This window comes from Hermetia illucens, chromosome 6, assembly GCF_905115235.1.
Source record: "Hermetia illucens chromosome 6, iHerIll2.2.curated.20191125, whole genome shotgun sequence".
In the NCBI taxonomy this organism is placed as follows: domain Eukaryota; kingdom Metazoa; phylum Arthropoda; class Insecta; order Diptera; family Stratiomyidae; genus Hermetia; species Hermetia illucens.
In genome coordinates, this window is record NC_051854.1 from 5,459,857 (window position 1) to 5,531,926 (window position 72,070).

General features: G+C 41.9%; 1 protein-coding gene across 2 annotated transcripts; it reads left to right on the forward strand.

Annotated features, from left to right (window-relative positions):
• Positions 1-15,540: 15,540 nt before the first annotated feature.
• Positions 15,541-53,169, forward strand: LOC119660625. Of its 2 annotated transcripts, none has more exons than XM_038069330.1 (7): positions 15,541-15,985; positions 24,614-24,833; positions 45,896-45,938; positions 46,043-46,278; positions 46,363-46,499; positions 51,656-52,379; positions 52,443-53,169. In XM_038069330.1, exons 2-7 carry the CDS (start codon positions 24,801-24,803, stop codon positions 52,542-52,544), a joined length of 1,275 nt encoding a protein of 424 aa, XP_037925258.1. In that variant the 5' UTR covers positions 15,541-15,985; positions 24,614-24,800; the 3' UTR covers positions 52,545-53,169. The 2 variants fall into 2 exon arrangements, with proteins under 2 accessions (XP_037925258.1, XP_037925257.1); XM_038069329.1 differs by having other exon boundaries at positions 24,621-24,833.
• Positions 53,170-72,070: the final 18,901 nt, after the last annotated feature.

Here is a 72,070-nt window from a genome sequence, read left to right on the forward strand (position 1 = left end):
GTGGCATCAAAACGGTGCCTCAGAGTGCTAATTGGGCTCCTCGGTGCGACCATTGATACCTACCTACCTACTGACGACTGCTGGCCAAAGTGGGTGGACAACTAATCGCTACCATACCTTTCCAAGATTTTGAAACCGAGGACCGAAATGGGACTGTAATCCTCTTTCCCTAGGCTACGAAAATGATTCTATTCGAGGTTTTTGTTGAAAATAAGAGATTCGGGGAAGGGATATGGTCTGTCCAGTTTTAAGCAAAAAGTGGTTTAGAAGACAAGGAGAGGTAAGAAGGAGAATGGTAGGCGTTGCGGGGCATGCGGCCTGAGTGTTCTTGATGTTTCGTTTGGGGTAAAGGACATTGACATCATGGGAAGAACAACCCGGCATGTACAGTCTATCTTCATCCAAATCGAGCAGGCGGCATGAGATCTCGGGCTGCACGTTAATGAAGGCAAGACGAAATATATGGCGACAACGTCAGCGCCAAAAACGAAAGAACGAACTACATCGAATCGCACTGGTCAAACGAAAACTATGAAGATAGGAGACTACAACTTTGAGACCGTTGAAAATTTCTCCTATCTAAGGTCGAAAATCACAACCGATAACAGCTATGACGATGAAATCCGTGCCCGGTTGTTAGTTGCCAACAGAGTCTATTTCAACTTACAAAAACTGTTTCGCTCGAAACGTCTCACCATAGGGTCAAAGCTCTTACTATACAAGACTATGATCTTGCCAATCCTTATGTATTCCTCGGAGACTTGGGTTCGTAGCAAAAAAAAAACTGTGAACTCTTGGCCGCGTTCAAGAGAAGGACGATTCCGTAGTCTACATAACGACGAAACCTATGAGGGATACCGCGCCTGTTTGATTGTGGATAAAATCCAGCTCAACAGGTTGCGGTGCGCGGGTCTTCTAATCCATATGGTTGAGGATGATCCAGCCCGGAAAGTCTATAAGGGCAACATGTATGGTAGAAGAAGAAGACGAGGCAGACCCTACTTGAGATGGAGCTATGGCGTAGGTCAGGACGCCAGACAGCTTTTAGGGATATCGAATTGGTGGACGTTGACGCAAAACCGGGAATAAGGAACTCCAACACTAAAGCAGGCCTAGACCGGATACCGGTTGTTGCGCCGTTGATGATGATGATGAAGACAGGTAGACTTCGCGTTGTATATTCTCGTCATCTCGTCTGCCAACACGTCAATCGGCATCATTCCCGAGATGGTGAATGCTGCATCATCTGAGATGGTCCTGAAGACAGAACATACCCGGTTTTGCTGTAGAAGCCGCTCAGTTTATGTCTGATAGATGCCTAAACTGGGATTGCTGGCTGTAAGTAACCTACAAGTTTACCGCGACCCTTCTACATTCAGCATCATCCACTCGCCGTGGATGCTTTATCACAAGCATACTGAAAATGTTGTTTACCATATCACTTAGTTCCATGTCCATCATTACTCTCAAGTATTTGATGAACGGCTTGGAAGTGATGGTATGATTTTCAATTCTAATGCGGGTTTAAGTTCTCTTAAGGTGCTTTCGGTTCTTTCCTCCATTAGTGTTCTCCACTAGTGTCCCCACTCGTGTCTTCCACTAGTGTCTGTCAAGAGCTTTCTAACTAAGCAATAATTGCTCCACATTGGTATGACTCATGATTTTTAAGACGCCTTGCGATCACAATTAGTGCTATGTCGTTGGCGTAACTAACCATTGTGGTTCCATGTGGAATAGGAAGATTGAGTACGTCGATGTATATGATGTTTCGTACAATGGGCCCTATATGAGCCTTGTGAGTTACTCGCGGAGACAACGGACTCTTGGCGTCCATTAACGGTATCATACCAAAGCTATCTTTGGTTAAATATTCATAGCTATTGGTCATAGGACTAAGATAGGATTTATAGTATAGTATAGTGGTACTTGGGATCGGTGGCTACTACCAATCGGAAAAGCTTGCTTGCCTTTCAACAACTAGAAGCAATTTATTGTAGATTACCGGCTCTAACATTTTCTCCACAGTGTCTATAGGGCATATGGGTCCATAGAAGGATGGCTCAATTGCTGGTTTACTAACCTTGCCCAGCAGTATGAGGTTGAAATGCACGCTTCCAACAACTCAGCAAACACGTCTGGTCTATATTTTACTGTGAGCTTAAGGGCCTTATTCGAGACGTGCTCAAGGTGTGGGACAGCGTATTGATTACCTGACGACTGGCAAAGAGGCATTATCTTTGTCATTCATAAAAAGGGAGATATCACGCAGTGCAGCAATTATAGAAGTATCACCTTGCTGAGTATCATCTATAAGATATTCTCCGCTATCTTGCTAGGCCGGATAGCCCCATATGCTCAGAACATCATTGGCCGATACCAGAGAGGCTCCACTCTAGACAAATCAGTAACAGATCAGATTTTCTCTCTGCGGCAAGCGATGGAAAAATTGCCGGAATATGCCCACCAGTTACACCATATTTTCAGTGACTTTAAAGCCGCCTATGACGTGATTACAAGAAGCCGATGTTTCAGTGCAATGGACAAGAAAAATGCAGAAAGGATTGCAAAGTCAGAAGCTCAAGTAGTAGCTGCAGCAAAAGAAGCGAGGATCTACCTTAGAAAAGCCAGGGGAAGAGTTCAGGAGGAAGCCATCCAAGAGGATGAAGTACTGTACGGACCGGGAATTGAATCAAATTTGTAAGAATCGTTTTATCCAAGTTTTCGTAAAGAATTCTATCTTTTTTCTTTTCAAACCGTTTTTTGAAGCGGCGGACGAAAAAATAAAGATAATTTAATTCGGTTTGCGGGATATAACAGTTAATATATGCCATTATCGTGTGAACCTCTAACATTACTAAACTGTCCTGAGTACTAAGAATTTTGGCCGACCGGAGGGCTGCAATCGTGTCTGCCAATGGGTCCCGTTTTTTACACGCCAAACCGCTTTGTGACGTAGAGGGGGCTAGGGATGGGCTAGGAAGGTCTTTTTTTAAAGTGAAGCCAAAGATGTGGCCAATAATTCTATTTTATTTTCCATTTCAATAAACAATAAATACTTAGTTTGCCAATTTTAGCCTTGATTTACTTCCGAAAATATACCCCATTTAGCGTGGACTTGCGCTGTACAACTCGGGCGCCGTACCTCATACTTGCGGCAGAAATGTTAGATCCACTGCTGAACCTGTACTCTGTAGAAATCAGTGCCAGTCATGGGCGGGCTTCGATTATGGTTTCCAAACCAATCCATGTCCGAAAAGGACCGTAGGATTATATGTCCATATGGAAGGTACTCACGTTGAATCCCTAGGATCTTCATTTCATTTAGTCCTTTCACGACAAGAAATTTTAATCCCTAGTTCACAGAGGAGTCACTCTCTCACTGAGGCAGATTAATAGTGAATACCATTATGGAGCCTTCCAAATATTCCCTGACACGTCTGGGTGATACACGGCCTTTTTCGACCCTTCTCCTTTCTCAAATGGGCTTGGAACTGATTTTGATGAGGTACTGAAACTTGCACTTAGAATCAAACAATTAGCGAAACTATGAAAACATCCTGCCGGTTTTGCGATGAAAATGTACCACCTGATGAAGAACCACCCCGGAAAACGGGTTCGACCAGATATTTTTAATGGATTTCAGCCAGTCGACTAGGGCGACACTTTTCACATGAATGAACTTTGGTAGGACATATTATAGGCCAATAAGCTGCGGTATGGGGTATCATAACCCGATCCTGCTGACTGCTGTAGATATATAGGGGCTGGTGAGCACTAAGGGTGGGACTTTTCCGTTATCATAAGCTGGGAAAAGTAAAGTATTGTCAATTACCGTTTTGAGGAAGTGGTTCTACGGTGACCTAGTTCCGGTAATTTTATAATACTCACCCGTAATCTGTAGATAGTGCGGAACGACACACAGAAAATTCTTATACGAGCTCATGGGTACATTCGAATAAAGTATCTTCTATCTTCTCGTCAAATATCTTTATTTTACCGATTTGATTTGTAATTCAATTTTTCGGAAAGAATTTAGTGCATCGAAAATTATAACATTACTAACTGCGAAATTACAACAGAATCAGGCTCAGGCATACGTGAAGAGTTTTTTCCCTGAATAAACAGATCCCAAACGAAATTTCACTTTATTGCAGCCATCCGCCTTGTTTTATGTATTGCGGTAAGTTGCAATTATTCATATTATTAGCGATCTGTTATGCTCTCTTATCTTTAACCTATATTCGAGCCAGATGATGTCCGGTGCAGATATTTTAGTGTAAACTTGTGTCGATCTAGTTAAAACACATTATGCTCTTAGCGGCGAGGAATTGTGCGCTAATTTCTAACCGACTCCGGCTATTACAGCGTTTCAGGCGGATGGTTCACGGTTTAGAATAATTTGTTGCATGGCAAATAGTGCAAATATCTTATTTACATAAGACAGGTTGCGCCTAAGAGAATAGGTAATCAGGAAATTAATGATTCAATCCATTGAATGGGTAATTTGATTGAAATACAATTGTTCGCTCGTATTAGCCCTCCGGGGAGCATAATTTGTATTTGTGAATTGGGTAACTAATGTTGCTGATGTTCCAGATTTTTTCAAACAGGTCGGATAGATACTTAGAGAGGCAGAGTGGCTATGAGAAGATGAATGAATATTCTTAAAGCGATTATAGGTCTTTGCTGTCTATGTGTACGTCGTAGGTCAATACGTTTTTATAGAGTCGTTCGCATGCACTTAATCTGGATTTTTGTTATTGTTATTATCGATTTCAATATGAGTTTCACGAAAAATTTTCACATACGCTGAATTCGCCGAAAAAACAGTTATTTTATCTTAATCATACAGATCAATGATTTCTTTTTACCATTATTGAAGGTATCGATTTTCGTACAGTATGCGTTGTATATGTTTGTATAGTATCTGATAGAGTTCGACCCCAAGCATTGATATGATTTGTGTAGATATCGAGGTTTTCTGGGTTTATTTAGGGAAGGTCCTTTTGTGATATAGAAAAAGATACAAAAATGTAGAGATTTAGAGGAGGTGGTCTTTTCCACTTACACTCCCAACTAAGATTTCCCCAAGGATGAACCCAGCTTACCTTCACGAGAATGTTGCGACAGAAGTTGTGTTACGACATAAGAAGCTTGGACTCGTCTGCAAAAGATTTATGAATTTCAGGATCTATCGCGGAAGGGAACAATATATGCGATCATCTACACAATCTCCCGGACGGTAGAAGTTTATCATGCCCAAACACGTTCTGAGGTTTTTAACCGTCTTTGGCAGTCGAAAATTTGCGATCGCTTGCATCTTGTCTGGGTTCTATGTCTTCAGGGGTGATTGAAGGACCTAGAAATTTCACCTGCTGCTCAAGAAATTTACACTTTTCAACGTTAAGAATAAGACCATTTTCAAGGAAGCGTTTAAATGTGCATTCAAGGTGTACCAAATGCTCGGATTCGGTGGAAGATGCGACCAGAACGTCATCCAAGTAGCCAAACAGAAGTCCAAGTTTCGAAATACAGAGAGGATGATTCTCTGCAAGGTTTGCGCGCCATTTCACAGGCCAAAAGTCATCCGTTTGAAATCGAAGAGTTCGAAAGGTGTGCAGATTGCTTTCTTTGAAATATCTTCAGGGGCTACAGGGATTTGGTGGTAAGCCTTGGTGAGATCTAAGGTCGAGAAAACATGACAGTTTGAAAAGTGATGCGAAAGTCTTGGATGAGTCGAATGGGGTATCGAGCCAGAGTCGTCTGAGTATTCAGGCGTCTATAATCTTCACAAAGTCGCCATTCGCCATTGGACTTGGGGACCAGATTAAGTGGAGATGGGAGGTAGATGACTCCACCTTCGAGCAGATTAGGGAACTAGTAGTTTTGATGCGGTGCTGAACATCATGCTTAAACGGTTGAGACATTTATTAGTTGCTGCTGTTGTCCAGTTTGTAGTCTCGATTTTAATATTTCCATGTTTTCAACAAATCCAGACCAAGGAAGGAAGACAGAGCTTTCTTTAAAGCTAGTGACGAAAGCGATAGGCAAGTAGGATCGAAGATTCGTTGCTTCAATTGTAGGAAACTCGGCGATAAAACGCAGAGGTGGGAAAAAGCAAACCCAATCAGCCCACTCCCCCAAGATGGTCGATGAGTAGGTCGCCTCAAGAGCTCTTGGTGCAGAACAGTAGAAAGAGAGTCCTGGAGGGGGGATGGAGCTGAAGTGTACTTGGTAGACACGCTATACCCCACCAAGGGGTAAATGGCAATTATATATACGTCTTTGGTAGACATTGATATGATAAAGAGGATGGCCCGGTATACTCCCCGGTGCGTTGTAAGCGAGAAGCAGCCTTCACTATCACATTCCAGCCTCATATTGCGGATTTCAGGAACTCAGGCAAGCACTCTTTTGTTTGAGGATTGGGTGGTCCTGAGTTCTCTTTCCACTCGATGATGGACTCTATTAATTTTGAGGAGTAACTTACCTCTTATTATTCTGTTAAGGGAAAGTCGCATCGCGTCCTTAAAGAACTATTGTGCGTCCGAAAATTATATCGTCCAATAATTATATGAATTATCATATCCAGGTTGACTTTTTGAATTGCTTCGTTTTCAGTTACGCTATTTAGCAGGGTACAGATGAGGCAGTACCAAAGAGTTGCTCTAACGATTAGACCGTCAGCAATTTATGAAAAAGTGGATACTTACCCAAAAAAGAGTGGCCCGTGAATTAGAGGGAAGAGGGAAAGTTAGTACGGGCGGACACCTAGTGGATCGGGGACTCAGGACCCCTCCATCCTCAAATAGCGACGGTGTCCACGCGATATAGTTCATTCGTCGAGTATCTGAATTAATATATTTGAAGCCAGCAGCACCTGTATCCGCTTTGGATCGCTCTACTCCGCAGGGCAGAGATGGCAAGATTATAGATACCAAATTACAAATTGACCGTCTAGAAGACGGGCTGTTGATTGAGAAAAGTCACATTGGGGTAACTGCTGAGAGAAGGCGATTTGTAGTTTGCTCGCGAGCACAGAGATCGCATTTAGAAATTTTTTAGCCAGAAAACGGTTAGCAGCTCGTGCTGCAGAACGTTGGTGGCGTAAGTGTTGTCAGAGGAGCAAAAGGCGAAGCGAACAGCGATATGCTAGGATCTTCTTCATCATATGAATGAGGACCCCGACCTTTTGGACAATATAGTGACCGGTGACGAGACGTGCGTAGACGTACGATCGGGAGAGCAAGCGGCAGAGCTCAGAATGGCAAACTTCTTCTTCTTCCCCACGACCCCTTAGCAATCCAAATGGAAGGCTATGCTCATTTGTTTTTTTGATCGGCATAGAGTCATCCACAAAAAGCTTGTGCCATCCAGGCAAAGAGTTAATGCAGTTTTATACGTGGAAGTCCTCACAAGACTGAGAATTTATTCTTTGTGTCCGACCACCCATCGCCAACAATTAGCGCCGAGTCACACAGCGTTCCTCGTAGTGGAGAATCTGGGCTAGCACATGGAGGCAACGTTGCCTCAGCCTCCCTACAGTCCCGAATGGGCCTCAGGAGACTTTTTCTATTCTTGAGAATAAAATCGACGCTTAAGGAACGGTTACGGTTCGGTAGGGACGGTTCAATTGGCCGTGACGAAATAGTCAAACGGAATAATGCGCCGCTAAATAAACTATACGCGAACTTCGTGATGAACCACTATACTTTCTCAAGGCGAACACGGGGAAAAACGTCGTCGTTTTGAACAAAGATAAATATGACCAGGCTATTATCTGGAAACTGGAGAGTGGAAACTTTTTCGAATTGCGGAACAACCTGCTTCCCGAATCTATCGTCGATCGAGCTTTGAAGGAAGCTAGTGCGATATTCCCGAATATTGGGCGACTCTGAATGGCTAATCCTGCGTTTCCAAGAAGCAGATGCCAACCAAAAATCCACAAGGAGGGGGACGAGATGCGAGAAATCATTGCGGACTCGAACTCACAACATCGTCAAGTGGTTGATTAATGAGCACGAGACACTTGGGATGACATATAGTAAGTATTCAGTGGCTAACTCCGATGACCTAATACAGAAGCTGCAACGCATTGAGAGGATGGGTGAGGACGAGGTGATGGTGTCGTTCGATGTGAAGGCTTTGCTTTCCAACGTGCCAGTGAAAGAGTCAATTTTCGAACTCGAGAGATGGCTGAACTAGTTTGGATCTAGTCCAGAATGGAGAAGAAAAGTTCGAATCTATGCATCTATGCCCTCTCGTCGTTACTCACTGAAAGGTTCATGTCATCAATCGAAGAAGAAATTGATTCGAGGGGAATAATGCCAACAGTATGGTTTAGGTATATAGATGACGTATTTGCGGTTGTTAGAAGAGACGATATCGACATGGTCATCTCCTTTATAAACAAGATTCATCATAAAATCGAGTTTACACTAGAGGTAAAAAGGATGGGGCTCTACCTTTCTTAGATCTGAATATCGTTAATTGTAGTGGGAGGCTTAAGTTCGAGATATACTATAAGCCTACAGCAACCCAGAGAACGATATCAGCAACTTCGCATCATACATTTTCCCAAAAAATGGCAGCCTATAATTGCATGATTCACCGACTGATCATATACCCTCTTTCGGAATACGGCTTCAATAAGGAACGACAGCATATTATTGAAAAATGGGTATAATCCTCAGACTATTGAGAAGCTGATTTTAAGAAACATCAAGCAACACAATAGGGATACCTATACAACACTATTCTCGCAGCATAAGGAAACAACCACGAGACGGATAAGTATCCTGTGCTCTCACCTTTTTAACAACATCAGGAATTGGATCGGAAAGTTTCAACTGGAAGGCGTAAGTTCCAGTCGATCGTTCACCTTGCGGAATTTACTAGGCAGCGTCAAGAATCATTTGACAGTGGAGGAAAAAAAAAAACCGAACGACAACCTTGAACCCTTGGGAAAGTTTAGACATTTTGAAAGAAGACGCGACACGTTTATTAAACACAGATTCAGGTAACTGCCCCTCAAAATTAATAAGACTCACCGCGGAAATTAACAGATAATTTAGTTGATAGTTAAAAAAATGTTTAAAAGTAATTTAAGTAATTAGTGAATAAGTATAAAAGAGCAGTCTATACTGAGTGCATGGCTCAGCATTCACACTGGTGGATGCAAGATCTACCTAAGCGTCTATCGATCTAAGGAGTACGGCACTCGGGTTGTAAACGCAACTCTACGTTTGAGGCCTGAAGATCTCTTGCTCGCTTGGACGTAACCAAGGGGGCCAATAATAACCCGGCTGAAAGAACATAAACCAGGAATTCTCCTGAGACATATGAATTCAGAGGGCTATCCCGGTTCCCATGGTACCAGTATGACCCTGATGAGGTTTTGTGGCTGAAAATAATTCAGATGATTCGCCGTCCAGACCCAGGTCTGGTCGCCCAAATTAAACCTTAAAACATTCATCTACTGCATTACGACCAGGAAGGAAATATGAATATAACGTTTCCCGATGGCACCACGTGGCCCACGTTTCCTTGGCCACTTGGCTTTGGTTCGGTCGACAAAGTTGCTGCCTCGTCTTCCTCCCCTTAGAACACCTGAATAGGAGAGTGTGTGAACCTTCTCCTTGGTCAGAACGATTTCGGTTTTCTCCACAGTTAAGGAGGATCTAGGCAGCCATCCATCTGCTAACTTGCCGCCATTCCCAGTGTCCCTTAGAACACCTGAATAGAAGAGTGTGTGAACCTTCTCCTTGGTCAGAACGATTTCGGTTTTCTCCACAGTTAAGGAGGATCTAGGCAGCCATCCATCTGCTAACTTGCCGCCATTCCCAGTGTACACTGCGCTTAGTCGGCCGTGCGCGCGGTAACCATTCCTGCAACGTTATCAGCGTATTCGACCAGATGCGATACATCAGGCAGACTATCGTATAAGGCGTTTCAAGGGTTAGATCCCTGAGCCATTTACGCCTAGTAATTAACCTGCCCGCTAGTATCTGACTCGTACCCTTATGAATTCCCCTTCATCTAGTAATATTGAGGCCAGACTGGATGGCACTTCATAGCTTACTTTCAGGTGATGTACCGGTTACTTTGCATGATCTGGTCTAGGAATATGACTGAAGAAAGAGAGAGACTAGGACTAGGAATATGGATGAAGAAATGTAGTCAGGTAATGATTACCTACTCCGCAATAAAATTCAGCTATACAATTAATGAAAGCATTCTATGTTCCCTTGGTCTTTTTTGTTGAAATCTTTTATTTGAAAAAGGTCTTCTATAAGTTCGCCTAGAGATTATTTCGTTTTTGAAATTAGAATTGGATAAAACCTAATATTGATATCACGTACTGTGTTAATTTCTTTTTTGACGTGCAAAGGTGAAAATACTCATATTCGATCACTTTCTACTATGCGAAACGAATAGATCAATAGATCTATCTATCTAATACCACACAAAAGTCTCAATACTGCGAATCGTAACAAGGGACTATGAATAAAATTCATGAAATTAAGTTCGATTAGCCACACAAAAAACGAGAACGCCAGTGAAAAGTTTGTGAAGATCCCAATCTTGCATTTGATTCCATAAGATCGGGTCCATAGTAGCCAGATATCGGCACTATACCCATTGTGCGTACGCTATGATCTTCTGAAATACGATTAAAATCATATATATTCGGATAACCGTTAAATATTTTCTTATTATATTTTCTGTTCACAATTCCAGTGTTATTCAGACACGAAAGACCAACTCATACCCGAAAATTTTTCCTGAGTGAAAATCAAATTCGAAAGATTCTTGGTGATCCCCATCCAGACTACACTTAATATCGCGTAAAGTTTAATTGAATGAAAATTCATAAAACTGGGAAAGAGGAGAAAACGCAACAGCGAAACATTTAAATTTGTGAATAATGGAAAAATATCTAGAGAAAAAATCTGCAACTCATTAAATATCGGTCGAATAGTTCCGATATAGAACTGTTCCTGGTTCCACTTTAGTAGTTTTCTTTCTGGGAAGAAATGTGAAAAAAGTACGTTATTAAAACGATCTTTTTTTCAGCCTGATTGTAATGGACGTAAGACTCATTGCGCCTTAAACTGTTAGTGTATCTTCACTTCGATTTAATTAGCGCACATTTTTTAATATCGGTATTAATACCATCAACAACAGCAACAGCTTAGGAAAAGCGGAGCTTGATTTGGTACTTGGGATGTGCAGTTATAAGCGGAGATGAGGAATCAGGGAAAGCCGCGCTGATGCTATCGTGAAGGTCAAGTTAACGTAACCACAACACTTATTTCGTCTATCATCTTACTTTTCACCGTGAACATATATGTATGTACATATGTACGAGGGGCTTCCATACATAGGTCTCGATATGATGATGAGTTTCATGCTCGACAGGTGAGATGATTCGAACAAGCGCCCAACCAAGTGTTTCCTCTGATGTGAGGATGAACATTGATCGCATTCTACTGGGGTAAATGGAAGCGGTTGGATTGGCTGGTGTTACCGATGTTGGGGATCGGGTTAAGAAAGGATCTTGCGTAGATGCAAGCACTTTGATTTATATAGTATCTTCAGATTTGAACTGATGCCAAGAAGGTGAAGATGTGTCTACCCAGCAAATGTGAAGCCTGCGTGTTCTTAGGTAGAGCCACGTTTACCCACAAGATGCACGCCGACCCCCGTAACCTCACTATTAAAATCGGGACATCCGCATTTCATCCGTCCAATCCGCTAAATACCTTGGAATAACTCTCAATACCCACCTATCACCCGTACCTCAAGTAAATTCCATCATTTCGAAAACCTTGGCTGGGCTGAGAACCCTATGTCCTATCCTCAAGCAGGACTCCGCCATCTTTCCCAACGTCAAACTCTTCTGATACAAGCGGCTTATCCGTCCTTTAATCACATATGGATTCGTCGCATTGTGCGGCGTCTCCTCAGCCCAAAAGGAACGTCTACGGGTACGTGAAAGGAGGTTTTTCCGCCTGTCCTTTTCCCAGTCCAATCCTCACTATGACGAGATAGACCGTATAGACCGGCTCCTCCTTACCTCACTAATCAAATTCCTCACTAAATGCCAATCCGACGACAATGACCTCATCCTGTTTTACTCCCGCATACACAGCGACAACGTGAATTCCTCCTACTGCTACCACTCCCTCCCGTTTACTTGACGCCGAACGAGACGATGCCGGACTTTCGGCGCACGTTTGATGCTCTGGAGGACGCCGTTTAGAGCACGGAGGGACGAATCTTGGTAGGCGGTAATTTTAATGCCAGGGCCCTTGAATGCAGCATGCCTCTGTCAGACTCCAGAGGAATCGGATTCTGAAAATGGCGGCGAGAACCGGGCTCGTAGTTTTAAACACCGGATCATCGCCATAGTTTCGGCGCCCAGGCTGTGAAGGAAGCATTCCAAACATCACTCGGTGGACAGGTGGCGAGTCCTAGAAGACTTCTTGGCAAGTTATCACCAGCGCATCGCGTTCGCAGTGGTTGATACCACTTGCCGGCGAGCACCAACGCGACGCTCCTCCTGCCTGTGGAATGTCGCGAGGGTGAACATCGGGAAGTTCGTCGAAACTCTTGGAGAAGGTAGGGCCGCGCTGGAGGGCGCTCCGGGGTTGGTAGTGTCACAGCTGACACCGTTGTACATTCAGTGATGAATCTGATAACGACGGCGTGTGAGGCTTCCATGCCCCGGAGGGGACCCAGCCGCGACAAGTCTTCTATGTACTGGCGGGCGGCAGAGATTGCCGACCTATGGAGGGAGTGTCATAAGCTCCGCCGTTTGGCACAACGTTTGCACGCCAACGAGGACGCGTGCGCCATAAAGGCACAGTATATATCAGCAAAAAGGAGACTCCGCAGCGCTATAAATAAAACCAAAGCTCTCGGCTGGAAGAAACTTGTCAACGAGGTGAATGAGGATCCGGACCCGGATAATCGGGGCTCTGAGAGAGCTCGAAGAAACGGTTCTCACTATGAAAAACAAGAAAGCGTCAGGTACTGATGGCATCCCGGCGGAAGTTTACAAATTGTTGTTCCACCAACGGCCAGAATTGTTGCTTGAGGCGTTCAAAGCTTGCTTGAAGGAGGGCATTTACCTTGTTGCTGCAAAGTGGCCAGACTCGCGCTAATAAGCAAGGATAAAGGAGATCCTGAGCTCTCGTCTGCAGACCGACCGCTGTGTATGATTGACACGGTCGGGAAAGGGCTCATCAGGGGTAGACTCGCTGAAACGATCCGCACGGCCGGGGACTTATCCCCAAGGCAGTTCGGATTGAGAACAGGGGGATCCACAGTGGATGCTAATTATGGAGGTGGTAGATGCGGTTTATCGAGCCGAGGCACACAGCCGCCGATCTCGACGGATAGTGCTCCTGATAACGCTTGATGTCAGAAATGCCTTCCATTCCGTAAGAAGAACAGATATGCTAGGCACATTAGAAAACTCATTTCACGTGGCAAGCTATCTCTTGCGGATATTGAGGGATTATCTGAAAGACCGCTCCCTGCTCTATGAGACACTAGAGGGCCAAAGGAGGATGGAAATCACATCGGGAGAAGCACAGGGATCCATTCTAGGGTCGGACCTCTGGAACGCTTCCTATAATGGTCTGTTGAGACTCGATATGCCCGAAGAGTCGCGCCTGGTCGGTTATGCAGACGACGTTGCGGCACTTGCTGTCGACTGTTGAACAGGCGCAAAGCAGACTTGGCATATTGATGCGACGGGTAAGCGGATGAGTGACTGTTCACGGTTTCAGCCTTGCGCTGGAAAAAACCGAAGTAGTCATCTTGATCAGAAAGAGAATCCCGACCTTGCGTCCCATATCGATCTACTATAGAGTCAAAACCACCAGTTAAATACCTTGGTTTAATACTTGACTCGAAGATGAGCTTCTTCAAGCAAATCAAAGCAGCAGCGGACGGGACTGCAGCTGGAGTATGGGCTGATGCCCTTGACAAGGAGGTGTATTGCAAGCGCCTTGCTTAAGCGCAGAGACGGGGAGCTTTGCGGGAGTGATCCCCGTTACCTCCTTGCTAAGGAGCGCAAAGCTATCTATCGCCTTAAGGGCGAAAACTTAAAAGAGATGGTTGCCCCTTACCGAATGGTAACTTTTTTGGCAAAATGAGCGAAGGGGCAGATGGACTGTGCGGCTCATCGACAATTGAGACCCGGGGCATCAACTAGTATGAATGGTGCACTTAGCATTAACCAGTGGCGCATGGCGAGTCACAGTGGGGCTCTGGTTGTGGTCACCAAATCAATCCGTGAGGAGCATGGGATTATGCCTACATGGCAGGTGCTCTTGTTAAACCCCCAAGACCTTTATTATGAACATGGTAGGATACTCGTGCATTGCACGAAGTCTTGAAAATTGACTCACATTTAGGTTTATTTGACGAATGGCTCATCGTAGAGCTTTGTAACATGGAAAAGTTCAGGCGAAGTGTAGGTTTCACGAGAGGTCCAAGGAAGGCCTAAAGGGTGATATCAAAATAAAAAAAAAAAACAAATTCGTAACTGATCCAATTTTGATAAAGGTTCTCTTTTCTGGGCCCCTGAACGAACGCCACATCGGGGAATCCGCCTTTTTGACGGACCCGTTCAAGCTATAGCAACAGATTGATAGGTTAAGCATATCAAGGGCTTCACATAGGTTTTACGGAAGAAATCCCATCGCCGGATCTTTCGTAGCTTAAGTGACTGCTTCACAGGGTCCGCCAAAGATACAATTTTTTTCCTCGACAAAAAGTTTAGATTTATTTTATATGTTTTTTTTTTGGGTCGAAAACGATGAAACAAAAATTTCTGGCTGATAGCTCGAAGAATTATTTTCCGTTAACGATATTAAATACGACTTAAACTCCAGATGTATCTTTAAGTTGATGTCTGGAATAGTCTCACTGAGTTTGACCTCAATTATTCCCAAGATAACATATTGATCTAATATTTTGCCAAGTCTCTGTCACCATTAATCTATGCTTACATGACGACTAAATCGGCAGCTCTCCATCAACATATCCCATTTTTAGCTTTACCCTCAATGGTATGTACAATACCGTGCCATCCGCGGCGGCATATCAAATTCATACACCTGTGGCGTTTGTGAAACTAAATGCTAGGTGCTGGTCATAGCGTAAATCTAATCTAATTTCGAGTCATTTTCAGCTTCAGCTAACTTCCCATTTGCCACAAATACCCGTATCTTCTATTACCGGTATACGTCCCGTAGATATTTCGCATGAATACTACTGGTACTCTACACTCGTCTACAACAGAATGCATTCTCCTAGTTCCGTAGATTCTTCTGGTAAACCTATGTAAAATGATTGATATACATACGAACAAATTCAAACTGGCGATGTTGTTGATGCTCCTGACGATGTTAATGATGATCATGGTGATGATGTTGATGATGATTGGCATTGGTGCTATAAAGATCTTACTTACGGGTATGTTACGCGCACACTACTCGTACTCTGTATCTTCCACCATTCTTCAACGTTTTTCCACTGACATTATGAGCGGGTTCGTCTTTCCCATCTTCTGGTGCTAGATCAGAAATTGTTCTGCACAATCCGGAAGGAAAACACCTGGGCAAGATCGATTGCTTCACATTCAGTTGCCGATTGTTGATCTGAACACTTGTTCAACTATTCACGGATCGTGTTTTAACTTTGTTGATAATCGTGCTGTTGAATACGATTGTGATCCATTGAAAAAGAGACGTTTTCAAAGTTTAAATTAGTGAGAATTGATGTTGGCCTAGGAATAAGACAAGAATATTGGACGAAAGATAATAAGTGGAAGTGATAGTGGATATCAACTACGGCGACGTGTATTTAGTGACCGATTAGTTTTTAATTCTTTAAAAACGTTTGATTAATTCAAATTTTCTGGAGAATAACAGAAAATATCAGTTCACCCTCATTTTGTTGGAATAACGTAAGACATATTAATGGATTTAGAGCCAAATTTAGTTAGTTAGGAAACTACACAATTTCATAGAAATCAAGACACTTCTTTGCTCTCAGAAAATCTAAAATAACCCCCTCGAATTGAATTTACCGAATATAAGAGGTGACATAGTCGAAGAGCCCCTTTTACTTGAAACCTCTAAATCCATACAATTTCTTAGCATCTTTCACCCTCACAACATGACAAAAGTAGACCTTGATAGCTTATACTACGTTTCTAATTCGAAGCTGAGCTAGGATTTACTAAATTTTCATTATGAATGCGAGAAATGTACCACTTTTCTACCATTTTTCGCAACAAAGTGATATAAAAAAGTATTTTAAAATCAGGTTACTGTCTTAAATCTTTCGTTTTTAGAAGATGTAAAATGTTAGTTTTAGTTGAATTTAGATTCATTTTGATTAATATTGAACCTAAAGTCGATTGATTTTTCTAACAGATCAACACTGGAGTCCAGATAAAGTCAAATCGGGTTGAATCCAAAAGATTTAAGGAAGTAATTTGAGTTAGTGTCTTCTAAATTTATGTGTTGAAACATTCGTCAAAAGTTAAAGAATATAAAGTTAGCGGTAAGGGTTAAAGTAATGTAATATCATTTCTAAGATCTTATTACCAAACGAATTGAGGTCCTGATAATTATTTAACAGCTATTTGATTCCTTGGGAGACTTAAAGCGTTCAACTTTTAATAATTTTTACTTCCTTCTACTATCCTCTGAGCCACCTCTCTGATTCTCGCCCGTTGGTTATCTTCTTTGTTTAGCTAGTTCCAGTTCGGAATATTAGAACTTTATTCATTCAAACTAGATTTCTTTCTAAAATCCTTTCGGTATTTCATATTATACGGTAATGGCTACTGTAAAGCAAAGTTTCAACCTTGAATAACTTGGCCAGTCCAGAAACGAGGGATGTAAAACGTTTTTAGCTTTCCATTCGCATTTTCAACTTTTACTATGTCAAACCAGAGGACCATATAGGCAACATTCGATTAGACCCTTCAAATAGATAGCGATTCTATGAAAATACATCTTAGAGAGTTTTTCCAGCAAATTATATCCTTTATATAAGGAAGAGTTTGACATATCTGGTTCTTTTTGGTAGATTTTGAATATTCATCAGTAGTCCTTTTCCATGATGCCTCCATTTATTCCGAATTTGCTGATTCGACTTAATCTGTTATATTTCATAAATTCTGCACTATTGATCCTCTAAAGCATAAACTTCATGCCCTTCAGGATGGCATCCTTCTTCTACCTTTTCATGAACGGGTTGAAATACCAAATTCATTATTGTCCTCCCTGAGGAGTGGTACCCTCATAAATATGCCTAAAATTACATTAGATGTTTCCAGAGCACGATTCTGCTCCGGACTATCTCTGAAAAGCATACGAAGAAAATAAGCACCATCACTAACTGAATGCGGTCTCACGGCTTTCTCAGTCTTCAACAAACAAATTCTGATTGAACCAGCTCAAGTTTGAATCAAGTGGGGTCATCCTTGATATAATTTGCAACCATATCATGTTTGTGAATTAATAAAAAAAAATAGTACTTAGCTACGACTTACAGTCAGGTTACTCCCAGGGGTCGCAGTAACACAACAACCGAAGGGTTGCCTTTGACTTTGGACCCTTTGTCGATTTTTTAAGTCTATGAAGTCATTTGACTCTGGTATTCTAATCTAGCTTCTCCTGAACGAGCAGTGGAGAAGAGAGAGAGGGAACCCTTGAGCGCAATTAACTGGTTCTGGGAGAACGAGGGATTATAGATATTATACACGCCAATCGCCAATAAGTCTTTGGGAGAGCTACTACTCACTATCTGTCTAGATTTAACATTTTTTTGCTATAATAGCCAAGATACAATGTTTTGAGAGCAAACTATTTTCTGGGGAGCTCACTAACTTCTCGTTAACTTAAATTTTCTGGAGTTTTGATAAGTTAAGGGGAGATATTTAATTCCTGGAAGATCGTATAGCCACATAATAATAATGGAAACTAACTCAGGAACACTATTTGTGATTTTCGTTTCTGTTTACATTCACTTCAGTCCTTGCCATGTTAGTTAACATTAATTTTGTCCAGTTTAAGCTGGTAATCATGCATGACTTCATCATCATTATCGTTTCACTACAGCCCGACTTCGGGCCCCAGCCGCCTGGATCCTCCAATTACCTCGGTCATGTGACCAAGTCCTCCAATCTTGGAAGCCCAGTAGTTGCTCGGCGTCCGTATATATTGTCCTCTCCCACCGTGCTCTCGGTCTTCCTTATAGTCTCGCTCCGTCGACACGTCGTCCGTTCGTAACATATTTAGGCATGCGATCGTAGCTCATTCCTTGGACATGCCCTGCCCACTGAAGGCGTTGTAGTTCTTCCGTCTGTCCGCAGGACTTTCCTTTCGAATGTGTTTACCAAATTTTAGGAGCCTTGGGTTAGGTTCCAGGCTTCGCATTCATTGCATAGCACAGGTCGTATGATGGTTTTGTATATGCGGAGCTTCATGTTTCTGTGCACATGTTCTAGCTGTATCCGTCGCTTGTTTCTTCCTCGTCTGTCCTATTGGTGTCCTCTGACAGACCGCTACCCAGCTATATAAAGCTGACTACAAATTCGATGTGTAGGTCACCTATGTTGATGCTTGAATGAGCCGGCATCCTACTTCTTGATTGCATCATTATTTTCGTTTTGTCGTCATTGATGTGCAGTCCAAGTGTTTTGGCAGCAGTGTCAAGAGTATGCAGTTTTCGAGACATGATGTTGGTGTCTTCTGCGTACGCTAACAATTGTGTCGAGTTAATGAGTAGCGTTCCGCTGGTGTTGGTATCCATTGCTCGTGTATTCGAGTGCTAGGTTGAAGAGCGTCGGCGCCAATCGGTCGCCCTGTTTCAAACCAGTAAGCGCTTCGAAAGGATCAAGAATATGGTGTTGAAATAATAAAAACTTGTTGTTTCTTTTTCGTTGGTGTGGGTATTTATTCTTGCAAATACCGATATTTCGGGAACCACTTGTTCCCTTCATCAGTGCAAACAGTTCACTCTGATTAATATGGTGTTATTCTATTCTCCAGAATTTTCTTGACTATTTTGTAGGATGGACAGACTAATGAAATGTCTCTGTAGTTTTCACAACGTTTTTTTGTGGATGGCAAAGATGATGTTCCTGCGCCAGTCGTCTGGGACCTCGTAGTCCTCCCAGATTCACAGCAGGTGTGTTGAATTTATCAGATCCGTTCCACTGGATTTTTATAGTGGGGGAGGGATCACCAATACCGCCATTGATCTAGGCTACTTGTATGAGGACGCCAGGTATCGGATTCAGAATCTCTTGAAAATAGAACGCTCACCGTGTGTTGATGCTGTCAGCAACGCTGATGATGTTTCCATCTTTCTCCTAGTAGAGGTTAGTCCTGGGTTGATAACCGTTCTTAATTATATTCACTAGTCTATATGCTTGGCCCGTGTTTCTATTAGATAGGTTTCCATTAATGTTCTTCCAGGACAGCTATATATGCCTGCACCGTAGCATCGCTCCGGAGTTTTTCAGCAGCGAATATTTCGGTAGGGCTGATTACCGATTGGTGCATTGAGGAGACTCCGCACCGATATGTTTCCTTCCCCTATTGATGGTCTGAATCGCAGCTGGTTCCTCGATAGGTTCATGCATCCAATGCACGCCCATCTTTTACCAATGAGGACGTGGTCAATTTGGTTGGCGGCATATGCATCACCAGATGCTGATTTCCAGGTTTGTTTATGGATGCGCCAGTGCGTAAAGGATGTGAAGCTTATGACAAGATTTCTACTGCTTGCGAAGCCAATTAATCGTTGACCGTTATGGTTGCATTCCTCATGGAGGATTGATCTTTCAGTGGTTCTCCGATACCAGCTTTTGTTTCTGATTTTCGCATTAAAGTGCCCCAACAGTATTTTGACATCGTTTGTTGGGAGTGAGTCAAACAGTGTCTCCAGAAGTGCATAAAACTCGTCTTTCACTGCATCTCAGTGAATTCAAGGAGACTTTTGCCGGGGTGAACACGTTAATGAGCCAGAAGTTGAAAAAACGAGATCTGATGCACGAATTGCACACAACCTTTCGTTGATAGGTTTGAAGTCGACTCCAAGAAGACTTAGAAAACGAGGGGCTTACCATACTCTTTTCAATCAGCCTGACTCATGACCGTCCGCAACATATGTATTTAACTCATCTCCGATTTTTCAATTTCTGTCAGATGTTCTGTCTTTATCCCGTCTGTATTCCATTGCAATTAGGAACACGAAAAAAATGTCCATCCAACCTGAGTGCGAACTATATTAAAGTGAAATCCCTCGTATGTTCAGCCCTAAACTAAACCGAAGTGACCTTTTGACCCAGGATCCCCTGCATCCTCAAACAAAAAAATCTTTTAGGCCTAGTTTAAATCTGAACATTCGACGGATTTCACTTCAATATAATTCGGAGCGATTACCTCCTGTCGCCATATGCTTTCGTGTTTTCAACTGTAGATTGCCAGACTATTACCAAGCTTAACGTTTGTTGTACCATTTGCCAAAATTACTACCCTCCGCCCTCGCTATCGATTTATGTAGCAAGGCAGCCATAGGTAATATAATGAAATAGAAAATTTCTCAAAAGAAGTATCTTCACCGGGTTTGACTTTTTAACTTCGCTTTTAGCTAAGTTGATTGAAATCTGGACATTCAGTGCAAGATACAAATCCCTTTGCATCGCGGTCTTCTGTTGAGTTAGCTAACCGCAATACCTCATTAGGGTACCATATTTGTTAAGCCTAAATTTGCTTTGATATGATATCTATTTGAGAGAAATCATATCTGTTGAGCCTAAAATATTTAATCACTACAAGAAATATAAAATGCATTGTAAAAAATTCGTCAAAAATTCTTATTCTGCGTTCAACGGTTTTAGTGTTTAATTTGAGCACTATAACCTTCATATAAGATACAAGTCAGAAGTTGTTCCCACAATCTAAAAGATCAAAGTAATTATTTTGTACTTATGTGTAAAATGACCAGTTAAAGATGGTATTAATAGCTTTTGAATGTTATATTGAAATCAACTTTGCATAGAGAGACTCTTGCCTGTCTCGGAATGGGGCTTGTGGCTGGACTCTTCAATGAATTTTTAATGACCCCCCAAAAATTCTGTGGAAAATTGACTGAAATTTGTTTAAAACGAAATCGGAGATAAAATCACAAAATTAAGAACTAGTAGAGTTATTGTCTTTGAACAAGATTACTTTACAGAGGTCCAAAAATATTTGGGGTAATCTAGAAATGTGGACTAATTAAATGAGGAACTGCTTAGCTAACTATGAATCTCTTTCTGCTTTTTTTCAAATGGAATTTTGCGAGGGTGTGACCGTTTGTAATAGAGTTTCTCCCGCGTTTGTCAATATAGAACAAAGATCCTTATTTAAATATTTTACTTCGCCCTGAATTTGTACTCCAAGAGAAAAGATTCTTTATTTTAAAAGTCAGACCTTCGTGAAGGCATGCGCCACATTCAAAAAGACCTATAAGGAATACTCTCTATTCTCCAGTGCACTTCTTATCTCAGAGACAATCCTGTGAACTTGTCCGATTGCATCATACTTCACTCGAAAGCCAAACTGATGCTGAGGAATCACTTTCCACTAGATGTGGTAAGATTTTTGTAAGAAGTAGTTTTCCGAATTCTTTTCAGAGGATGGATAGGAAACGTCTAGGCCTGTAAGATGCGTTTGCTCCTTCCCACATTTAGGAATCCTTGTAATATCTGAAACCTTCCAAGCTCTGAAGAAAAAGAAGAGACGTAGAATTCCATTGAACATGTGAATCACGTGGGTGGTTGCGATACCTAGAAGTTCCTTCAACATTTTTCCCATGATTAGGTCATGTTATGGAGCTTTTCTTGGGTCCATTTGTTCCTTAAAAACTCATGTAACTTGTTTGGCTGTAAAAGAGAAGCTTCCCTTCGGCATAGTCATAGATATTTTTGGAAGTCTTGACTGCATTTGCGTAAGTGGGGGAGGGACACTTTTTTAAGTGTTTTAAAAATGCCGCCCCTTTTTTTGGCATCACTTTTTGCCCAGCTGCCGTATGTTGATCTCAATGGCGATTCGCATTGAGTAGGTCTTTTCAATTTTCTTGTAGCTTTCCACAGAGAAAAAGCGGTTGATGCAGTAGGCAATAAACCACATAAGTAACTAGGTAACTTCTGTCCCCGTTGATGCTTAAGGGCTTATTGGGGCGGTCGCCTTGAGCTGGCGAATTGTTTTTTTTTAGGTCTGGAGAGCTGTGAGCCTGTCATTGTCCTCTCAACTTCCGTTTCACTTGGACCAACTATACTATGCTGTGCGTTGTACTATTTTTTTGGAAGATTGATGATAGATGAGTGTAGGGCGGCGCGAGACCTATGGAGCTGTGGCTATTATTTCATTGAATTTCAAAAGGGCTTTGTCTTCACCTTTGGTTTCAAGAAGAGAGTGTTGATTTGCAGATGAGCGCTTACATATTTATCGAAATTCACCCAGTTCGTTGATTTGGTTGTTAGTTTCCAAGCTCGCTTGTTATAGGAGGTATGCTTGCAAATATTATAATGATGGGCGAATGGTCTGAAAACAGCTCATGGCGCGACTCGCCTGTTATCAACTCCCGCTCCATATTTTTAATAACACCAAAGTCAATCAGGTCTGGGACATTTCGTCGATCTGCTGGTCCTTAAGTGGACTGTCCAGATAAGATGATGTTAAGTCTAGCGTCTCGGCTAGCGCATCCCACAACTGTCTTTCCTACTGTTTTCAGCATCAGCATCCTCCTTTATTTTGTTGCAATTAGCTGTTGCGTGCAGATTTCCACAAATGTTACAAACACTGTGTCGATTGCAGTTTGTTCTTTTGTGACCAAATTCTTGACAGTTCTGGGACTGTACCGAGCCAGGCAGATAGTGTAGATGAGATAATCTGATCAGAAGAAGACTTCCACGTTTCTTAGATACCATACAAGAGAACAGAGAGAAAAAAATAGAAAAGAGCTGCGATCAGCACATCACATCAAACTTTAGCGAGGCATGAGGCAAGCTCGCGACTTTTTTTAACAAACAAAGCTTATTTGACATTCGGGAACTACAGAAAGAGACGCTTCCTCGCTACCCATTTTCTTCTGATAAAGCTATACTAATGCAAGTTGACACACCAATAGAGCGCTGATTCCAGGGACAGGTTTCGAAGTTGATTTTCCTAACGGCTCGTTATCCACACCCATACAAAATGGAAGAGTTGACAAACCTCTCAACACAGTTGACTTTTTTATCGGAACTATCAACTCTATCTCGAAATACGCTATCAGCAGACCGGGTAAATTACATATTCCCGGAATGTAAAATCTTCAAGTCAAAAGGAGTCCATTCCAATTGAGAAGTTTTTATTTCAGGCCAAAACATTGGCATGCTTCATGATAAAGCTGTTGTGCCAGTACGCATACATTTTCACCGAAATATTGTGGGCAAAAAAACATTGCCTGCCTCATATGGAGCGACGGTGTAAGCTAGAACGCCAGAACTGGTGGAACTCGGCGCAAAACCGGAATGTCTGTCTGTCCGTGGACGATGATGACTAATTATTGGGGGGAGAGGATTGATCTTCTTCTTCTACCTTCTGCAATCAATTGGGTTAATCTCTATTTCTATGCGATGACCGTTTAACAAGTGCGACAGCTCGGGCAACAGAAAAAAACCCAAAAGCGTAAGTGTCGCTATTACGCCATGTCTCCTATGGAATTTTGGACGTCGTCTGGATGAGCTAGATTTCTTCCTCAATTTCCTTGACTGGCCCGAGTAATCGGGAACAGAAGACGAGCATAGAAGTCATTATATGTACAGAAGTTATTTGGGCTTGAGCATTTTTCGTTTTAGATGTGGGGCAGACCTAAGCAACGGTGGCTTGATACGCTGGATGGGGATTTGAAAGCCTCGAGATTGCACTCAGATCAGGTACTCGGTAGAGCCAAATGGCGAAGCCGATCACGACGAGCCGACCCCGCTTGTGAACGGGACAAAGGCTGAAGAAAAAGAAGAAGATGTGGGGCACTCAGCGTCCTCAAACCCCAGCGTCCTTTGTAATACACAAAAAAGGTGGAATACCCTTGAGAATGTCGGGAACACAGCCCGGGGAGAATCTCCAACCATCCAGTTCATTACAGAAAGTTTGCGGGGGTAACAGATGCGCAAAGGATATAGTTAGTAAACTGGGGAGATATCAAATCCTTGGTACCTTCAAACTTCTTATGGTAGATCCTTCAAATAGCTAACTTTTGCTTCCTGTCCTGTGCTAACAATTGTAATCTTTTTAATCGCTTCTGAATTCCCTTCAATTAGACACATTTTTTTGGGTCGTTTAAAGTTAAGAAGAGATATCTTAATATTCCGCTACTAAGTATCTCATAGATATCAATTAGATGGTGTAACTTTTTTGTTGTTAGTATAAATTTCTCATCATTTAGCATTCGTTAGTTAGTGAAAGGAAAATTGATTTTCTTAGGTTGATATTTAGAGCATAAATTGATGTTAATTTGTTAACTAACTCAACTTAAAATTTGTGAGTTTTTAGCACGTAATCAAAAGGTGTGTCTTGCAATTAACTGAACTCTATTCACTTAGCGTGAGTGAAAAATAGTGTTTTGTTTAGATCATACAATGAAAAGTTGTAGAAATTTAAACCAATAACTACTAAACGCGTAAAAGAAGTAAAAGATATAAATAACAAAAATAGAAAAAAAAAAGATTCAAAATGTGGTTCTCAACAGTCTTCTTCGCAACAACGGTAAGTAAACTGAAAAAGATTTCATTTTATACATTTTCTTAGTTTCATTTAGAACCATTCACTGTGTTCAGCTCACTTGTAAGTTGTTTATAATTTCCACGGCTGGCTGCTACCCCTAATAGATTTTTCTTAGCAAAACCTTAACTGATTTTACGACTTTAGATACTTAGGTCTATGCACACGCTTGGCTCGTGTATACAGAAACGAGTATTATGTGATTGCAAGTACAGAAAAATTGAGAAAGGAAAATGAAAAGGCACGAAAGAAATAACACATTTTATCATCGTTTTGCAGTATTTCATGCAATAATACTTGTATTTACTTTATATGTATCTTTAGATAATTCTGTCTTTTCGTAGTTACTCGTGGTAGAATATCTATAGAAATAGTGCGCTAAGAAGACGGGTTAGATACTCGTATACCTATGCAGGCACATAAATGTCGGAAGAGCGCGTCCTCAACCTATAAAGACAGTTTCATTCTAATATTTGCAGGTTAATAATTTTACTCTACAGACTTGTGCCGATGAAATTGGGTCACCTGGTGACATCTCCATGGTTGAGAGATGATAATTGAACGCATGAATGACGATAAAACACCGACTCATTCGATTAGATAAGTAGATCTTTGAAGAAGAGATATTAAGTCGAGTGTAACGACTATTATGCGTCTATGATATTCGTTTTATAGTTGAACCTGAATATTTGTAGATTAAGAAAGTAATAGGACCGTTACCTTTCACAAATTTTTTGCTTTAAGACAATATTGAAAATTATAGAAAGAGTTAGGAGCTTTTATCTGTAGATGGTATTTTCTAGGCACCTCAATTTCTAATAGAAAACAATCGGTTACGATAGGTTTTCAAAAGTTTATTGAACAGGGAAAATACCAAGGCAAATCAAACTAGATACAAGATTGATCCACAAAAAAAAAGTATCTGGTATTTTCAAAAAGCTGCCCAATTAATAGGAAAACTAAAACTTCTCAATTTTCTGCAAACTTTATTTCGTTTTCCTTAATTATTTGCAACTTTGCTGCACCATTATCAACTAATTGCATTTCCTTTTCCCATGGTTCACTACCCTAAAATTATCAATATTTTCTGCAAATTTGGAGAAAATATTTATCCAACAGAGAGAAAGAGCATTTAGCACTTCCTCCAATCTACCTTCCCCATATAGTGCGAAAAAAATGAGATACTGTTGATATACTGTATTAACCTTGTAATTGTTGGATATTTAGCTTTTTTCGTGCGAACATATTTCACTATCCAATTAAATTTTCAATGAAATTGGTATTTTTCACCGCACATGGAAGTAGACGAAAGAACCAATTAATTACAGTCCAGTCTGTGTTATAACTTTCACTTGATTCGGAAGGAAAAATTTTGTTTTTATTATCGTGATAATGATATGATATGTATGTACTCGAACATATGTAGAAGTTTAGTTAAGTATCTCAGATAAATAATCTTCTGACCCAACTTTTTCCTTTCATTGGATTCTAATGAAATGGAAGGGAAATGAATACGATGTGAGTTCAAAGGTTGCTGATTATTTTTGCCAACCTGCTGATAGGAAAGTTTTAGGTTGAAAGTTCATTGCAATAATTGGAATGAATCTTAGACGTGAGAGCTCTGCAATCTAAAATTGGCGTTACGAAACAATCAGTTCTTCAAAATTGACCATACTTGGTGCTGTGCTTGGTGTTTCCTCAGTTGAGTTATCCGAAAAGAAGGAAAATACCATTGTTCACCGAATTCCTTGATATTTTCGAGGTAAGATAAAATTGAATATAACCGAGAAAACTGAGTGAATCTAACCCTGGTGTCCTAATCCCGCAACAGAACGAGGCAAAGGCTGAAAAAGGAGCACACTTCTTTCCATACCAAATGGATCCGCTTGTTTCTATTGTTCGACCTTTTCCAATGATGCTTGATACCCCCGATAAAAGATGTGATCTGATTTCGTTTAGAATTGCTTCATCTCCTTGCACCCTTCGAGAAAGGTTGCTTTTTCCTCACAGCACTCTTGCCCATTTCGGGACTTTGCTGCCTTGAAAATTTGCCTCCAACTGTCTTGGCTCAGCGACTATGTCCTTCAATTGCTCACGTTTTATATTTAGTCTAAGCGGTTTTTCCTCTTTTGATTGGCTTTCTGATTTTGTAGGTGTTCCTTTTCAATACCCTATGCTGAAGTTCCTATGGTCGCATCATAGTGTACGCAGAGCGGTAGTTAGCTGGTTAACCCGTTGGGGAGTTCCGTCCCCACGTACTCGAGGAGGGCGATCAGAACCGAGTCTGCAAGGAACTCATCTGAAGTGGCTCTGCCACGAAGCCCTACCGGAGGTTATCTGGTACCATGGGAACCGGGATGGCCCTCTGAAAGCATATGCTCCAGGAGAAATCCTGGAGGATGTGGTCTCGGCCCGGTTATTTGCGGTTGGCCCCCTAGTGGGAGTTTCATGGTGGTTGTGGTTATGCCTACATCGCGGATAGAGCTCCTCGGAGCTCAAGCGTGGAGTTGCGCTGAACAGCTCGGGTGCCGTACCCCTTAGTTGTGGCAGAGGTGTTAGATAGGCCTCACATCTACTGGTATGAATGCTAAGCCTGCACTCAGTATAAACCAGGACCGCTGTGCTTGCATGGCGGGGCTCTGATTGTAGTCCCAAAATCAATCCGTGTCCGAAGAGGACCGTGGGATTAAGCCTTCACAGCAGGTACTCCTTAATATGCTTGATGTGCCATTCATATTCAACGCAAAATACTCCTGAAATTCTAAGTAGGACCTTCATTTCTTGCCTTGCTTAACTTGGCAGTTTACTTCGCAGGTACGTTAAATTGTCAATGTTTTCGAAATCATGTCAATCAATTGTATTATAATATTCCCCTCCTTTGCTGTCATAAAAAAGCCTACCAATGCTCTGCTTCTATCGAGAAGACACAAGATGCGGATGTTATGTCCATACCATTATCATGTGATCACCACTATCAGAAGACCATAGAGGCTAGTCTGCCTTCTTACTTTATCCCAGTTTGATTGACAAATCGATCAATCAGCGTATTCTGAAACCAGCCTACTGTGAGAGTCATCGTCTATTTTATTAGCTTAAATAATTTCGCTATATAGAATACTGATACTGAATTGTAGCATTGGTTTTTTACAATGCTGAGGGGTCAATACTATCGTAAGTCTGCAAATATTCGTTAGGCATCAACACTATATTCCTAGAGTTAACTAGGGACCAACTATTGATTGGTATGATGCAGATCGCCCAGGACGAAAGTCGCCTTGATATTCATGAATGAAATTTTCAGTATAAGGTCTGAGCCTCTTCTCTAAAATTTGAATGGATACTATGGAAGAAGATAAAAATAGTGAGACGCGTGATTCCCGAAATATGGTTTTTGTTTAATAAATAATTTTGCAGCCAAAATGGAGAAAACTTCTTTAATTCTCTTGAAATACTGGCTACCACCCTACCAAATGAGCAGATGATGCTGATTGCTACAACTGAAAATACATCGCTAGAAGTAAATTTTTTGTTCAGCAAATATCGATATTTCGGGAACAATTTGTTGTATATTTTTGCTATACATCCGGCACTGAAGAAAAGAACATGTTGTTCCCGAAATATCGATATTTGCTGTGGGTTATTCCCTAGATTATTGGGAATTTTCCGCTACATATTCGTAAACACATGGAGTCACGGCTTTCACTGAATACCTCATGCCACTCAAATATTTGCCTTCTCCATAGAGTAGACTTTACAAAGAACTTTTGCGACATTTTCAATGACTCCATAGCTGTGATTCTACTGGAAATACACAATTTTGGGGTGATTCCTTGTCTAATTTTTTTCGGTAGTAAAAATCGCTGGACAGGCTTTTTGCATCATAAAGAAACGGCTGCTAAACCTAAACCACTAATGGATTTATCTCGCTCAAACTTCACACGTAGCAACTTATGACAAAGAATTTTACCGGTCCGGTTAACGAGTGCAGTTTTAATGAACCAGTCCCTGTCAAATTTGATCAGATGGTACTTTTAGTTTCCTCGCAGCGCTTTTTCAGCTGCAAAATTGGACCTCAAAATATTTGACGCTGATGATGTCTCAAGCGAGAGACCAATTCAAGGATAGGTTTTTCTCGTATCTATCTCTGCATCGTACGAGCTCCTACGTATGATTGAGTTGTTTTACTTATTTGTGCAAATTCTTGTGATCTTGTGACGCAGCAGGATTAACAACATTCGAAATTTATGTTTATGTCGAAAAACATAAAGATTGGTTAAATTAACCTGCAACAGGCCAAAGCCTTCTACCTGCTGGCTGCAGGAATGCCCCTACATTTACCTGGCGCAAGAGCCATGGGTTGAATTTTATAGAATCTGTGGCATTGGATCAGTACAGGGGGCTAGAATCTTCTACGATGAAAGGTCCATAAGCTCGGCCTTATGGATGGATGGAGCTTGTGTCCTGATGTCAGGACGGTTAGAGATTTCATCACTTCAGCTCGTCTTATGACTGCAAACGTAAGGTGCGCCCCTACGTCCGTTGGACCGAGAAGAAGGAAAATAATTGAACTAGCAATCTGTACTTCAAAAATGTTAAAGTTGATTACACATTGGCCGATGCTAGACGAGATCTCACTGTCATATCACCGACACCTAGAATTCAGTCTGACTATTGCAGGCGAACAGTCTGCAACACAAAGACGAAATCCTAGGAAAATGGATTGGACAAAATTCAATGAAGTTTTGGGAAACACTACTCCACACTTTTAGAGTGCTATGAAGAGGCTTGTCCTTTTTCCCGAGGCCAAAGCGCTGGAACCGGGAATTGCAAAAACTCAGGACATCAACCCGGCGACTTCTGAACCGTGCTTGCAAAAGCAATAAGTACGAAGACTGGTTAAATTTCTGGAACTCACAGCGTGAATATAAGAGGCTGGTTAGGTGTTCAAAACGAGACTCCTTTAGAGCGTACTATGAGAAATTAGAAGGCGAAAGAGGGACTTCAAGGCTATACAGAGTCCTTGAAATTGATGAATCGGCTCAGTTGGAATTTTTTAGAAAATCCGAGCTCCAGACTGGAATCAGTACAGACCCTCTGGAAAGTACACTATCCGCGTGAACGGGTAAGAGAAGTGGTAGGGGGAGAGTTGACGGTTCTTGCAACTCCTTAAACACGCAAATGCTGCAAGGTGAATTGGGACACTGCGCAAGCGTATGAAAAGGTGAGAGTTGCCATACTGTCCTTTGAGCATTTCAAAGCACCTGGCATGGATGGCATCTATCCAGCAATGCTAAAGGAGGACATGAAGCACTTAGAGCGATTGCTAAGAAATATTTTTCTAACAAGTCTTGCTTTGAGCTATGTGCCTATTTCTTGGCTTCATACCGAAGCCTCGAAAAGATGATTATTCTAATCCAAAGAACTTCAGACAGATTCTTGTTCAAAGTTTTAGAGAGACTGGTTGAGCGTCACATTCGTGAGAAAATATTTAGGTTGTACCCATTTAATGAAAACCAACATGTTTTCCAGCGTGGAAAGTCCTGTGAGTTTGCTCTTCATTCTTTGGTTTCAAAGATAGAGAATGCAACTTTAAAGGGTGAGTACGCGATGGGGGTGTTCGTGGACATTGAAGGGGCTTTTGACTGTGCGCCTTTTCACACAGAGCATGGTGTTGATGATGCTTTAATTAAGTGGATCCATGCTATGCTAACGGAGAGATTGCTGTGTGCTGAAGTGGGTGTCGATCGCTACCTAATAGCAAATGCAACAAAAGCCTGCCTCCAAGGAGGTGTGTTGTCACCATTTCACTACGCACTACTATGCGAACTGCAAATTTTGATAATACACGCTCAAGCTTATGCTGATGACGTAGCTGTGCTTGCTGTTGATCGGGTTCTTGGAACGGTGTGTAGAAATATACAACGTGCCGTTGATCTGATGGATAGTTGGTGCCTCGGGCATGGACTTTCTGTTGATCCAAATAAAACCACAATGGTAAAAGGAGAAAACTGGATTGCGATGAAATTTTTCCTTTCAGAACCGAACATTGATACTGGAAAGTTTATCCTGTCAAAAAGCAGGAGGACTTGCAGGGGTATTGTGTGCATTCTCACAGGCCATAATTCATTAGCTGGATATATGTTCAGAATAGGAATTATTCAAGATGATACGAGCCCCTCCTGTAATGAGAAAGTGGAATCCACGGAGCATTTGCTATGTGAATCCCCCGCCTATGGACGCATCAGGTCTTCAGTGTCGATGTTCACCAGGTACGACGGGTAGCATCACATGCACTAACGGAAACCCTGCGATACTTTACCGAATTCGGGATATTCCGTAGATGGGGGTGTCGAATACAATGGGCCACTACGGCCTGAGTGCTCAGAAGCTATAGTTTCTCCCCCCCAATCATCAAGCCTGACTACACCGTATAGTTAGCCATGGTATTATCTTCCTTTCTTATCCCCTGATCGGGAGTATTATCGGGATCATTTTGGTTACGTTCCCATATAGCAGCTCAGAGAGTACAGAGAGCCTGAATATTGGTGTTGAGACAATTGCAACCCCTGATTTTGGACAAAGTAGTGAAAGGGGATTAAGTGCTGTTAATGCGCCGAGTGTGATCGGATTCTGTGTGTCGCATCGACCTGTTAATACGCTCCACACACCATTTAGGCTGTTACTACTTTTCAATGAGAGGGACGATATGGCGATAGTTTATCTGTCTTTCACTTTCAGGAGAAAATCTCCGCCTGCCACTGGCATCTAGATTATCTAGTGAGTATCTCGATTGTACAAAGGTTTAGCGTTATTCACTTAATTATCCAGAAAGAATATGCAATAAATAAAAATAATTGAGAGAAAAATTCACGGTCTCAACCACAACACCTTCCATAAAAGTTTCTAGACGAATAATAAGATAATTTTGCAACAAAAATTAACCTGCACGGTCGAATTAAATTTGACTTTTGGGTCAAATTATAAAATTTCTACTAAACCAAGTGTTATAGATATTTACATTATTGCGAAATCAGAGCGAACAATCTAAAATAAGATTCTTACTTTGTAATATTCACTTAAGAAAAAAACCCGAATTACAGTTTGGTTTGAATTCAATGTCGGTTAAAAATTCACAGAGTCATTGATGCGTTGATGGAAACTTTTCAAAATTTATAGATATTTTGAATTAGATAACGCAGCATCAAGCCATGTAGGAATTAAACAGAACATAATGTGCAAGAAATAATTTCAAAATGAAAAGTTCACACTTCACGCCCCGATTCCCACGAGCCCATATACTGTGCGCATACTAATTTGCAAATTTTCATAACTAATCACCCACATATGAGCCTCATTTTGCCTAAACATACAACACGAAAAAGTGCAATAATTTAAAACATTACCAGCGTTAAATTGCCAATTAGCAAAGTCAATAAAAAAATTAATTGCAGATGCCTAGACGGTGTTTAGTGCATGAGGTTTCTAGTTTACCAGGCTACACAGCAGCACTGCATGGAGGTGTGAAAGTTATTCGAAAACACTTTTTTTGGCGTATTAATATCAGCGCAGAATCGACGAAAGTACTGAATAATAGCATTCAAGATACACTATAATGAACACATCAGAAAGATACTTTTTGCAAAGTAATCGTAACCAGCCATGGTAGCAAACAAACCGCATGGGATGAGGTCGAATGCTCGTTTTCGGATATTTGCCGGGCAGAGAAAACAGAAAATTTTTTTTTGAGAAACAAAAAAAAAAAATTCCAGCAAAGTATCTTGAGGAAATGTATTAATCAGTTTCCCGCTGAAGTGAAATAACTTCAGATAATGAGAAAGAAACAACAGAAAATTCGTACGGTACCACAAAAGCTTAGAAAATCTATTTATGGTGCGAGACCTTAATTTGAAAGATATCGACGAAATTGCGATGAAATAAGCATCTATCAGTCCCAGACATCCATATTTGATTTTAGATTTCAGATTTTAGATTTTTCTGATTTCGATTTTTGTTTTCTCACCTGGTTCCCAGTAACTTAGGATACCGGTCGGCCACAATCAAAATATGGAGCGGAATGAAGCAAAGAAAAATTCACCTCATCATCATATAATTGCGCGGAATGCGCGGACATTACGGTATCTGCCCCGTATTACCGTATTGGAATCTACTTTCATTCTTATCGTCCTAATATAGTAATGTACTGTACCTAATAAGTTTTTCTTCAATTGAGAATATTTTTTATAAGTAGGCCTTGGATGTGGTACGAAGATTTTCTTTTTAAGGCGACGGAGCAAGTAAATTGCCTGCCGACAACGGTGGTGTAGTAATTTACCTACTCGCCAATATCGGTCAAACGTAGCTCTAAGAGCGTAATGCAGTTCGATGATAACGTGGATGGGAAGCTATGGAAAATGCAACTATTAAATGAAAGAGAAACATGCTTTGCTACTTATGGCGGTAGAACTGTTTTACAATACCAGTGAGTAGAAATGATAGTCTGGTAGCTGTTGGGATTGGATAAAGTATCGACACTGAAGACTGGAAAAGATCGATGTATCTTCTACCTCCATAATACAATGTAGCTGATTGTCTTGCAGGGCTGGTAGCATCTATATTAGAAGGATCAGATGAAGATTGCAAAGTTCTGTGATACTAGTCCTTATTTGTCCGTTATAAGTCCCATTCGATGTCTGGTAGTGACTGCGTTTTCACCAGGATTTTGAATGAATTTTCTAAGTGCCATTCATGGTTTTCCTTGTATTTAATTCAAATTTTAATTTCAAGAGTAATTTGTTGAGTGAGGAAGATTAACCAGCAAAATTAGTAGAAGTGTCAATAGTCGCTAGTGGTAAAAAATGGACCAATTCCTTCCCGGTTAAAATTTTGATACGGGACAAATTCAAAATGGACAAAGACGCCGGATTGTCCTCGCAAAATCGCTCTTCAGTTTTGGCGGAGCAAGTTATTGATCCCGTGATGGACGATAGGGAACAAGTGGCCAGAAAAATAAAGGTACCGCCAGTTACATTCACTGAGCTGCAAGAGGAGACTACTTACTGAGTTGAAAATTGAAAAATTTTGGCCCAGACTCGTACTTGAAAACATTGCATTTAGCTTGTCAGGCTACTCACTTTAATGGAATATTGATATTTAGTACTTTGAAGACCCGCACCGCCGAAATCCAAAAGAACACCAGGATGGTCTGGAAAAGCGATGGATGAGGAAACATTCAGAGGTATGGTTAGATCTGCCTAGCAAAGCAGGCACCTATACGGATAGGGCTCTCTATGTCACACAAAGCATCTCTAAAGCATGTGACGCCTCGATGCCTAGAAGATGCTCATTCCTCATTCGGAAGCGGACATAAATCCGATCCAAATAGGGTAGCGTCTATAAAATCATGACAGGACGATTCTCAGACGATCCCCCTCAGCCAGAGGGGGTACTGGCACCTTTCAGCGCCGCCTGAATATGAAGCCGATTCCACCAGTCACCTGGGACAAGCTGCTGGAGATCTGCAGTCGAATAGGCGACAGCGAAGCCCCAGGTGTGGACGGCATACCGAATAAGGCCCTCAAACTTGATGTCAAATGTAGACCGGATATATTCGCGGAGCTGTTCGAAGCGTGCATGTCCGGGGGTATCTTTTCTGCTCGATGGAAGCGGCAGAAGTTGGTGCTGCTGCAAACCTCCAGAGGAATCGTCCTCCAATAGACCTATATGTCTTCTAGACACTATGAGGAAAATGTTGGAGCTGGTAATTTATAATAGATTACTCGCAGTCGTTGAGAGCCAAGGGACCTTTCAGATAACGAGTTTGAGTTCCGTATAGCCAGATCAACCATTTATGCCATCAAAATAGTTACTGGCTTGACCGAAAATGCAATTCACGAAAGGGGTTGTACCTGGAAATATTGTGTAGTAGTGACCCTAGATGTGAAGAATGCATCCAATTCGGGCAGTGGGAACCATATACGAAAGTTTCTGGCGACGATTAGTGTTCCCATCTACCTCGCCGCTATTATTGATAGCTACTTGCAAGAGCGAACGCTCTGGTATAACACCGATGATGGACCCCCTGGATCGCGTAGGTCAGGACGCCAGATAGCTTTTAGGGATATCGAATTGGTGGACCTCGGCGCAAAACCGGGATGTCTGGAGTTCCTTATTAAAGCAGGCTTTGATGGCTTTGGCGTTGATGATGATGAAAACTAAGAGTGAGCAATTTGATGTTTTGATCAAACTCATATATATACCTAGCGTCATAGGTTAATACCGACCTGAGCTGCATGCGACCAGGTGCGTGTCATGGGTTGCGGATAATGGCATGACCCACCGGCTTAGCTACGAATATAGTAAGATGATCTTGTAAATAAATAACCGTGGACAAGCAGAACGTTTCCATTTGTGTTTGCCCTCCCTAACCTATTCTTCCCTTTCTGGGGGAGTAAACCTCCTTAACAAATCGGTAATCCGGGGTGAAGGAATCGACGCGCCAATCGGATGAATTGCAGTGACGTTACACTGTATTTTAGCGGCTCCCCTCCAAATACCTTCCCTACCTTTGGAGGTAACCATGGAGCATTGCAACATTAGGGCTTTGTTGCAGGGCTGACTGGTTCCCCATTACTCGTGGGGATAAAATTGGGGACATTTGTTGAAATTCTTTTAGTGGGTCCCCAGGGACACGAAGACAGTACCCAATATAGTTAAGAGTCGCTCAACAATACCTCCTTGCTCTTGGATGTTTTGGCGGTTATGCCGTGCACTACCAGGGACGGGAGACCTAGGTATCATATGATTTGGTCGAACCAACTTAACGAATTTATCGTCCGCGCCTATTTCCGTGTCATGAATTTGGAACAGAATCCATCAGGGTACAGACACCGACTCCATGACGGGTTCATAATCCGCTTTCCGGAACTAAGTCATATTCCGGAGCAAAAAGTTGTCAATCAATACCGGATGATAGTGAAAAATAATCAAGTTGCCCTATCAAGTAGGCAGTAAATTTTTCACGAAGTAACACTTGAGCTCGGTCTGGAGTCATCAACTTACCGGATTGAACAAAAGAGAAACATGAATACTTCACCTATAAGGCACTCCATGAACCCAGTAATCAGAAGGAGCTTAGTAACTGGGGATGTCGACCCAATTTATAATGAGGATTTGACCGCATCCCAGGTTGTATTCAGAAAATATGTTGAGATACTCTCAGACGCTATGCCAAAGATCCTAAAACTAAAGTTTACTTCGGCAACTGCTAACATCATTGCTGCCATTGATAGAATTTTGGCTGATCGTGTGGCTAGTGAAATCACTGCGACAGAAGTTCATAGCCTGGTCTATATTGCAGCTGCCACGGTTATTCGTCTCCATAATCAACGACTTAGAGCGAATAATAGAGGTACGCGCAGGAGGACTTTACGGTTCTGGGTATTTTGATTCAACAAAAGGGTCGAAAAGTTAAGAAAGGAGGTTGGCCGTGTCACGCAAACACTTCTTGGAAATCCATCACCAAGAGTGCACAGATGCGTTGCGAACATCATTAGAAACTACCATCTGTTAGATGATATGCCAATCGAAGAAATCCTCGAGGTACTGAAGCAGAAACTTGCGGTTAGCTCCAATCGCATTCGTAGGTATCAAAAAAGCTTTCAGCGAAGGACAGACAACACCTTGTTCTTCCGAAATCAACGGAGATTCTATAAAAATCTCTCTAACTTAGGTCGTGAAAATAACCTCGATCTGGATCAGACAGAAGACTTCTGGAGAACTGTTTGGTGCGAACCTAGCCATTGCAATTTAGAAGCAGCGTGGTTCCCACACATTATGCGTTCATGTGAAGCCCTCCCCAAAATGACCATGCCTGACATAACTGAAGCTGACGTAGAAGTAGCCCTTGAAAAGGCAGGTAATTGGATAGCGCCAGGAGTTGATAAGATTCACAACTTCTGGCTGAAGCGATTCAAGAGCACTCAGAAACTATTGGCAAATCATTTTAATCAGATTATTGCTGATCCTAAATTAGTTCCAGAATTTTTCACCAAGGGGATAACTTTCCTCATCCCCAAGGAACAGTGTGCTTCCTGTTTTTCAAAATGTCCACCAATTACTTGTCTTCCTACCATTTACAAGGTCTTCATTTCAGTTTTGTGCAGGAACATCTCAAAAAACCTTGATGTTCATAAATTTATAGCAAAGGAGCAAAAAGGATGCCCAAAAGACTCTTGATGTTCATAAATTTATAGTTGAGGAGCAAAAAGGATGCCCAAAAGGCTCTCGGGGCTGTAAAGAACAGCTTATAATCGATACGACAGCTGTAAAGCAGGCGGTTCACCAAAAAAGAAATATCTCCACAGCCTACATCGATTATAAATAAAGTCTTTGACTCCATATTGAATTCGTGGTTACTACAAGTGTTACGTTTGTACCAAATTAACCCGAATGTCGTTCTTCTCCCGAGAACGGTGATGAAGAATTGGATCACGAAGCTATCGGTATCCTCACAAACATCAGGAGAGATACCAATTAAGCGTGGTATCTTCCAAGGCGACTTCGTAAGCCCACTGTGGTTTTGATTGGCTTTGAATCCACTATCCCATCTTCTGTATGAAAGCAAATACGGGTTCCAAGTCAGACATGACATATTGTCGAAATGTACATTGAGTTATTTTACGTATATTGACGACATTAAATTGTATACCAAAGACGAAAGCCAACTTCGCTCCTTGCTGGTATCACCATCCTATTCAGCAGGGATATTAGCATGGAAAAATGACGCATAAAAACAATTGTTCGGGGAAAACACACCGACAACGAAGGATACAGTCAAAATGACATCCAAATTGAGGGTATGGATTCGGACGACGTTTACAAATACCTCGGCATATTGCCAGCAACAACACCTGCTGTGGCAATAATGAAATCTAACTTGCTGGGTGAATTTGAATGGCGTCTGGATCTTGTCCTGAAGTCTGAGCTGTACGGGAAAAATAAAATCATGGCGATCAACACCTTCGCCATTCCCATCCTCCTTTATACTTTTGGTGTGATACAGTGGAGTAATACGGATTTAGAATCTGTCAATAGACGGGTAAGGGTAGTTCTTGCAAACAACAACATGCACAATAGTACTGCCAAAAAATTGAGAATCTTTATCCTACGTCATCAGGGAGGAAGGAGGGTACTTGATTTGAAAACATTGCAATACAATCAAGTGCATTCTCTTCGGAAGTTTTTCGTCTTGAAACAATTCTCTAGCCAAATACATCAGGCTACTGTCATGGCAGATAGTAAATTATCTCCTTTAAACTTCAGAAGCAGAGAATGGGATCCCATGTCGAATGTTACTTCAGTCTATCCGAAGGTCGACATGTGGAAAGAGAAACCCATTCACGGAGGTCATATAAAAAATTTGTTGTTGTCAGGCATTGACATCGAAGCCTTCAACAAATGGTTGACTAATGGTGTACTTTTCTATGAGACCCAAGCATTCCTAAGTTCAATTCAGGATGGTTCGCTCCCAACAAAAAATTATAAACGGTACATCCTTCATGAGTCCTCAATCACCAACTCCAATTGTAGGTTATGCAACTGTGAAGAGGAGACCATCCAGAACATAACATCAGCTTTCAGGATGTTGAGCAGTACCGAGTACACCAATCGTCATAACTCCGTCTGCAGGATTCTCCATCAAAACCTTGCGTTGAAGTACAACTTAGCGGCAACCTACCATCCTTACTACAAGTATACTCCGTAGAGAATCTTGGAAAATGATCGGATTAAACTACTGTGGGATCGTACTATTGCCACGGACCACAGTGTTAATCCCAACAGACCCGATCTAGTTCTGCTTCTCAAGGAAGAACGAGCTTCCTGCTTCATAATCGATATAGCCATACCGCTGGACCGGAACACTGTTGAAAAACAGCTAGAAAAACTCCGGGACTACGGCTCCTTGCCGGATGATATGAAGCAGATTTGGAGACTACAAAAGATCGGAGTAGTCCCAGTCGAAATTTCAGCGGCGGGATCAGTCCCGGAAAGTTTGCGTAAGGTGCTGAAAACGATTGGTCTTAGGGCTGGACTATACATAGAGATGCAAAAAGCGGTTATCCTTGCAACCTGTGCTACAGTCCAAAGAGTGGTTGCCTTCAGCCCATCCTTAAGTGGGCCGCCTCTCGATCCGGTTGGGTGGAAAGAGGTTCCTGGGGTTTTTTGGACTATATATATATAAGTCCTTTTGATTTGAATTCAAAATTCTCGAAAGGGACTTGATGCCAGAATAATGGAAAAATCATTCCATCATTATTTAAGAGTTGAAGTAATCCATTTATCCTACATTTTCCGATACCTCCAACCAGAAACACATTCTTAAACACTCCACCATAGAACCTGTCTTCAACTTGATTACAAATACAAAGTGTGCTACTACTGATTAATCTCCGTTTGATTACATACATATAAAAGTATATACGATCGCTACTCGTGGTAAGTCAAGTGAAGAAGTACTCACGGCATTTAACGGTCGAGTTAATTCTTAACTGCAGTTATTCAGTTTTTCTCCTTATACTCCATTAAAGAAGAAACTGTTGCATTGGTGATCGATTATTTGTGGTCTTTGTATCTATTATATAAGATAATACACAGACTCGTATCTTATCCATTCTTAGCTACCCAATTTCATAACAAACATTGTCTGATAGTTATGCCTGAAGCTCTGGGTCATGTGGCTTATTATTCGGTATCAGCATCTACACCTTTTTTGACTGTTTCGAATCACCGCAGAAAATATCTGAATGTGTTTTCTTATAAAACTTTGTGCTAATGGCGGGCTAGAACAATTAAGTAAGTTAGTAGAGTAGTTTGTTATTTGATGATTATGCCATGGAAAATGAAAAGGCAGTAGTTGCATTGTTGAGCATTTAATTTATTACATCTCAATTGTGAACTTTGAAATGAAATGAATTAATTGTTGGTTTGGAATAATTGATTGGGACAGGTTTGTAGCTTGGAAGATATTAGATACTATTGATATCATAGTCATTATTTTGTTGTTAACATTGAATTGAATAACAGAACATAATATTATTTAATATTACAGAAAGATTTGCCTCTTTTTTTCGTTTTTTGTTCGTCTTCTTTCAAGCGGCATTCAATTCATTCATTCAGCTGTAAGATTTAGATTTTGAACCCGTAATCGTTTACATGTATGTAATGAGCGAATATTTGCGGAATATACTACACTAAATTTTGGCATACAGTTATGTATACACAAGAGGGTCCCGTTTTTGCTAATTTTTGAAAATGAATATTGGGTAATTTAAAAAATTCTGGAAATAAAGTGGGAAAACTGTTAAAGATATCACAAGCGAATAAAGATATCATAGACAAGCTTATAACTATTACATAAGAATGTCTAACCCAATCCTTCCGAGCAGATATCTAACAAAGATCCAGAAATCAACAAAAGATATGATAGGGACTATCGATGAATATCTCTACCCATAAATCAGTGAAATGGTTACCAAAAAAATCCAAAGCTGGGACGAAAAATAAATATGCAAGAAGGAAAAGCGAGATATCAAAGGATGTGAAGATACTGTCATTTAACATGAACCCCTTTTCTTCCTAGTATCCAAGCCGAAAAAGCATTGCACCCCCAACGGAAGAAAGAAGTGCGTGAGTTTGTGTATATGTGATGGGGCGAGGCGAGGCCTCTGAGAACTCAGGCGCTAGTGTTTTATCATATTCGATTGCCCCGTTAATCGTTAATCACTCAGATTGCTATTCTTAGGATCGCATGTAGTATCAGTGGTCTTTCCGAGGGGCCCAATTAGCGCTATGGTGCACCGTTCTGATACCACAAACTCCTGTATTCATTTGCATGCATCTAGAACAAGAGCTTTTGTGATCGAGTTTTGTTATAGGTGGACCAAATCCTCCTTCGCTTGACACAGCTGGTGAGCTTTTGCCATTTGAGGTTCGCGGCAGCTAAGTAATGCGAGCAGATTCCACCCTTAACCGTCGCTAGTGGGGCACAGGCTGTGGGAGGAAGCATTAGCGTGTGATAGCAGTCTGAGGAGGGTAAACATGACTTACCGCTTAGGCGTTAAGGGTGTACAGCGCCTTTAGGACAATCTCAGGAAAGGCAGCGTGTATCATTGCGGGAATGATCCTGATAGACATTCTGCCAAGTGAGACATGTCTGTACGAAAAAAAGAGAATGAATCTATCTCAAAAGGATACAGAATACCGAAAGACGACAAGGCAGCAGTCTCTGGAAAACTGGCATCAACTTTCTTAAAATCAGCATAAGCCGGAGAAATGTTGATATCGGAAGCAAATTGGTGCGCTGTGAATTCCGCAAACAAAAGAATACAGGCCAAATTTGGAGAATCGAAGCGCGCAAGGAAGGCGCAAAGAGCGGAAAGTTTGGTCACTCAAAGCGCATACCTTTCCGCGGAGTAATGATTTGCGGCGGTCCCACGTGGAAGGAGGAAGGAGAAAGTGGGGGTTGGTTTTATTGAGTGGGAATCGTACACACTGCTTAGCCTAGCGCGGTGGTGTTTTTTGTAAGATTTCCATCTCCATCCATCAAAAAAAGACAGACAAGCAGGTAGAAAACCGATTTTAATAAGGACTTTTTTCACAAAAAAACTTAAAAGGAGCAATTTTTCGGAAACGGCGTGTTTTTTGGCAAACGTTGACAAGATACAATAAAATATTCAATTCATGCCAGATTAGGATTTTTCCTTTTTAGTCCTTAAAATAACAATTGAGGAAGGAAAACCAGAATCGGACGGAAACAGAAGGCAGAAAATCTAAAAGCAATGCAGTATACCAATCATAATAATAGTATCATTGCGCTCCTTTTGTGGTATTACTATACCTGTTAAATTTAGTATGTCAATCAGCCCCATGATAGACTGAAATTTTAGAATATTTCCTACTTAAGGGTGCTTTAGCCTTCCGGACATTGTCTCGGAATACGTAGAGAGGTTTCTTCGCTCTCCCCATTGATTTGCAGACAGTGTCCTTGTAGCTGGTAGTTTAGCTTGTATTTTTTCAGATAATCCCTCAATATCCGCAAGAGATAGCTTGGTACGTGAAATGAGTTTTCTAATGTGCCTAGCATATTTGTCCATTTTACGGAATTGAAGGCATTTATGATATCGGCGACTGTGTGCCTCGGGTCGATGAACCGCAACCACTGTGGATCTTCCTATTCTGAACCCGAATTGTCTTGGGGATAAGTCCCGGGCAGCGCGGATCGCTTCAGCGAGTCTACTCTTGAGATAAGCTTCTCGAGAACTTTCCCGGCCGTGTCAAGCATACACAGCGGTCTGTATGCAGACGGAAGCTCTGGGTCTCTTTTCCCTTGCTGATCAGCGCGAGTTTGGCCACCTTCCAGCGACAAGGAAAAATGCCCTCCTTCAAGCAAGGATTGAACGTCCCAAGCAGCAAGTCTGGCCGTTGGCGGAACACCAGTTTGTAAACTTCTGCTCAGATGCCATCAAGACGTGGTGCCTTCTTATTTAGTGAGAACCATTTCTTCGGGCTCTCCCATTGTGAAAAGGGGACAATCCTCGCCGTACAGGATGTCTGGGGAATAATGCCTGTACAATGCGGTCCATCGGTACTCAGTATGCAGGGCTTCCGCAGAGCCCCCCGGGTGACAAGCTTATAGCCAAGCCCAACGGGTCCTGATTGACCTCGTTGACCAGGTTCTGACAACTGTGGGCTTTGCTTTTATTTATCGCACTGCATGATACCCTTTTTGCTGATCTATGCTGTACCTTTATGGCGCATGCCTCCTTATGGGCGGGTAAACGTTGTACCAAACGGCGGAACTTATGGAAATTTCTGCCATCCACCAGTACATAGAAGTCTAGTCGCGGCTGGAGACCCTGCGAGGCATGGAAGCCTCACACGTCGACGTTATCAGGTCTATCACTGAATTTACAAATCTACCATCCTTGGAGAGCTCTCCAGCGCGACTTTGCCTGCTCTTAGACCTTCGAAGAACTTCCCGATGTTCACCCTCGCGGCATTTCACAGGCAGAGGCAGCTTCGGGTTGGTGCTCGCCGGCAAGTAGTGCCAACCACTTCGAATGCGATGGTGATCACTTGCCGAGAAGTCTTCCAGGACTAGCCACCTCTCCACTGATGGTGCCAGAGATTCCGACATAAAAGTGATGTTAAGAATGTTTCCTTTACAGTCTGAGCGCCGAGGCGTTGGCGTGGATCCGGTGTTTAAAATTATGAGCCCGGTTTTCGCCGCCATTTCCAAAATCCGTTTCTCTCTGGAGACTGGTTGAGCTATGCCCCATTCAAGGGCCCTAACATTAAAATCACCGCCTACCAGGATTCGTCCTTCCGTGCTCGAAACGGCGTCCTCCAGAGCATCAAACCGGCGAGATAACTCGAGATGTCATGAAGTAGTGTTACTGTTTCAGTATTGCTTGCTGATTAGTGCTTGATCAGCATTTACCTTTGCCAACTGGTGAGCGGTAGTACTCTGGTGCATGTTTATTTGTAAAATGCGGATCATGTCGTTCGCGCGCTAACCCTTTTCAGTTCTGCCCTGAAGATTGGACACTGTCCCAAGCCCGCAGGGTATGTAACGCTCTCATCAGACGCACCACGATCCCTGCGGGTTTTCCCTGGCCGCATCTCCGGCATACTCCGCTCCTGACCGGTCCCCTGCAAGTGGTTGACGCGTGTCCAGACACCTGCAGCACTATCCGCATTCGTACCCTGCATACTACCCATCCAATTTTGATTTCCCCGCTACTAAGGAGTTTCCTCGCACATAGCTCCAGATTTTCACCACGATGAGTTTTTGGCCTCGAGCATTTACAGAGGTGATACCTATCCGGGCATTGGTTACCTCTGGAAATTCACACTTTATGGCCTCCTCTACTTCGATCTTTTCTGTGAGGCAATCAAAATCCCGGATTTCATGAGAGCACATAAGTTCTAGGCTAAAAACAAGAGCCTTTTCCCCCAATGATTCCTTGACTGCTTCGCAGGATGTACTCTTGCTAGTCGCCTTCGGGCCCAATTCGAAGAGGACTCCGCCGCCCATCGTTTCCATATGGAAGACACCTGTGCCCCGTTGTCTTCCAGTTTCATCCTGTAGCGGATTTCATTAAGGACTTTCGCAAATGTCTTGCCTTCCGTCGGCTTAATAAGCAGAGCCGACTGTCTAGTCCTTCTTCGTTTCCACGTCTTTTCGGTTGCTGAAAAGCATTGATGGTAACCGGCAGCAATGGCCTTAAGTATGCTTGATGCACTATGCACCACAGAGGAGCCAATGGCAACCATATATCATTGATAAGCTCACATATGCCATCCGCATCAAATTCAAAAACCAATATTGTGATCGGCAACGGCATCAAACTGCTCTTTGGGGACTTTCACGCAAAATTCGACAAAGGTTTTTTTTTATAGAGGCGCAGCATTCTACATGATAACATAAATTATACAGATCAATGACTTATATCAGGAGGAAGATAATGATAAACTCGACCCGCTTCCACATTACAATATTCAAAAAGCAGCCTCATAAAAAGAGCGGAACCGTATATGGTTGCAAAACGTGAATCCTGACAAAGGTATCGGAAAAGTTGACTGACACATCTGAATAGAAAACCCTGTTAAAAATTTCTGGGCTAGTTAAAGAAGGTTATGCATGTCGAGTTAGGCGTAGCCTAGGAGTATCAAAATATTCAAAATTATGATGGGTCCGCAGATTGGAATGAGCTGCGCAAGGAAATGTGCGGGCAATAGAATTCCGAAACGAGTACTAAAGGAACTTGTACAAGTAAGCGACTTAAGGGATGACCTATTGTATGATGGGAGAATTCAACCAACATGAACAATAAGGACTTATTTACTAAACTCGGCTATTAATAGTCCACGAAAGGAAGACGGATCTTTCTCTTCCCATTCAGGATCCGTTCACCTTGTCTTTTCCTGGTGTTATTGCTGACAATATTGCTGAGTTTTTTTTAAGAGTTGTAAAAATCCGTTGCAGATGGTATCGTAGAACCTTCAAGAAGGTTCACTGGTGGTCGGTGGGCAAGATTTTGACTAGAAAAGTAGCCTTCAAATAAAAGTGAATCAGTTACCGCCTAATATTCTTGTATTTGCGCATAAGTCCTTTAGTAAGTTCATATCGAATTAATCAAGCCTCCTTTCAGTTCGAATCCGTAGGTAGTTTGAGTATTCGATTTAACGATTAGATTTAAACGTGAAAGATATGATTGAAAGGCTGACTCTCAACCAACTCAGATATCAAATCATCATATAGGATGCGTTTGAAAGTTTTGCACAAATTAGTCCAAAGACCAGAAAATTTTGGCACTTGATGTTGTTTTTTGGAGAAACGGATCTCTTAATTTGTAAATGTAATAGAATGGAATTCAATCTTTTGCTTTAGTCGAAATAAATCACTACTTTCTGTTGATCGTGACAGCTATATGCCCTGATTACTCAGCAACTTGTGATTTAAATGCACACCATTTTCAAAAAATCATAAACTAAAACTGATTCATTTGCTCGAAAGCGTAAAATATAATTCGATGATTCTATATCTGAATTTCTTTTCTTTTCTCTATTGCATCTTATTGCAAAAAACTAACCTAATTTAAATTACGATAATAATAAGATGTTGAATAACACAGTAAATATTAGCAAAGTGTAATGTTACTGTAAATCTTTTCTTATTTCACTACTGACTTTTATTATGTTAATTCCATCAATTTTTTATTAACAGATACTTTGTTAGGCTGAAGATAGCTGAATCTTCCAGTTGCATTGTGCTAACCGGTTCCCCGTTTAAGAATTTCCAGCACAATATATCATATAAAACACACAATTAGATTGGGGAAGCTGCCAGCCACTTGTGCTCACAATATCTCATACATATTATACTATTCTTTCTTAATGAATGACCGCCATCATCATTATCTGCATTTTCGCATTAATTCATCATATTGTACAAGATTTTTCTTACGTTTTTGTTTTCTCCCCAACAGTTGGTTGCTATCAGCACTGCACAGACCCATGATAATTACGACGGTAAGTTACCATACCAATCCCGGCATAATTGCACGATTATTAGCAAACTCATGAGATCCGATAGATATTTAAATCTTTTTCTGGTATTTTTTGTAAAATTGCAGTTAACGGTGTACGTTGTTCATTCGCATCACAAAATTCTAATGTTGGTGATCTGATAGTGGCACGGCTGAAGCGGCCCACAGGCTTTAAGGGTACTCCTCTGTTCGCTGATGATAGATCCATTGATCCTGCAAATGATAAAAATTGTGCTATTAAGCCTGACCCTAATGATGCTTCGAATTTGTACTTTGATATGAAAATAACGGACTTTAAGCGATGTGGAGTGTTAAAAAGGAATGTAAGTCATTAGGAGAAAGCATATGCATAGTCCACTATGGAGAAATAGGGTACATGTGATGATATGAGATAATTATCGTTCTAGGGATATGTGCACATTAGAATATGGTTCCCGCAGTTTCCAGGTGTTGTTATGCAATCGGACCAAGAAGTTATCATCATGTGCAGACCACCAGAACCGACTGTTATAGAAAATAAGGCCGCTGGATTCGCTGGAAGTTTGTAAGTTGCTCTTAATATTATTTCTTGGTTTTTTGTTGCCTTCCTTTTTCAAGGGAAGATTTTTATTTTTAAGAATTCCAAAGTAATTATCCTTTCTATCAATTTTTCCGCGTAAGAAACAGTCCCGGTAATCTTCAGTGATGTTCGAAATTTAACCTTTTATATTATATGCACTGGTTTGTTAGTTTATCTGGGGCCTCCCCTACGTCTTAGACTCAAGAAAATTTACCTGTCCTTGGATGACACGCGTCCTTAAATCGGTCTGCTGAGTTGAAATGTTGCACCAGAACTTGTAAGATAACATCTTATGTGACATTTATCCAAAGGTGCTATTATCACTTCATGTGTCTTCAGATATCTTCGTCAAGGTTAGAGCCGTGGAGAAAAAATCCAAGCCTGGTATTTTGCTGGCCCTCTCCATTACCCATTCCTCCTCGGGCACCACCTTGTCGTGGCGGGAGAGCATGTGGTAGTTTACTACTGCGCTAAGGGTGTCCAAAAACACATGAAAATGGAAACAAAAGATTGTAACTCACCAAGTGGTAAGAAGCTACAGACTTCGAATCAAATCAGGTCGGGGCCGAGGCACAGATTCTGGAGGCCTCGCCAGATTCATGTTCCTCCACGGAGAGATCCGTGAAAGATAGGCTCTCCACTTCAAGGGAAAACCTACACCTGGTGTCTAGGGCGCGGTCAGCCAAACTGGACTGGAAACCTGGCTACGGCCAACCTGCCGGTGACACTGTTGCCTAACTCTTCGAAAAAAAAACCGGAGGAGGAAGGCTCGGTAGAAGGAAACTTCAGCTGCAAAGGAGAAGGGACTACAAGCTTGCCTGTCAGGATCTTCCCCTCCGCCTCTACCCGGAAAAGCGGAAGAAAGGGAAGCTGGTGATGTGGACGCAACTGGTCCAATTCTGGTATGTGGAAATCGGACACAAGAAAGCGGAATTTTTGGCAGAAGGTGAGGACAGGCTGGTAACCTCGGTGAGATCCACACTGGACGCAGCAGCCTCTTCAGTTAGCGACGGTTTTTACATTAGACTGCATAAGAGTTATTCAAATTAACCTGGAGCATGTCAAAGCCTTTTCCTATCTACTGTCGGCAAGGCTGGTAAAGTTGCAGGAGTGTGTATATATTTTTGGTTCAAGAGCCATGGATACGTTTTAACAGAATCTGTGGTACTGGATCAATCAAGGGGACTAGGATCTTCTTTGATGAAAGATCCTCGACACCGAGGGTCTGCGTTCTGATGTCAAAATTGTAAGAGGCAACCATGCTGAGACAATTCTGTTCTCATGACCTTGTTGCGGTCAACTTACAATACCAGATTAATGATAAGAGGAGAAACGTTATAGTTGCCTCTACTTAGAATGACGGATCTGGTAGTATATGCAGAATCAAGTGGCCTTGAACTCTTAATAGGTTGTGATGCCAATGCTCAGCATATTTGTTGGGCCAGTAGCAAATACAAACCTAGAGGAGAGAAGCTGTTTGATTTTATCACTTCAGCTGCTATGATGATCGCGGACGTAGGATACACCCTAATGTTCGCGGGGCCAAGAAGAAGTGAAGTAATTGACCTAACAATCTGTACTTCAAAGTTCTTTGGGTTGATTAGAGACTGACGAGTGCTAGATGAAGTCTGACTCTCAGATTACCGTTACTTAGAATATAGTTTAACAATTGTAGGCGAACAGCCTGTAATGCAAAGACAGAATCATAGGAAAACAATTTGGACGAAGTTCAATGAACTTTTGGGCGACAAAGTTGAGCTCTCTAGGCGACTAAGGACTCCTTTGGCGATAGAAGATCAGTTGAAAACTCAGAATCGCACACTTTTTGGAGTGCTTTGAAGAGGCTTGTCCTATTTCCCGATGTTAACGTGGTAAAACGGTTCCATGGTGGAACCGGGAACTGCAGAGACTCAGGAAATCAACCAGATGACTTCTAAATCGTGCTTGCAAAAACAATAAGGACGGTGAAAAGAAGACTTGCAGGCTGTGCTGAGTCCTTAATAAGGATGAGTCGGCCAAGTTGGACTCTCGTAGAAAACCGGATGGTACTTTCATGAACTCCAGAGTTGAGTGTATATAGACTCTCTTGGAAGTACACCACCCGGGAGAACATCTACGCTGGATCTACGCTATGATAACGCAAAGATTGTTATGTGCTGAAGGGGGTTTTGAACGCCACCTAACAGCGGAACGGACGAAAGTCTGCCCTCAAGGAGGGGTGCTATCGCCACTTGTGTGGAGTATGTTGGTCGACTCACTACTATGCCAACTGGAAAATCTGCCAATACATGCTCAAGCTTATGCAGATGACATGACTGTGCTAGCTGCTGGTCGAGATCTCGGAACGGTGTGTAGAAATACATAACGCGCCGTTGATTTGATAGACAATTGGTTTTCAGGCATGCAATTTCAGTAAACTCAAATAAAATGATTTTTTTTTTACAAAAATGAGGAAAGAGAATAGCTTTTGCCTTCCAAAGATGAGCGATACAACCCTTCAACTCTCCGAAGAAGTGAAATATCTGGGAGTTATTCTAAACAAGAAGCTTCTTTGGAACAAACATGAAGAGGTAAAAATGAAACGAGCTCTCACAGCTTATGGGCTCTGTACCTTCACCTTTACCTTCACAAGGAAACCTTTACCTTCACAAGGAAACTCACGCATCAGGTAGTAATGTGGATATGTGCTGCTATCGTTAGGCAGAGGTTCGCTTATGTATCCGTAGTGTGGTGGATTAAGGTGAGACAAAAGAATTTTTGCTGTAAACTAGCCACACTGCAAAGAACTGTGTGTCTGGGTATCACCGGTGCCACGAGCACGAACACCCGGCACAGCTTTGAATGCATTACTCAATTTGCAGCACTTGGATTTGTTTATTTAGAACACTGCAATGAGAGCAAGTCATAGACTAATTCGATTAGATCTATGGGGAAACAATGGACGTGAGGGGCACAGTGCATCGGAAGATTTATTGGGAGAACAGAAACCAGTACCACCATAGATGTGTTTGGTAGAAGAATGCGTGTCAGGATATAGAGACGTCTTCTACACCGATGGCTCAAAAACAGAAAAGAATTCTGGACCAGGAGCCTACCTCCCGAATAAAAACGAGAAGTGGGCTTTTCCCTTGGGACAAGCCTGAATTGTATGGACGGCAACCTGGATGATTGACGAGCGGTTGAAGGGCAGGTGCATTGCAATCTATCGGGATAGTCAAGCTGCTTTGAGGGCGTTGAGCAGTCCTTTGATCATTTCAAAAACCGTACAACATTTGATATGGCGTACCAGAATAGTGGGGGCCGTATAGAGCCATTTGGATACCTATGAAGGTAATATGCTTTTTGAGTCCATCATTAGTGTCGTATCAAAAGCGTGTTTCCCCTGGGTGGCTGTCGACAAAACTAACGAAATAACTGGGAATATCAAATGTCGTTAAGGAACACACAGTATAATTTTAGTCGGTTTCTTGTAAAAATCTTTAAACGATTTTCAAGAGAAGATTATTCTACGTGGTCCGCGGAAGAAATCCACGAAATATTTATGTTTATCTCTGAGCAAAGTCCTTTCAAGCGTTCCCTTTACTTCACTATGCAGCCAACTTGAGGTTGCTTTAGGCGGTACTTCTTTCAGTCTAAACTACCACCTTCTGGCCAATCATCTACCCCATGAGTAATTGGAACATGGACAGAGTCTATAATAATAGCAACCTTCTCCTCACCCATGCTGAAAGCCACCTTGATGGTCTGAAGCATGGCAAAAAATTCAGCCGCCAAAGCCGAACTCACATCCAAGCAAAAAAGGGAGACTTGCTTCCCATCCGGACCTACCACCCGACAGGCAGACCCACCACGCATGAATGCAGCATCGGACGCCAGGACCAGAAAACCCTTCGATTTGAGGAACTCCACCGCCCTGCCACACGCAGCCGCTATTTCGGCTTTGCCACAGGTGGCCTCCAAATCATACAACTGGATAACCTGAATCTTATTAGGTGTTGCGGGAATGACATTGGGAATTACAGTGTCAAAAAAGCTGCGGAACGACTTATAGATCGAGGAGAGACCGTTTTCAGCATCCGATTCTGAACCTCCAAATGATAGGAAGTTCTTTGGCTGCCAGGAGGGACCTTCTGAAATACCGAGCCGGCTCGTTGGCCAAAGCAAAAATCTGATGCAATGGGGTGATACTGTTCAACCCCTAGCATCTTCTCAGGAGTGGACGTAGCGGCATACTCTATATTGGATCTTACCACAGATCTGTAAAGCTTGATAGCTTATGGGACGTGAGACCCCAAGAAAAACAGTTGAAAAATTAATTAACCTGCTTGCCTTTATTGTTTTAGGAGGAATAATGGAGTTCAAGTGGTTTCTGACCGAACACGTTCAATTCAATGCTATCAGAGCATTTATTATTATTAAATGTTGGAAGATGAGACATCGTCTGCCTTTTCACATACATGACCATTGAGGTCGCCTGCAAAGATGATATAGTCATCAATAGGCATGTTACAAGGTTTTGTATGGAGAAGTTCCCAGAAGGCATCTTTTTCGGCATCATATTAACCTGTCTGTGGTGCATATGCAGTGAAGAAGTGAATCGTGTGATTAGCTGATATAAAGGTGAGCTTCATCAGCCGATCATCAAATCGTTCGACTTTTTTAATGGCATCACGGAAATCCTCAGAGATGGCAATGCCAACACCATATTGAGTGTGTGGTCTACCAAAATAGGGAAGTTTATAGCCATTTTTATCGCATTCTATGTCGGAACTTTTGGCACAACACCATCGTATTTCTTGTAGATCGCAAATATCAATGACCCTTTTCTGAATGGCTCTTGCGAGTTCCTCAGTCTTTCTAGTGAGGGTGCCATTATTTAGCATGCAGACAGGTATTTGGTTTGCTCGGACTAACTGAAATCCTGACGCTGTTCATGCGTTCATTTTATTTTTGTTTTACGAATGATAGTACAAAGTACGTTGCCTCAAATCCTCCTACTTTATCTGAGCTTGGGACCCCTCCCAGTTGAACCCGTTAAAAATTCCTTTTATTCTAAATTCCCAATGAAGGTGTTACTACCGATCCTTAGTAGTAAGATTATTAAATTCTTTATGCTCAATATCTTCCTCTATGTATTTCAGCCACAACAGTGCTCGTGTATCAGGCATCGTCGAAGAAACTCCAGGACGTCTAGAATACGAAGTCTCCTTATACAAAGAATCTCTCGCAGCTGCCCGTATCGGAGGACCTTCATCATCCCCATTAGATGAAGACGATACATCTGTATCCAATGAAAATGAACTCCCCGTCGATCAAGCCGTCCCGATCGGAACCAAACTCCAAATCCGTGCCAGGATCAGCACTGAATCAGCATGGAAATATGTAAAATTGATGGAAGTAACAGTATCGCCAGACCCAGATGAACCACATGCTCCTGGAGCTGTATCTTTAGTACGTGATGGCTGCCGTAATCCAGATTTCGTTTCTATCATCCCCCATCAACCTGCTCGTTTCATGGATCGGCCATATGAGGTGTTCTTAAGTTTCGAAGCCTTCTTGCTGAGTTCCATGCGCGAACGAGCCACTCTATGGATTCACACACAAATTAAGGCTTGCATGGATGTTAAAGATTGTCAGGCGGAATATTGCTCGGATCCATTCCAAAAGACCGGCATGGGAAGAAGGAGAAGGAGCATAGAAGATGGTAGAAATACAACAAAGGAATTCACCAGATTCAAGGAGAATATTGAGTATACGGTGATCATGCCTGGAGATTATGATAGCCATCACGGGGATAGTGACTGTAAGAGTTTGCTTGTTATGGCCGCACTATTGGGACTTCTTCTTGCAATTTCTATTGCTTTTGTAAGTATACTTGAAGCTCAAATAGATGGAAAGGGATTTTCAGAGTATCTTGTTTAATTTCAGACATGCTCCCTCGTTTTTAAGTTGCACACGCAGCATAAATCGAATTTAGATAATTTCGTTTCTGCATGCAAAGGATATTCTGGACGAACAATTGTGCATTAATTATGATAAATTAGTGGAAGAAATTTACTTTTTTATTTCTCTTTTTAAGAATCATGTGTTTATTTATTTGTTATATTTATTTATCAATTATTTATATTATTTATTTCTCCATGTTCTGTCTCCATTATTTATTATTAATTTTATTTCCATCTTCATCTTTTCATCTAAAACTTTCCATTTAATTTTAAATCATTAAATCAACTGAGATTTATGATGGCATTTGTAACAATGTAACACTTTAGTTTTAGCTTTTTTTAATAGTTTAAGATTTTTTTTTAGTTCTTTCGGTCTATTTAAAGAGTCGGAGAAGATTTTATGGGACATAGTTTATGTTTTTTGGGGAACAAAATTTTCATGAAAAATTGAAGAATTTGATTGAAGTAAGAATATTAATTTTCACTTCTAAGATGAATGTTTCCGTTCAAGGAATAAGAATGTGACTGAATAAAAGATTTTAAATTGATTTCATTTCTTGTGTACTTTTTTTTGTGGGAAAATTGGTTCTAATTTAGAAGATTGGATGTTAATTTTATTGAAGTTTTGTAGAGATCGGTTTCATGAAGGACTTTATTTTGTGAATAAATAGATCTTATGATAACTGTCTGGGTTTTTAGTTTGTAAGATAATATTTATTGAAAGAGCAATTTTATAGATACAATTTCAATAAAATTCGAATCATTTATGTATGAAATTATGAAAAAGTTTAAAAAAACCAAAATTGATTTGATTGATTTTTTCAAAATGATTTGACCAGCAGGCAAGAGGTACTAGACATAACTCTAGGAAATACTCTAATGAACGGAATGGTCAGGAATTGGAGGGTGTCGGATGAACCCTCTATGTTTGATCACAGCATAATCAGATTCGTCATTGAGGGTAACTCCGAACTAGAAAGAATCATAAGGAATCCCAGGAGAACGGATTGGGAATCCTTCGCAACGCACTTGAGCAACAACATTGCTCATCTTCAAGGGGGCGGTGACATCAGGAGCCAACTGAAACTAGAAACAGTGGTAGAAAACTTCAACACAGTCGTCGTTGACGCATATGAGGCCAGCTGTCCGGCTAAGACAGTTAAGTCATCAAGGGATGTACCATGGTGGAACAGGAACCTGGCCATAATGAGAACAGAGGCACGAAAACTCTTCAACCGGGAAAAACAAACCGGAGACTGCCAGAGGTACAAAAATGCACTGACTATGTATAGCAACGCAATCAGGAAAGCGAAACGGAATAGTTTCAGGGAATTCTGTGAAGGACCGAACAGATCACAGAAGCAACCAGGCTGTACAAGGCTGTAGCCAAAGACGGGGGAATATTCTCTGTCTGCTTGAAGAACGAAGATGGGACATTTACCGAGAATGAGGAGAACAGGGTACACCTGCTTCTCAGAACTCATTTCCCGAGGTCCTACCCCACGGTGGCAGGCGACAACATTCTGCCTGACATCCCAGCAACGAATAAAAGGAGAAGAAAGGAGAACTGGAAAGTAGCAAAAGAGGTATGCTCAGAAGCTAGGCTAAGGTGGGCAGTGGGAACTTTTAAACCACTGAAATCTCCCGGAGTAGATGGAATTTTCCCAGCACTAATCCAGAGGGGCCTAGGAATTATCTTAGAATCTCTTCTGAGGGTGGTAAGTGCATGGCGACGAGCATGATCTTTATTCCGAAAGCGGGTAAAAAGGATCCTTTTCACCCTAAATCTTTCAGACTAATTTGCCTAACATCGTTCGTACTCAAAACGATGGAGAAGGTGATAGACAACTACATTAGAACTAACGTTCTAAAGCGTAATCCCCTACATCACTGTCAACACGCGTACCGGGCAGGACGGTCAACCGAAACTGGTTTGTATCAACTGACAGAGGTACTACGGGATGTTATAGAAACAAAAGAAATTGCACTGTGCGCGTTTTTGGATATCGAAGGAGCATTCAACAACACATCGCACACAGAGTTAGAAGATGCCCTGAGCCGCAAGAGCGTGGCTTCAAACAGCAACTGATTAATTGGTACACTGACGGATCCCTCACAGCAGAGGGGGTGCCGGGGTCATTGGTCCAAGGAAAACATATTTTGAGCCAATGGGCAGGAACACTAGCATATTCCAGGCGGAAATATACGCCATAGACAAATATGCCTCCTTTAATCTGCAAAGAAGTTACAGGGGGCAGAACATAGCTATTCTTAAAGATAGCCAAGCAACGATCAGGACACTTAGGCCCAACCAGGTGAACTCTAAACTTGTGTGGGAATGCCTTGAGAGACTGAATACACTCGGCTCGTCCAACAAGGTCTGAATACATTTGGTTCCAGGCCATACTGGGTTGGAAGGCGACGAGGCAGCGGACGAACTAGCCAAGAAGGGAGCAGGGACGCTTTTTCACGGGCCAGTACCCTTCTCTGGAATGGGAAACGGTTTCATGGCTATGACTCTAAGAAATGAAGAAGAATGGTTGAGGGAACTATACTGGGCGGGCCTACCAGGGATGGAGCTGTCCAGGGTGCTTATTGGGGGAAACGAACCCATGCGCACAAAGCATTGCTTAAACCTCATCAAAAAGAATATCCGAATCATACTGGGAATTCTCACTGGGCATTGTCGGCTGAACTATCACCTAGGGAAGTTAGAGATATCTACGGACACCGCCTGCAGGTTTTGTGAGGAGTATGACGAAACCTTTATACACGTCCTGGGACAGTGTCCGGCGCTTGCGTAAAGTAGGTCGAGGCATCTGGGAGAACACTTAATACCAGATGCAAAGCTGAAAGATCTGGAAGTGGGGAACATACTAAACTTCTTGACGGTTGTAGGCCTGCTACTATGATCAATAGGTACACTATAACCAGTAATAGACGCACAATAGCTCTTTAAGGACGCGGTGCGACTTTCCCTTAACAGAATAATAATAAAAATGGTTTTTGCATTAGAAATTACATATAAAGTCAGATTATACAAACTCGAAACTTCTAAAAGTTATTTTTCATGATAATTTTGTAAAGATACAATTTTAGTTTGTATAAACTCGAGTAGTCCCCTTTTGGAAGGTTGTTATACATGTGTCAGTAAATATTTTGTCTTACCTTTGTAATAACTTGAATGCAAGATGAATTTTAAGCGATTTTGCCAAACAATTATCACAGACATTACTCATCATCATGGATATCAATTCGTTGAAACCATCCAGTCATGAGTGTTTAAATTGTCATTAACAATTACCTTTGGCAAGTGGCTTCATGCCCTATATATAGCTGTCTAACGAAACAAGGCAACAAACGACCACTAAATTATTGTTGGCAACAATAATGTAACCTTGGCCCCCAAAAATTAATGTAAGCAAGTTTTCATGCAGTTATGAAGAAAGGAAAGTGAAATTTCAATTAGATAATATTTAATGAATGCATATCTATAACTAGCTCCACCTGATGTTTGAAACGTATCTATTTTGTACACACTCAGCACGGAGGGATATAAATTAAGAACTGGCTTGTGAATGCAATATCACAAGATCGACTTATACTATATATTCCAACTATTTGGCAAGAAAACCGCTGCATGCTAATGACGTTCTTTTTATGGGCATGGCCACAAGGTGGGTGGATATTTGGTAGTTCACTATTATGCAATGCATTATATTCAGAAGAAATATTATTTTTTATTTTTAGCTATCACGTAGCACAATGACACGTTGATGGGTTGAATATACGAGTATTATTCATTTGCTTCAAAGTCAAATGTTTAGTAAATTTGTTTTGGATGATTTATTAGTGCTAGTTATGATTTTATTGGCGCTACTTGTGAAATTGAATCACGGCGCTTTGAAAAGAAATGGCCTTAGTGGAATGTTTTTAAAAATAATTGCAAAAAATAGTTGCGAAATCCTGAATTACATTTTTATCGAGGGGTGTATGTAGCGCTTTTATTCTGCGCCAGGTTGCTTTGGAATTGTCACTCCTGGCTAACACTAGCAGTACCTACTCTCTTCCACAACACTATCAGTCCACTATCACTGGCTTCATGCCATTGAGGTTCATCTTTCGGAAAAGCTCCAAAAGAAAACAGATTGGATCTACATAATTGAAGTGTTTAGGGAATTTTTAATCCCAGAAACTATTATGTGTTTTCCAGACAACGAAAAATGAAACTCATCACCTGACCACAAGAATTCATAATAATATCGGTGATAGAATATAACCTCGATGAACCCCATTCATAGCCTTCAAACAAGAACTAAAGGGGTTCGAACAGACAGGGAAAAGTTACTGGGTGGCAACGATCCTTGTTATTTCCGAACTAACTCTACTCCCACCTCCCAGTTAGCAGCCATTGGAAATTTCACTATAAATTGAATTCCAAGAAGCACCAAGTTACGTCGATCACTTACTGAAAAAGTAGAAAGGCCCACTGCCTCAGCGGTGAAGGCCACTGGAAGTGCAAAAAGGGTGACATAGTAGAGGCTAGGAGTTGTGGCTATCAGCAAGAAGAGATGCCATCCAATTCGAGTTTGGAAAAGGGGCCACGAGAAAAGATGGCAAACTTCGAGCTGTGTGACACCTCTTTGTCGAGAAAAAGAGTAAAGAACTCGCAATCAAACGAAAATGCAAGTCATGTCACTTGAAAAGATGGACTTCATTCGACAGACAAGACTAGAAGAAGAAAGGCTACTCAAGAAGTGCGGGGTAGTCCTATGGAAAATGAAGGCTGCTATCATCGTCTAAAAATGAGTGCCGAAGATTAACTGATGAAAAAGCACAGTGCCCTCAACCATGCAAAGAGGAAACAAAAAAAATGGCAAAAGCAAGGAGAAAACAAAAAACAAAAGGTGGCCAAGGAAAACAGGAAAATTCAGCAAGAATAACCTAAGTTGAATAGGAACAGCAGCGGCCCCACTGTAGCAAAGTCAAAGTCGACTACGATATTAGCGTCACAGAAAAAGAGAAGAGCAAACCACTGTCAGAGGCCATTCTCAATAAGCCGAACGAAGGGAGATCTTTCCGAGAAGTCCGCAACAACACCAAACCAGAAGATACTGGGGTACATATTAAATCCATCCGGCGGACTCAAATTGGCGATATACTTATAGAGCTTCGGTTGAAGACCGGAAAGAAGAGTATGTACTGCGAGACAGTCTAGAGCATTCTAGGCACGAAGGCAATGGATTCCAGCCTAGAAATCATGTGCACACTTGAACTAAGGAATCTGGATGGTCTCACTAATACGAAGGAGGCTATTACTCAGATGTAGGTAACCTTAAGGTGGAAGTTACGTCTGTCAACTCTAGAGGACAAAAATTGATCATGGCCTACTGTCCCTGAGAGAATAGCGAGCCGTGACGGATAGATGGTGAGCAGATTTCAACGGAAGAATTTATTCATCCCCCGTTTCCACAAGCACTCGAAGTCGAGGAAGCAGTAAAATGAATGAAATAGTGGGAAAGCAATAAGGGCTGAATATCTGGACTGGAGCAAAGAGCTGCGATTCAACACAGTGGTTCAGTGAGTTCTTCAACCGGGCGATTTACGAAGGTAAAACACCATCTGGCAAGAAAGCACGACCGTTCCAATATGGAAAAAGAAAAATAGGCAAACAGGGTGTTCAAATTGAGTGAATCAAGCCGGATTTGCGCGATTTCATTTCTGGTTCTAGGGAAAGCATTTGACCGTGTGCGTTATAAACTCATCTGGTATGCTCTGCGGCAACACCTGGTGCCAGAGGAGCTTCTGCGCTGGGTTAAACTGCTCTAGCACGATCTGAAAAGTAAAGTTCGAAATATGGCGTGTATATGAAAACCGTTCTTTCACCATTTCTTGCTGTGGACACTGTCAAACGATGAAGGCGAGTCTCCCCTTCCACAAAAACCGGACAAAGTGTACCAACTGGTCCTCCAGGTTGGAGGTTGGGTAGCGCTAGGGCAACCCTACACGGAAAGCCAACGTTACGAAGCCACAGAAGGAGCCTCAGACAGGATGGACTTTACAACGACGAACTCGCCAACGACAACGGAATAACGATTTGCACATTTTCTCATGGAACGGGCGCTCCCTGTACAGAGATGGAGCTGCCAAGTAGCTAGCCGATACCCTGTCCTAATATAGAGCTGATGTATCAGCGTTGGAGAAAATGCGTTGGACGGGGACCGGTTTTCTTGAGAAGAACCACAACAACATATATTGTAGTGGCCATCCAGTAAATCATGTGCTAGGAGTAGGTTTCCTAGTCGGCCAAAAAATGAAACTTGCTGTCATCGGCTTTAAAAACATAAGCGAAGAGCTATACACTCTGCGCTTGCAAGTCAAATTTAGAAATATAAGTCTCATTAACGTCCACGCTCCTACAGGGGAAACTGTAAAGTCGGAGAAGGACACCTTCCACGAGGCAGTAGAACGAACCCTCGAAGCCTGTCCCATGTATGATATCAAAATCACGCTTGACGATTTTAAAAGCAAAGTAAGGAAGGAGCCCCACTTTCAACCAAATTGACTACGTGTTGATTGAACGCCGCCACCTCTCAGCCTTGACGAATATCGGATCACTGCCTCGTTGGCATAGTGCTCCGAGCTCGAATAACAACATCACCCAGTATCCCCTCTGACAATCGGGTGAGAGTTAACACTGAAGCCAACCACAGCACAGCTCACCGCAACACCTATAAGGAGGAAATGGATACCGCAATAACCGCAGTCAACAAAGGAACGGAAGAATGCTTACCGAGTAATGTGGCATTCTCAAAGAATGTGGGTACGCGCAGAGACTTATCACCAACTCCGTCGAGTGGAGAAACGACTTCACAGACCGAAAAAGGAACCCTAGGAGAACGAACAGGTCTGTGAACTCTAAAAGTACAGGGAGCAACCGCACCAGGCGTGGAAGTTTTACCAACAAGTTAGCAGGATGAAGCCTTACACACCTCGATGCTCATCCTGGCGAGACAAAGAGGGAAATCTGTTTTCCAACAGAGTGGGTATATTGGAGAGGTGGGTTGAGTACTTTGATGAGCCGCTGAACAACCAAAATATCGGCGAGTTGGAGATCCGCCAACTGATCGGCTTAAAAATCATAAGTCCCCTGGAGCCGATGGGGATGGGGATGCCCTATCATGCGTCCTATTTAACCTGGTCCTGGAAAAGGTGATCCGTGATGCTGAGTACGATCCTCTTTAAGTCCACACAACTACTGGCCTATGCGATTCCATAGCCTACATAATGACGAAATCTATGAGCGATACCACGACCGTCTAGTAGTGGATAAAATCCGGCAGGTTCAAAGGAGGCGGCAGACCCTGTCTGAGATGGAGCGATGGTATAGGTCAAGACGCCAGATAGGTTTTATAGATATCAAATTGGTGGACCTCGGTACAAAACCGGGATATCAGGAGTTCCTTATTAAAGGAGGCCTTGACCGAATACCGGTTGTTGTGCCGTTGACGATGATGGACCGTTATCTATATCTCGAATAAGAATAAATTTATCGGTTTAAACCTTCGATCGAGCGAGAACAAGGATTATTGCTGAAAACTAACTAAAAATTTTAGAGAATCTGTTAACTTTACACTTTGCTTTCTAATGAAGGATATGTATCTGATAGGTGTATCTGAAAATCGGAAGTACAAACGCCACCTTGCTGAGACTCATAGATATCGCACAACATGCTGGGTTCTTAGTACCGTTAGGATACTGGCAATAACATTAACCCCTTTCTCTTTTATTTCGTCTTTTTTCGAGTTGTTGCGATGGACGTTGTTTAAATGGACCACTTATCTCTTATTTGTTTTCCTGCACAATCAGATCCACATTGTCTGAAGCTGGTGCTTCCTTCTCATGATTGTTGTCCTCTGGTGCTGAGTAGCTCTACTGTTTTCCGAGTGTTAGATATTATAGAATGTTTAGGAACTACTGACCCTTATTATAGTATTATCACCTTCAAGCAATTTGTTACATGTGGGGTGATCGGGTCATGAATTTGCAGTTGCATTGGAAAAATGGCCTGTCTTCAGTCTCGTAATTAGCAGTAACTGAATAAATTTGGGGTGGTGAGAATTTCTTGTAATTATCACCGAGCAACGATAGGTGTTCTACAAAAAGATACTTTTAGTATACCGCGGACTTAGATCTTTCTTGTGCGATTATATGTTCCTCCAATATCTCACCAAACAACACCTTGAACTTGAAATACAACAAAATATATCCATAAAAATACTTTCCACTCTACTATGCCTGACATAATCGTTATAAAAATCAATCATCACAATAACGATGCTATCTCAACAAAATTACTTAATTGATGATTGACTTAAGTTCGAGATCAAGTTCAATTTCAAGTTTTCAATAAAATATTCGTTATTGGAAGCATCGAACTTGTAAAATGTACAATATCAATGTTACAATGAAATGTCTTGAAGGTTTCTGAAGACAGCACAGTATTGAATAATAAAACTGGAAACGATGCGTTTACCAACTGTGCCTTCAGCTATACCTGCTCATATCTATGGTATGCACGAGTATCTACGGATCTAGTCATTTCTTATGTACAATGGCTAATTGATGTCTGTTAAGTAACTCAAGAGTGTTCGTGTGTTTGATGAAAGCATAATCTCATCAATGAGATTTCAGTAAGCCACGATTCTCACCATTATGAAAGTCGCACTATGTAATTACAGATGAAAAGTAAAATATTATTTTTCTGCGCTTCCTCAATTCGGTACGTTTACCTGGATTTCTTTCGACTATGACTGTTGTTAGTTTTGGCTTATTGATAGTCATCGTTATGGATTTTTCACGCCGCATATTCATTGTGTTTGGTTTTATTCACTATAGATTGATTGAGATATAGATAGAAGGGAATTATCTCAATTTATAATGTACCATCGCTTATGAACATGTAATTCCAATACTAACAACCCCCCCGGAACCCGAGTTTAGTTTATTTTGTAAATTTTATAAATTATATAATTTAGATTCATCTTTTCATAAGGGTTGAAGATAGATGTAGTTTTTTTAACTTTTGTATATATTTTGGAAATAAAAAGATTGTTTTCTGAATTAAAGTGCTAATTCACTTTTTTCTATTGTAGATATATCAATATTTGGGAAGTCAGACTCTCGCCGTCTTAAAACTGATTACAATCACATAGATACGGATACGGAAAGATAATTGTACCTGGCTTTTAATTTAAAAAAAAAAAATCTTTTCTTTCATATACATTAATGGATAATTATGTTAAATTAGTTAGGTTGAATGACCGTTAATTATGGAATAACATTTTCATGAAAGATTCACTTGAAATAGTATAATTTCAGAATAAATCACTTCCTTGGATCAGAAAATCTCCACTACTTCGAACCAAAGATACTTTTATGCTGAAGTCAGTCAATTATTCAAAAACCAAAAAGATATCACATTGAAATCAATATGCAAACAATGCACAAAACCAAGCATTTTTTTGTACCATTATACCCGGCATCAAATAGCAACACACCCATAAAGAAATTTTTCTTTTATTTACCAAAAACCATTACAACTTTCTCCATTATCGTGTGCCACTCCACATACTTGCAGTTGAAACATTTGACAAAAATTCGCGTAAATATTATTTTTGCTTCTTATTCTACTTTTTTTCTTCCACGTTTTGCCAATATCCGGATAATTATGGGAGTTTCTGTAATTTCACGATAGCTTTAAGTAAGGATGTATGTTTTGGGACATATCTTGATCAGGTGTATCTTTCAGAGAAGAAAATAATTTGTGAGCTTATCTGTGTTTTTGGAACAGGTAAAAAATATCTTATTTTGAAACAGGGTGAATATGTGTATTTTGGAAGTGAGTATTGCTACAAATTTCAGATTGATACTAGAGCAGTTTTCCTCAACACTGAACCTGATTAAAAGTTACTAGAAGGTTGCCCTCTATGGTAAGCTGGGGCCTAAGAATACACTCAAAATCGTCCCTGATTGTTGTAAGAGACGACTAAAAGGGATATAGATTTGTGGGCTAACAACTTGCAGATTTTGAAACGTTATTGCTCGGATAGCTACCACCTTCGGTTACCGAAAACGGATTATGATTGGTTTCTGGAATGTGTACATTCTCCTCGACAACGGTAGCGAGGGTCCTCAGAAAGCTCGGGTTTTCCAACTCGTCCGGGAATTCCAAAGATATAAACTGGACATTGTGGCTTTTTTTTATAGGTAAGCCTTAAAAAGACGCTGCTGCGCCAGGTTGAAGTAATGTGTGGGATTCTCACCCACTAACACCACCCCCACTTGTCCGCCCATATCCCCGCGAGACCACCTTGAAGTATTACTTCAGGGCTAACTAAGTCACGCGTCCGTCGCGCTTTCCGGGCTCGTTCCAGTTCCTGCAGCTTTTCCTGTATCGCAGTTACTGTTGCGTTTACCGCACCCGAATTTGTTGCGAACTTCAGCATCTTAGCAGTATGCCTCAGTTGCTAGAAGATCCATGGAAATCATCCCTGCGATGGCACACACTGCCTCACCAGATACCGTCCTATATGCACTGCACACCCACACCACGATTGACCGGTATGCCGAACTTACCTTTCCCTGGTTCACTGTATTATCTAGTGGGCACATCCATACAGGAGCCGCGTATAGCAGGATGGATTTCACTACCACTGTGATAAGCAGCCGGCGACTTGATTTTGGCCCTCCAATAGTAGGCATCATCCTTGCTAGAGATGAGTTAGCCTCTACTGCCTTTTCGCGCGCAAAGTCCAAATGCCCTTTGAAGCTCAACTTGGCATCGAACATTACTCCCAGGCATCTAATGACGATTGTCCGGATAGCTGAGTGGTTAGAGCACAAGGCTGTCGTACGAAGGGTTGCAGTTCAAACCTCGCTGGCGGCAGTGGGATTTGTATCGTGATTTGACGTCGAATACCAGTCGACTCAGCTGTGAATGAGTACCTGAGTCAAATCAGGGTAATAATCTCGGGTGAGCGTAATGCTGACCACATTGGCTCCTACAGTGTTCTGTAGTGTACCGTTACGATCTTGAATGAAGTGCTCTAACACACTTCAAGGCCCTGATCCATTATGGATTGTTGAGCCAACAATTATTATTATTATCCAATGATTGATTTGAAACAACCTCGTGATTACCACCCCGAATTTTGACAGTGTTGTTTTTCCTGCGATTGGTAATAAGGAACGCCTCCCTTTTATCTTCCGCCAGATTTAATTTCACCATTTGGAGTCATGCTTTGATAGCACCAATGGTTTCACTTCCAAACAGTTGCATGTCCTGGTGGTGTTTCGCAACTACTGCCACTGGTAGGTCGTCTGCAAGACCAATCAATGTTGCCTCCCTTGGCACGCGAAGGCCGAACACTTCATCATGCATTATGCTCCACAGCAGGGGCCCCAGTACGCAGCCTAGGGCAATACCTGCTGTCATAACATATTCCTTGGACCCGTCGTCCGCCACGTATCAAAAAAGTCTCTCCGAGTGGTAACCCTCGATTATTCGAGCTAAGTAACCAGGGACACCCAGTTTAGCCAGGTTGCCTTTAATTTGATTTAAATGCATTATCAGCGACGGCCAGGCCATGTCTACGATCGTTGCAATGGCATCAACCATGGAGCGCGCTCTACGAAACCCATACTGCTGCTCCGATAGACCACCAACTAGCTCGACGAGTGGAACCAGCTCGTTGTATATCACCCTCTCCAACATCTTTTCCATAGTGTCTAAAATACAGATAGGGCGGTATGAAGAGGGTGCGCCAGGTGGTTTTTGAGGCTTCGGTAGCAGAACCACTCTCTGACTCTTCCTCTGAGTGGGAAACACTCCTTCAACCAGCATAATTCAAATGTACTTATGAACCATGCGGACCTGATTTTAGCAGTCAACTTTAGGGTTTTGTTCGGAATCCTATCCAATCCCGGAGATTTATTGTACCTAATTCGTCCACAGATCTCCCGTAGTTCCTCTTCGGTCACCCCGGGGATTGAGAAGACCATTGGATGGGGTCCCTTTTGCGGGAAAAGGGTTGCGATTATTTTGAACAAGAGTCGCGGGCACGTCACTTGGGGTGATTTTTGTCCATGAATTTTGCTCATTACAATCTTGTAAGCAGCGCTCCACGGGTTCATATTTGCTTCAAGGCACAAGCAATTCCGCTTATTTTCCTGTATAGGCTTCTTAAGGCTACCTCGAAGATCGCAGTATTCCTTCTCCGACTGCCGATGTTCTGGCTTCCCAGCCTCAGTTATCCGTTGATATAACTGGCTCACTTTTTCCAGCGCCGTTCCCTTCAGGTCGTAACCTCCCTCTAAAGTCGCCAGGGATGTCTCTTTCTCAAAAACTCCAGTGGACCACCCAGCTATCCTGTTTTTTCCGCTTTGGATGCTCACTCGAATGTCGCCTTCCCCGTTTCTGATGTCGAGAAAGATGATCTGATGATCCCTATGGGTGTAGTGTTCTCTCACCCACCAGACCATCCCTCTTGCAACGAGGTACTGAGGTAAGTCAGCTCGACGATTCAGCCTAGCCCTCTGCCTCAAAAGGTGAGCACGCATCCAGCATTGGCTGATACGATGTCTAGCTCCGCGAAGGTTTCAGGCAGGATTGTGCCCCTGGTGTCCGTCACTCGACTTCCCCAGTCTAAAACTCGCGCGTTGAAATCATCGGCAATGGTTTTTGGATCTGCGGTCTCTAGCGTCCAACACCAAGCTGTCGAGCATCATAGATATGGACACCGTTGACTTTTGCCCTTACAAAGCCGGCTCCTGGGAATGCAATTGTTTCTTGGATGGTTTATCGTCCACACGCCTATATCGCCGCATTTCCCAATGAGTCTCTTACCCACATAGCACCAACGTAATTTCGGTAAGGTTCACATATCACCGCCACGTCCAGATACGACTCTCGAATGGTTTGCGAGAGCAAGTTTTGAGCTGCCTCGCAATGGTTTAGGTTGATTTGTATCAACCTCATTTGACCCTACGATTCGGCTCCCTCCTATCTGCCGGGCACCTGCCACCACCTGCAACGTGCCGGTCGTCCACCCCCTTTTTGCCTTTGCACAACATGCATCGTGGATCTGGTGACTCCGCGAGACTCCGCTCTTTGGATTCCCTCGATGGGTACAGTTTGCATGCCGCTGGCGACTGTCAAGAGCGGAATCTATTCTCACAACTATGCAGCCTCGGATTTCAAATGGCGAAAGCCAAGTGAAAGAGGATTTGGTCCACCTATAACAAGACTCGATCGCACAAGCTCTTGTGTTAGACGCGTGCAAATGCATACAAGATTACGGCGGTCTACATGAGGCATTGCCCTAGAAGGGATTATGCCGTCAGTTTCGGAACACTCTACAATTCGTAATGCTGAAACTGCGAGGAACGGAAAAACCTTCAGGCACTTTCTTTTCGATTGCCCAGTTCTAACTAGAGGCATACTATGGACAGTAGGTGAACCAATCTAGTAGTCTTGTGGGAGAACTGCTTTCCTTCGTGAATGGGATGCTGGGATGACTCTGAAGATCAGAGTCGGCTAAACTATGACCCCTTGCTCTAACCATAGCAATCATGGTCTTAGGAGTTTGTGGCAGATTCACATGGTAGTAGGTAACTTCCGATGAGGCTTCGTGCAACAGCCACTTGAGATGAGTTCCATTGCAGGCTCGGGTCTGATCCCCCTCCTCGAATACGTTTGGATGTAGTGAGTGACATGCGGATATAATTGCATATTATCCCGAATTATAAATCATTGCTTTTGTATGGGAGCCAGTCAGGATCAACATAGAACTATCAACAGCAAATTTTATAATAACGAACGTAATAATAATCAAGGAGATTTTCACTACCTACAGAGGAGCTATTGTTGTTGTCCTTAAGTGCCGCCTAATGTTCCAGAGTATATTGTGTATGGAGGTTTCACTGCCCTCCTCGCAGAATTTGCAGGTAATGTATTCTCACTAGGACCCTGAGGCTTGACTGGATTCTAACAATGCTGCAAGACCCTTTGTTTCGTATGTTCCCATGGGCAGCCTGGACTGTTCTTTTCCTGGTGAACACGCCCAGTATAGCTCCCTCAGGCGTTCCTATCTTTTCTGAGGGTTAAACTTTTATAGAACATATGTACATAGGCATGCATACCTACTCCATTTTGATGAGTCTACAAAAATGTTGTTGAGATTAAGTTGTCAATCCAGATGAATCACTTACGTAAGTTGCTTGCGCAATATGAAGAATATACAAAACATTCCACAAAACCAACACCCTGTATTTCTGCAAACAAGCTAACATCACGCTAGCTTGGAATTTCATGAATGAACCAATACCGGTCAATCCATCGAAAATCCGGTTCAAGTATAATACTTCATAAAAATTATTGTTAATTGAAACGGTAAGTGCATGGGGGATCATTCATTTCGATTATTTAACAATAAAATGATGACATTTTCAAGGAGTGCTACTACTTTTCGTGTAGGTATCTCGCATGCCCCGTGGTTGTACCATAAACTCTGCAGTTACCACTGAAATTTCACTCTCAAATAATAAAACACTACACGAAAATATACAAGTTGACGCGCTATCTTTTGTGGCATTAGCCTACCTTAGCGTGGCCAGGGTAAATATTGCTTGAAGGAAACTTTTATGATATTATCATAAATACGCAAACACATTCCATCAGCTACCAGATATTGCTCCAAGCATCGTTTTCAAGATACAGATACACTTATTTCGTGGATCAAAGAAATGTTGAATATGTCCAATGTCTCACGAACATGTTCACATATTCTGGGCTATTTATTGAGTGTTTATGCTTTCAACCAGTTGACAAATATTTAGCGAAAATTCATTTGAAATGTAGACATGCTCAGGCGAAATAGATAGGTGCGTAAGTAGCCAGAAATTTCACTTAGATACTTATTCAATTTCAGTAAGTGTTACTTAATTTGAAATTGAAAGTTTTTCAGTGGCAAATGTGTAATTATGTTTAAGTATTTTTTGAAATTTCACATAAATGGAAAACTCGGTTTATATTGCAAGTTTAAGGTTCATTTTTTATGTTATACTTAACAGACCTTCTTGCCAACCTACGCTTCATTACAGGCATTGAAACCCACTATCTATGGCTGGAAGAATTATAAACGCGCGATGCTATCTTTCAAATAAATGCAAATTTCATCAAAATGCGTTCATCAGATATTTTAATGTGCATTGACTGTAATCAATCCATTGCATTGTGAACCTCATACAATTCGGCTTAACTTTGAGCTGTCCAGATTGATTTGAATCTATAGATTTAAAGCGAAGTGTGATATCTGCTGCACTTACGTATCTAGGTTTATTGTACTGGAGAATAAATTCATGGGAATGCCTTTTGCAGTCATTCTGTTGTTGCCTGATTTTCGAATTTAATTTAGTTAACTATGAGCCTTGAATCGATAGACCGTGCAAAACGAACACTGGCGTCAGCTTTTTAGCTGTTTTGTTAATAGCAATATGTGTGCAACTGGGTCATTATTAAAATTCATCGAATGGTGGACAATAGTCAATTCAAAATTAGAAGAAGTGAGAGTTGTTTTAAGTTGGTTTGCATCTTTAGGACGTCCATATTAATTTGAAATCTTCACAATGGATCGCATTCAGATAAATTCGTTGGTTAACTGGCAAGCTCTGAAGTAATGCTTTCACTTAACATTAAATTGTATCTTTTTCTTTCCAGTCTAGTTCATAAGCTGCCAATTATCCAAAACTTTTCTATTTTTGCCTGAGAAAAATTTATAAAAGAAGCAACTACTCTTCGGATATATAATCCATATAACCCAGGTTAATGTCGATAAAGACTCAAGTAAATGTTTGAAATGATTGCGAAGGACTACGTTCGTTGATTCAAGTCCTCGAGCTGCAATTAGTCGTACGTCAAAACCCTTTTTCTATCACTTACGACTGTAAATGACCGCCGAATATCCATCACCAGACGTATCACCGAATCCTACTAACTTCATTACCTCCTTTGAGCTGCTGCGTCCAGTCCAGCATAGGATACACACTCCATTTACTCCTCCAGCCGGTTGCTGGCCAAGCCAGAAATGGCGCCATCCCAGCCGTACGCCCCCCCCCCTTCCGCAACCGCATAATTCCGATCCTCAGCCTGAATATAATACGCAGCAACCTACCGATCGGTTCGTAGATGCTGCTCGCTAGATTCAGTACCCTTCGTTTGGACTAGAAACAACACGAGGACGAGGCACACCAACATCAACGCTAGCCTGGAGTTTCGTGTGAGAACCCGTCAAATGCCGGAGTTTATCTAATACTGGCACTAAGTACCAAACTTTTAGGCTCGGAGGATCCTCCCCATTTAAAAGTCAAAGGGGCTCTAGTGGGGTAAGAATTCGTCAAGAACTCTCCGCAAAATCGAACGCGTAATCAGAAGGTTGTACTTCTGCATGGTTTGAACCCGACTGTATATGAGTCTCAGGAAATCAAGGGAAGCCATGAGCAATTTGGGAACAATACCCACCCGTAGCTGACAATATTATAAGTACTTTACTTACCCTTTGAAGACGTCAAATTTCTTTGATTTCCTGAGTCAGCAGCTTATAATGTGCCTTCTTTTCCACGTATTTCTGTTCAATGTTGCTAAGCTGGGGGATAGCAACCTTGATAATATGCTTGGAGCGACCCATCTTATCAACTAACGTTACGGCAGGCTTGTTGTGCGTTATATGGCGATCAGTTAGAATTTGCCAGTTCCAATACATGCTTATAAGCAGAACTACTAAATACTGCCTGAGGCTCATATCAGTAAACCGGATATATTCCCGTGATAAACCCATGAGATGGTATAACGTCTCTAATGCCAAACTACACATTTTGCACTGGTCGTTTTTCACCCACTCTTTCATTATGAGGTTTTTATAAACTCGGGTAGATACGCCTTCCTGAATGGGACACATAAATCCCTCCGTCTCAGCAAAGAGCTCCCCAGCACACAACCATCTGCTCGACAAATGCGAATCCACAAATGGCTTCCAGAGGCTTCCATTCATCGATCTGCTCTTCGTCTGACTTCACCCAATCAGAGGATTGAAAGATCGATCTAGTATCTGCGGAATCCTGCACCGTATCCTTTTTAGGGACAAGGTAGGCAACTCCTGCAGTGAGGAAAGGCGAAAATTTCTGAGGCCGACTAACGACCTGATTGATGTCATGTGCTTGCCGGTATACTGGTACACTTTTTATACCAGAAATTTCACACCCGATCCAGACCAGGACCCCTACAGTTCTTCGAACTGTTTACGACTCGTCGAAACACTTCTTCGGTAACATCTGCAAAATTCACGTCCGGCGTAGTGGCAGGGTTTCCAGCGGTAATACACTCAGCATGATCAGCACCCAAAACCTACCCCATATTCTTTCGCTTCCGTCACCGAAAACTGTACCGTTTGGACGCTTTGTTAGGATTCGTGGAGAGATCTGAAAAAACTTCGCTAGTTCCTCCTCGCCATACTGTCGTAGTCGACTGACTATTATATGTCCTAGGAAACAGATCATTGTAATTTGTCTGTCTTCTAGCAGTTGGAAAACTTTCTTGCTGCGCAAACGGCACAGACTTTCAAAAGCCTGCCTGAGAATGTTAATGAACATTGGGCCTCCGTCAAAAGTGCCTCTATCTTAGGCATAAAAGAAATTAGTCGCCCAAACCACCACACACAGAACCAACTAAACCAAACGTATTAGCAGGAAAATTTAATGTTCAAACTGAACAAGTCTTCAGAAAGACCGCTGAAAACTTCCTTTAGAGAGAAGTCCTGAGGGGGAGCAAGCTGAAATGGAGGGCATGTGGCGCGGCAGGATTCGCGGCGTTCGAAAGTTATTTCGAATGTTGCGAATGTGAGCGGTCAGATGACGCCACCGGCACTCTCCACACATTTCTTAGAACTCGCCACAGGAGTGGAGAGCGCTCTCGATAAGTAGGCGGCAGAATGACATAAAAAAATAATGATATTGAGGAGTCTTCGGTCAGCCGTCGAAGGAAGGAGGGTGAACATAGACTGAGGAAAAGTAGCGCCAGAGTAAATCACAAGATAGTTGCGGGGAGTTAGCTGAGGAATTTAACGGACGGACGGGATAGCTGAGCAGCACAGCGGGAGTTGCGAATGTGGGACCAGAAAAGTTTGAGGTTTCCGCGCTTTAGTGAGTCTTCAACACTGATCAAATATTCGTTTCTCGACTTACGTATTAAGGTTCGAACGAGGAACGCAGGGTTTTGAAAAAAACTAAGTCAGCATAGGTTCTAGAAGACAGGAACTTCTTCCTCGCAGTATGTTTTTTGTGGACTTCAGTGGTGAAACAGACCGTAAGAACTTAGGAGAGGAGGGGGCGTAACAGGGAAGATCAGATAAAATGGGATAGAAGGTATTGAGTGCTTGGCCCATCGTTAATCGAGGGGTGAGGGGAACCTAGTTGATTGCCGCCAGGACTGAGTTCAGACCTTCGAAGTTCGCCTTACGAAAGTTGAACTTGGTGAGCTTACGCGCGACAGGAGGGTGAACTCGGGATATCTAAGCATCGAACTCGAGAGCAGGATGATGGTCGTCAGGGGCAATGTAAGAGGGATCATAAGGGGATTGGGAAAGGCAACGCACAGGAAGGTTAGAGAGGGCAAGGTCAAGACTGCGATCTAAGGGGTTTCTAGAATGGTTAAACTGGAGGGCGGCACAGGTGTACATGATAGTGGATAAAGGAAGGGAAGAGTGGGTGGAGTTGGAGTTAACATGTATTAGAGCACCTACGCCGGTTGTATTGCCAAGATACCTATCCCCCCATCCATTCACAACTCGAATTGGGACCTGATTCGGTGAAGTTATTATTATTATGTTCAGCTCTCCTGTTTTTTTCCAATGGGTTCGGGTGATATCCCGATGTTTATTTGGTCTTTAGGTTCCGATGTGGACCCAGAGGTCGGTGTAATAATACGTGAAGTTCCCTAAAATGGCGCATGAGGGATTGAATTGTTTAAAAGGACTCCTTCCCCATATTTCCGAGCCTAGCTACCAAGTGTCGACGGAACACTTCAGTGGAGGTTCAGAATTTACATCATGGTCAACTTCGCCTATTTTTTTTTTAGATTCTTGGTATAGCTTTTCGCTCTAGGTCCACGCCAAAGACTGAGGTGGTCCTCCAAGCCATTGAAGAAGAAAAAGTACTGGATTCATCGATATTTGATGTTCCTTTAGAGACATAAAATCGAAAGAACTCACTGTTGACGCTTTAAAAAAGCTGGTTTGCTTACAAGCATCATTTGTGCCAAGAAATTAACCACCCAAAATTAATTTTACACATATACTGGCATCGCTCTGAATGCTTCCTGGCAAAAACCTATTCTATGCCTCACATAATCACTTCCCATTAAAAAAAGACCAGAATGACCATCAATTCGTTATACAATCGTTTTCCTCCTCAGTCACGAATGGATTATATCTATCAATCATTGTTTTCGAGCTATCTTACCCTGAACAAACAAAAAAAGTCCAACGGAGATCTACAAAT

What these genes read in the sequence shown, in the direction of transcription:
- LOC119660625 (XM_038069330.1), top strand. Translation starts at nt 24,801, where the DNA reads ATGTGGTTCTCAACAGTCTTCTTCGCAACAACG. An exon ending in CAGTCTTCTTCGCAACAACG is followed by an intron (nt 24,834 to 45,895) that starts GTAAGTAAACTG and finishes TCTCCCCAACAG; the next exon opens with TTGGTTGCTATCAGCACTGC. An exon ending in GACCCATGATAATTACGACG is followed by an intron (nt 45,939 to 46,042) that starts GTAAGTTACCAT and finishes GTAAAATTGCAG; the next exon opens with TTAACGGTGTACGTTGTTCA.